Source organism: Chroicocephalus ridibundus, chromosome 3, assembly GCF_963924245.1.
Source record: "Chroicocephalus ridibundus chromosome 3, bChrRid1.1, whole genome shotgun sequence".
Classification (NCBI taxonomy): domain Eukaryota; kingdom Metazoa; phylum Chordata; class Aves; order Charadriiformes; family Laridae; genus Chroicocephalus; species Chroicocephalus ridibundus.
This window is the reverse complement of record NC_086286.1, coordinates 49,804,732-49,876,820: the sequence shown is the minus strand read 5'-3', so window position 1 is coordinate 49,876,820 and position 72,089 is coordinate 49,804,732.

Sequence of the window (72,089 nt, the reverse complement as noted above, 5' to 3'; positions counted from 1 at the left end):
AATGAGGGAAACATGATGCTCAGCTTTCCAGGAGCCACCATGTAGCACTAAGTAAAGGGGAGCCTGTACTGGGGACCCTCACAGGTTCCAGAAAATGATGTTACTTCACATGAACACAGCTCTGGACTCCTCCATAGTATCAATTACTTTTGTGGCACTTTAATTTTGAAGGCAGGAGAAGGTGTGCCCCGGCTGCCTGTCTGCTCCCTGCTGGTAACGAGTGCTCCAGCACAACTTCTCCAGAGATGTGGATGATGGAGCAAAGCAGATGCAGTAAAGGAGTGTGAGCTGAAGTGCTTTGCTGAGGTCGGCTCCAAACCTCGTGACCCTTGGCTTCCTATCACCACTACCATGCATACAATGAAACAGTGCAAAATTCAGCACCTGGTCTCCTTCCCTCTGCTCTGACAGCAGTGACCTCTTGACACAGCACCTCTGTTCAGAACCTGCACATGTTTTGTCGTATTTTTCCAGAAAAGAAAGTATACAGTAGTTGTCACTTCCCTGTGTCAGAAAAAGCAACATCACTAGCCACTACTAGTCTGAAATTTTGAGGTGGTCTTTGTGCCACTAAAAAAAATGGATGCAGTGATAAGCAGAAGACACTACAGAAAAAATGCATGTGGCTTGCAACTCTCCTTCAGAGATGCACGGTACTGATACCCAAATATTACAGAGTTCTCAGAAAGGGAAGGTTGTATATATCAAATCAAATGCACAGCAACAAATGGGTACACGAGGAAAGACCAAATGGCAACCCCGGTGCAGATCTGTAGCTCAGCATTTGTGGCCAGCCTTTGGATAACCTCTGCACACAAGGTTTCATGGCACCTTTCCTTCTGTGTACATGGGAGCCAAGTGTGTTAAAAGAGCAGAAATCAAATGTAATGGAGACCACTGGGCCCTTAAGTGGACATATAGTATCCATCAGAACATTGCTACTTAATATTTAAAATTATTTACATGGTAATAGCAGAATTTATGAGTGATACATTCAGCTGTCAGTGTGTGTAAACCTGTATTGATTAAAATAATATCTAAGCTTCAATATGGAGGTGCAGCCTTACCCCTGGGGATTAATAACCATTTGAGAGGAGTTGATGGCTCAAGGTGCAGCCAAGGACCATTAACCTCACTTTGTCATTAATCCCCAGAAAATGTCCTGTACCGAGGTCATTATTGCTGCTATAAACTCTAAATGAAAAATAACAGAGGTGTATGGATTTTTTTGTTATAGCTGATGCAGACTCGATCGGTGTGTACAAAGCATGACCCAAGCATTACGAGCCTGTCCTGCACAGCAGCCTCCCAGGCTTGCTTGGACTATTTCTCAACATTGCACTTTGCCTTTAATTAACTGCACGCTTCAGCCTCGTTTCTCTATTTGTGTCACACTCAAGCGAAAGGAGCATTCGTTAGTAGCAGCTAACGACTAAAAAAAAATTCCTTACAATATTGGAGGTGAGAACTATTTTCAGAACTCTTTTGAAAGAAAAATCTGTTGAAAATTCTATAGTTTATTTCTTTTCAGATGTCCGTGTCTCAATTTAGATGCTCTACTGTTTGCTTAGCATCACAGAGAGGTGCATATTTTTCTAGCAGGAAGGATAGGGTAGTCACAGCCTGCTGGCAAAATATACACCTCTTTAACAGGGAAGGCTAAATTTACAGAATAACGGATGTTTTTTTACAAGGCAGGATATAAGCAAACAAACAGAAAAATGGTTCAAAACCAACTACAAATATTAAAGAGGATGTAACAGATTCCACAGCAGTTTTAGCAGATTATCCCAAGAGAAAAGATGAAGCTTATACGTATAGCCGTGTGCATGTCTGTGTTAGTGTGTGCATTTAATGTGGAAGACGTTCAATGTACATATAAATTAATATGCTATGGAGGTGTCCCTAGTTACTGCACAGCTGAAGCTTCATTCAGATTTTAGACAAATCAGCATTTAAATCTCCTTGCTAGGGACGCAGACAAATACTGAGTGGCATCAAAATTTACCCTTTATTTCTGCTCTAAATTTGGTTTTCTTCAAGCTTTTACATGATTTAGGTGTAAGCCTATAATTTAGTGTGGAATGTCAAAGGTTTTTAACTCTTTTTTTAAGGATCAGGGTGAGACTCTAGTGTTTATATTTAATACTTCATGTTTAGTTTACCGTAAGAGAGGAACTGAATCCTCTACTTTGGATCGTATGCACACACTACTAGGATGCCCCACGATGTTTGCAGAGGGAGAGAGGCAGGTATTTATCACACGTCTGTCTGTCTGTCCTGCTTGCCCAGCTGTTTATACTTGCATTACTGTAGCAGCTGGAAACACTGCTGCTTGCCAGAGTTGAGAGCTTGACTTCCCCGGGTGCTTCACTGCTTAGGAAAATTATTATCAACAGTCCTTGTCAAATTAGAAGGGAACACCAAGGGAGAAAAGAAAGCTACTATTCAAGGGGCTGTTCTGGGATGCTATTCATTCCTTCAATGGTGAGCTATGGAATATACTTTAAAAATGTCAATAACCGCAGATCTGGGGGGATCCCCAACATGTTGCAGGATTACAATTAGAACTGCAAAGAAAAGAAAAGACACGAGAGGAGTGGGCTGGCTCCATCAACTGAATGTCACTAAGGCCAAAGCCAAGAGCTGCCCTGAGGGGGAAGGGGAGTCACGATGCGCCCAGACAGCTGGGGGCAGCCGGCAGCCCACAAGCCAAGTGTGAGTCGAGAGGAGGGTGGTACCACAAGAAAGATGGGTCTCACTCCGCAGGGCATCATGTATATGACACAGTGTATGATCTGTCACCTACCACCTGGCAGAGTGAAGGTCACAACAGGAGGAACAACACTTTGCAGAAGGTGGAGACAAAGTGGAGGGAATGCAGAGCAACAGCGAGGTAGGAAGGTAAAAGGTTTAGCAAATGCAACCTACTGAATATCAAAAGAATTGAGTCTGTTTTGTCCAAATCACAGCCTTCTGATATGCAGAAGGTTGTTTACAGCAGACAGTGATCTGTTGTTCTCCCACTCCAGTGAGGTAGGACAAGAAGAAGCTGGATCAATTTGCAACTTAGACTCAGATTTCATATTTAGGGAAACTTTTGAATGATAAGTGTATTCCAGGCTACTTGGGTTTTTAATCTCCTGCATTGGCATTTTTTTCAAATAGAGATCACCACATGCCAAGAGCAACTCTCCTTTGGACCGTAGCAAGAGCACGAACGTGGACTCCACAACTTCCCAGGGTCCTTACAGTCCTGCTCCCCACAGTTCCCTGACTTCATGAGAGCAAACCCAAAACCTCCTTTTCAAGAGTGACAGAGGCAGGCTGGTGGCTGTGTCAGTGCAAGCCAGCTGGACATAAGCTATAAACAAAGGTAAGACTGAGAATCAGCTACTACCGCGTGCTGTCAAAAAATGCTGTAAGATTTAAGAGATTAATTCAGAAAGGAAAAATACTGTCCTTCCATCTAAGCTTTTCCCTCCCAGCTTGACTTCAGCCTGTAGGCCTACATGAAATACTGTAGGTTAAGTGGTTTCAAACCCATCCCTTGTCAGCAGTAAAGGCCATGATACAAATCAGTCACATTCATGCAGCTTCTCTCCGCTGACATCGCCAGTTAAGAAAACATCATCTGGTTCACAGCTCATGGTCTGAAGCAGTGAGAGAGGAACTGTTTCTTGAAGATAAGTTTCAGCACTAATGTTATTCAACAACTTTATAATTTCCAAAACCATTTGGTCCATGGTCCATGTTTGTAGACCTACACGTTTTCTCTTGGAAGTTTTTATTCTGTGTCACTTTCCTATTGCCTTAAATATTGTGTTTCAGATGGTAGCTGAATTGCAGATTGGCTGATGATCATGTAGTTTAAACTTACACAATTAGTATTGCAGTGAATAAAAAAGTAATTCATCTACAATAGTTGCCAGTAGTATTTACACAAGTGTCACTTTCATGGAATTTGACGAATTGTCTCTTATTGTCCTTGGGCAGAACAGCCCTCAATCCAACCCTGCTCTTTCAGTACGAATTCAAATGTTTAGATCCCTTTGAATAGTGGCACTATAATAAAGGTTTGCAGCCCACCCACAATATGCATGTGGTCCAGTTATCGTGTGTCTGCTTCAGTTTCAGTATATCATATTCAAGGGTCTGGACCGACATACCTTGGTGTCTGCCAGCAAATTACCCCCTTCTAGTTAAATACTACAAGACAGTTTGCCATCTCAGAGGGCATCTCTCTAAGTAGGTTTTAGATGAGGACTCTCTTTAGAAAAAAATAAAAATTTGACCTTCCAAAAGCAAAGCAAGGTGCCGGGTTCAAGAATGTACTCAATAAACTTAGTTCTGCTCTAGTATGTAGGTAGGCAATTAATTTAACTTGTATCTTAAGTGTATGTCAGGGGAATAACTAATCCACCATTTTTGATGGCCCTGTCCCAGGATTAGAATTCAGTTACTTTCCCTGCAACTAAGATCTTGTGACCTTACAAAATCCTACACTCTGCCTCAACTGTGTGCAGTTGTTACTCTTATTTTTATTATTATTAACATATATTACCTTGGGAAATAAAGTACTGAGATGAGGCACCTGTTACCCAACATATGCCAGGTACAGAAATCGAACCACAAACATCAGGACAGGTTTGGATGGTCTCTGTGGTGTCGGAGGAAGAGAAAGTGGACGATCCTGTCACCATCACTGTTACCTGACCTCAGATCTTCTCCTGTGCGATAGGAAACAGGGTACCCAGAGCCTGCACTTTTTACTGATGATGTTTAGGCAGAACTGGGGTGAAAAGCAGAGCTATTTATGTGATGAAAATATTCCAGGAGCCACATAGAGACCCTCTCTGCTCTGCCTGCTGTCCTACAGCTGAAACTGCGACAGTTCAGAGAGGCAAAATAATGTGCCTTAGTCACCCTGCTAGCCCTGGGGCCAGGTGAGGACAGTGTTAGGAGATCCCATCCCATTTACTTAAAGCTTCTGCCACCACTTTTGCCATGCTGCAGCTGGGAGCAACCACACGAGCCCGATGAAGAACACCGATGCTCCTGGTCTGCAGACTCTCGTGGCGCGTTTGCTGTGCCGAGCCGCAGAGCTGCTGGGGACAGGCAGCCTCAGACCCCCACCCCGGGCTGCGGGGCCCGTCAGAGACGCAGGGGAGACAGCACGAGCATCCCCTCTGACTTCTGGGATGCAGTCTGGGCTGCATGAAATGGAAAAATAAAAATAAAAATCTGTCCGGAGCCACTGGTTGAAGGTAGTCCCCGAGCAGGGTTCCGCAGCTCTGGTCCTGGGAAAGCACTGGCATTGAACTCTCCCAAATGACTGCCTCACTTCAATTCAAATACCAGGTTTTCATTCAGCAAAGTTCTCATACAGTTGGACCTTGATTTATTTGGTTGGGTTATTTGCCTGAAAGGAATAATCTCGCATCTTCTAACAGTTGTGATTTCTCTGCTTCATTGATTAAAACACCTCTTTTCCGCTATTTTCTCTCCAGTCACACACCCCACCCCCACTAATTAAATAGCTCCAACCCTCACAGCCATAAGACTTCAATGGCTCAATAACATCCTGAGTCAATGTGTTGCAAAGCTGCTTTTTAATTCATTCTTCATGCAAATGATATACAATTAGACCTGGTTAATCTGCATTCCTTCTGCAAACGCCATTGTTAATAGGATTTAAAAAAAAAAAACCTTCAGCTTAACAAATCAATGGCACATACAGGCTATCAGATCGGTTACTCCTTAAACCTTTTGGACGGCCAGACATATGGGGGAAGCAAGCGGTGATTATAACAAGGCCTTTCGAGAGTACTTTGTGGTGCTTGGGATGTTTGACTTCAGAAGGTTTCCCCACCGCTCATCTCCTCAGGTCACGAAAGGGGAGGGGGGGATCCCAGAGGAGAGGGTTAGACCTTTAGGACATTCGTTAGGGACTGCCAAAGGCTGGTAGTTCCCCAAGGCTTTCTTTCTAAATTGAGCTGAATTTTTCAACAAAGGCCCAGTCCTTAGGACAGGTTTTTACCTGTTAACAAAGAGCATTGATAGAAGAGAGGGTAAAAAACCACATTCCCTGCTCAGGCATGCCAGGCTAGCATGGAGTTCTGCTGCTTTGTGTCTTGCTAGGGAATTTCTGGATCTGCTGACAGACATTTACAAGTTTCACTTCCAGCTCAGGTGCCCCGATAAGCCTCTCAAAGGGAAAATGTCTTTCTTCTGGCCCTTGATTCAAGGTGAGATGCAGATGTCTGGGATCTACAGGCACAGGCTCTGCCTTCCCTGGGACGTCGGGGAGGACTGCATGGCCTTTTCTTGTCAGTTGGGTGCGTGGGGAACATCTATAGGTGTTACCTGTGAGGACAGATGCCCTCAGCAGTCTCACAGCCCCTTGGTAGCCTTCAAAGTGGCAGGGCTGCACAAGGACTGCCAAGATAGGAAGGGTTCCAAGGCAGGAATAAGTTCACTGTCACATAAATGTTATTGCCTTTCTCTTTAGCATTGAAGTGCTTATTGTTTATGCAATGTAGCACACCGATAAAGCTGAGGAATTAAAATTCTCCATCCACAAGGCATGAGCGAAGCAAGGTACTCAGACCTTCTCCATGGTGAATGTCTCCTTTCATTCAGCTTTGGCCCTCCAGTCAATAAGGGCACCAACTGTGATGAGGGCCCCAGTCCATCTGGAACTATTCATTTGGGTCACCAGATGATATGGACTTTCAATCCCTGCCAAACTTGCCCTGATTTGCACAAGGGACCAGATGCAAAAAGGCTCTGTATCCCAGGACAAATCCCCTCTTGTCACAACCATCCCAGATACACTCACAGGCATCTCACACTGGGATATTGCAATTTTCTGCAGCCAGAAAATATTATCTTTCATTATGCATATACTTTCCAGTACAAACACGACAACTACTGATGTGCCTTGACAGCTCTTCTCTCTTTCCTTCTCCCCTGATGCGACGCTGAGCAATGAGAAGCAGGCTCTTGGGGAGAAGTTTGCATGAAAAGTGATAACATGAAAATATGTCAGCATTCATGAAAAGCATTCAGGCAGTGTCAGTCAACAGAACTGCCTCCAGGCTTAAAAAAAGAACGCAGCACTTCTCAGACCTCACCGCGTCTCAGTCGCACAGGGAAGCTACGGCCTCGCAGGACCTGGCTGGTTTTCTCTTTCCAGCCAGGAGGTATTCAGAGGAGCAGGACTGACAGGGCATTTCTGGTGCCATTATTCATTAATTGGATGGAGAAACGCTTGGCATACTTTTTAAGTTTTCCACCAGCCTTTGGAGCAGAGGAGAGACTTGTCCCACTGGCACCACCCCTCACCGCTGCCAGCGGTGGTCCTGCATGTCTTCTGCCAAGGCAGGACAGTCTCCTCCTGCACGGAGGCAGTGCCGTCCCACCCCAGCAGGGCTGTCCCCTCACACCTACCCTCACCCAGAGCTGATAGTCTTAGTCCTGCCAGCCTGGAAAATGTACAGACTAAATGGACAAGACAAAAGGACAGGGAGAAGACATAGTGGTGGGTTTTGTAGGAGCTCCAATGAGAAAACAATAGTAACTCTCCATCCTCCAGCCTTGGTATCATCATGTTACCACACCACAGTATTTCTTGACAGATTTCAGGGCTTCCTCGCTCCTCCCCACTATGCCTTCTTTTCACTATCCATATTTATTTGCGAGAAATGCATGGTGGTTTCGTAGGTGTTTTACATCTCCATGGCACGGCTAAACTGTCCTGGCAAGACTGCTGTTTTAAAGTTAGCTGCGGTGGATCTGCAATGCCCTCAGGCACAGCATCTGGCATTACAACATCCACTAGTGCAACTCACCCGGGGCTTCTGCCATTGTGTTAGAAAGAAGAAATCATAGCGAAATCATGACTAGCAAAATCTGTGAACCCAACAGTGTCCTTTTCATATGCAGTCCTGCACCCCACTTTGGAGCCAGAAGTGTGCTAATGACAATTGTACTCAAGCAGATAGTTATAATAATTAGTCCTCCCCAGATCACAAAGGCCCTGCTCTAATTACAAACGCTAAGTGCAAACCCCAAGCAATTCTACTAAAACCAATTGAATAACCCTGATTTTCCCTGGTGAAAATGGCTGTAAGATTGGCCCCAGAGTCCTTTTTGCTCTCCTCATTTCATCCACAAGGCAGATCCTCCAGAAGTTCAAACCTCATAACAAAGTAGTACCGTCTGAAATTAAAAGAAGTTAAACTGAACAGCACTAATGCAGAGGTCAGAGAGCGGAGTCTGTGCAGCGCACAGGTACCCAGGTTATATAGGGACTTATATTCCCTTGGTGCGCTCGGAGATAGCCCAGGATTTTTGAAGCTGGCACCTCTCTCTCTCACACTGCTTCAGGGCAGGAGGAGCTCTGCTTGCTTTACCAGAAACTATTTCTGCAGGGATGCCCTTTTTGTTCTGTGTTTGTACAGCAGCAAGCGACAGGGGCCTCAGCTCACCACACCACACCACCGCAGTCAGTGAGAAGTGTGATTTAGCTGGCTACTGAAACACCTCTATCTTCTCCAGGTGGGAAGAAAGGAAAACCCCTCCAAAGATCTCTCTACCTGTCACCGGCTTTGTTACAGGCTCTTCTACCTAGTACCTACCTACTTTTACCATTTGAGTCTACTATTAAATCTATGCACTTTCATCCGTGATTGTTATAGATGATGAGTAATCTACTGCTTCTCTCTCCGGATGGATAATCATAGAATCATAGAGCAGTTTGGGTGAGAAGACACCTTTAAAGGTCATCCAGTCCAACCCGCCCTGCAATGAGCAGGGACATCTTCAACTACATCGGGTTGCTCAGAGCCCCATCCAATCTGACCTTGAATGTTTCCAGGGATGGGGCACCTACCACCTCTCTGGGCAACCTGTGCCAGTGTTTCACCACCCTCATTGTAAAAAATGTCTTCCTTAGATCTAGTCTAACTCTACCCTGTTTTAGTTTAAAACCATTACCCCTTGTCTTATTGCTGAGAGAGCTCTCGATCACACTGTCTATGTCACTGATGAAGATATTGAACAGCACTGGTCCCAGTACAGACCCTTGAGGGGCACCACTTGTCACCCATTTCCATCTGGACATTGAGCCGTTGACCACTACCCTCTGGATGTGACCATCCAACCAATTCCTCATCCACTGAGTAGTTCACCCATCAAAACCTAATGCCAGATAAGCATTTCAGTTAGGATCATTGAAATGAGTCACATCGCCAAAGCAGAAGCACTGAGTTTAATAGTAAAATAAGTGTAAAATAAGCAAGGTGGTGCAATGTTGATCAAAAGCTAAATCTTCGAGACTCATTTGAAATAAGGGGCTTCTATTTCATAAGTTTTCATAATTTTTCTTCTAGTTTTGCCTATTTATATAATTCAATAATATAAAATATCAATAATATCAACATAAATATATAGAGGCCCTTTTCCTGCTTTGCAGCTCACAGCACTCATCTTCCCTGGCTTGTGCCATTTTTATTTCTTCTTGTTTCTCCTTGCGATCACATCACTTCCAAACATCTCCATCTCCTTGTAGTTAAGGCAACTACTCGTGTAAACAACAGCTCTAAGCGTGGGTGTTGCATTGAGAGTCAGACAATATATTCAGGCAATTCTAGCCAATTCTATCCACATTTTCAGTGGGAACAGTCCTCATTATTGTCATTCTATTAGATATCTGACTAAACACTGAAAAAACTTCAGATAAAAACCTACCTTGGAAACATTCTGCTTTTAATTTCTGGTTCTAGCTAGGATTCTTAAGAACAGGGAAAAAATTAAAGAGAACAAATCATTCTTTTGAAAACAATGCAACAAAATGTTCAACACCTTGGAAAGGCTGGCATTTGTTTTATCTGCCCCAGGTCACTTACAAATCTTCTTGCATTTCTTTCTGAGGCCAGGCTGCCTGCTGTGGTGAAGGTGACATCTACGCCATCACAGGGTGATTCGATGATCCACTGTGGTACCCGTGATCCTGTTGCAGGCTCTGGGCACTCTCTTTGGTTCTGGGCTCTGCTCTTCATTCAGCCATGACATGCAGCCCTATATGGGACATGTCAGCAAAACTTACTGACCTCCATGGGCTTCTTTTATTCCAGGGGAAAAAAAGCACAGGGTCCGGACAAAATTGTGACAAAACAGATCACAAGCTAAAGGATGGGAGGCTTAGAAATAGATCATTAGTGGAAACCAATCTTGGAGCCAGAAGTGACCTGAAATCGCTCTTGCATGGGAATGTCTCCCTCAGCCCATCTCCTGCAATGTGTCCTCCATGCATGTCATCAGCTCTGTCACTTTCCTGCAGGGAATTACTAATGGGTTGGGATCTCTTCTTCGCCCCCCTCTGCCCTTTAAAGCCGGTCACGGCCATCCTCATAAATCTGCCAGGATGCTGACAGCCAGACTGCAGCTCACAGGGGCTCAGGGGACTTTGAGTGATATTCCTTCTGTTTCAGCTCTTTCTAAGACAGCCATTGATTTAAGAGGATGAGTTTCCTCTTACATGTTAGAATAAAAATTAAAAAAAGAAAAAGCAACACAGGGTGAGGGGAGAAGGAATAGGAAAGATAGCGGCACCATGATCTCCTGTGCCGAAGCAACTGCAAGTGCAGGATGTGTCCCTGGAGAAACAGGCTTTCCAGGCAGTGAAAGGAGTAAACAAAAAGCAGCAAAAAATGGACCAGGGAACTCCACTATTTGCCTGTGGATTTGATAGAGTGCCACACGTGCTTTATCACTACCCAATGTCTTGTTAGTGAAGAGTCATTTATTTATTTTAGAACATGTTGATAATGAATGCTCCTGGCAGATAACATAGTCTCAAACCAAAACAAGGCTTTCTGTTAACTCTAATCCCCTTGGTTTTATTTCAGCAAAGACTATCTGTAGTATTCTTTTACCTTCTTTACCGGTGAGCTGCTGCCAACTGTAATCACTCTGGCTCACACCAGACATTATTTCTATTATCTGGATGATTCTAAACGACCCTGTCTTCAGCATTGAAAGGCAGCTTGATGTTATCTAAGGGACCAAGCAAAGCCTACACACATAAAGGCAGGCTGTGCAAAAGCCCTGTGTGCCACTAAGGGCTCATCACATGAAAGCAGCTTGGAAATGAGTATATAGATCTCTGGTTCTGATGCGTATAGGAGATCGTTGCTGCGTCACTTATGGTAAATGCTGTGATGGATGAATCTCCAAAGGGTGGCTGGTTACTTGTGGGCAAATTCTCACATGCTGGCCCCTATCCAAGTATCTCCTGAGGGTGCAGAACTGGAATGAAAACCTTGCAGAAAATCACGCTTTAGAGTACGCGGGTGCTTTAGAGATTGTCCACACTTTAACGACAGGAGTTGCGGTAAGAAGGCAAGTTGAAAGCGATCATTTTTAGGCATAAAACCAGTCAGTAGTATTGAAAATTTATGGGAAGATTCATATGCTTGAAATGTTAATATCTTTTAGAAATGCTTGAATAGACAAAAGGATATAGGAAAAGAAGCATCCTGTATTCGACAAAATGTCATTCTCCACACCAATGAGCCAATGATCTTAAATTATAAGAGAGAAAGCACAAAGGGAGCTATTTGGTGACTCTGGCAGATCATCAGTTTGGACAGGGGACAGGAAAATCAACTTTGCAAGTACCTATCTGTAATGCATCAACATATGGGACCATCTGAATGTAACAGATTCAGAACAGCAAAGTTCTCAGGACAGCGGTTCTAACCCAGTCTTTGCATTTTTAACAGACAATTTTCTAACTCAGAACATTTAACATCCGGAAATACTCTTCTGGAGCTCCTCTTGACAGAGAGAGGAAAACTGGGAATGGAAGAGATTGTTTAGATACAAGCAACAGTGATTTAGTTACCCTTTTTTTTATGCAAACAACATGAAGTCCAAAACAACAATATAGATACTTGATACTTTAAAGGGAACATTTCTCAACATTGACAATGGTTATGAGACCAGCTGGCTTGGAGAAAGAATTGAAACAGAAAATTGTTAAAAATAAGCAGAAACTGCTTGAGGATATTGGCTCCAGAAGCTGCAGTCAAGAGAGAAGGCTCTGCTGCTTAAAAAACCCCAGTGTTTTACAAGGGAAGTGAGGGCAGATACAGATATAGATAGATGTGTATGTAAACTAGCTACATACAAATTAAAGGTGAGAAATGGCAGAAAATTATTAAGGAAGCAAACTAAGTGTATCAGAGTTGAGGGTATTGGGAAGAAACAAAGACATTTAAAGCTCATATTTAAAAGATGGTACCCTCAGTCCAGAAAAAAAATAACTCCATAAAAGACTTGAATAGTGAGATCCGTAACCAACTGAATGTCTGTTCCCATTGCAGGACTGGGGAAAGAACAGCAAAGGGGACTCTTAGAAGGGTGAAGGTGTTATATATTGGGCACTGTGTCAACTTCTGATGTCCTCATTTCAGAGAGACAGATAAACTGAAGTGGCTTCACAGAAACTGTGAGTAGTTAGGAATTTGGGAAACATGTTTTAATGTGGAGGACTAAGGAGTTATTTAACTATTTAAAATATTCATTTTACCAGAAGGGAGGTGACAATTGATATAAGTGTTCTAGCAGCAGTTACAGGTATTTGCAATAGGAAAAGCCAGAGTGATAATAATGAGCTCTTACACCCAATCTTGGATTCAACGGCTTCAGTATGAACCTGTGCAACTGCAAACAGTGCTGACTGAGGTGGAGTTTCTGCATCGGATGGTTTTTAATCAAACCTGGACACTTTTTCCAAGGCCTGAGAGAGAGATCACCACTGTGGGCAAGGCACCGGCCTGCAGGTCAGAAGATACAGTTGAACTTTACACATGGGAATGAATCACAAACACCGTTGGTGCCTCACTACTTCATGTTTAACGTGATAGTGTGAGCATTGACTGTTTTTCCAACTGGACTGCAAGGTCTTTTAGGCAGGTCCCACCTCTGACTACGTGCAGATCATACTTCAGTGAGGTCCTGGGCTTGACTGAGCTCTCTCAAGGCTATTGTAATCCAAGTAGAAGCAACACACTGATGAGTCCTTCCATTCATTGACTCAGTCACACCACAGAAGGGGTGGGAAAACCCGCTCCTGCAGTTCCAGCAGTCATTGCCCAGGCTTGGAAGTGCGACTTCTGAGGAAGCCAGCTTTCTGCAAATGTCTTGCACAGCACAAAAGCAGACAGGTGACAATTCCCATTGCCTCAAGACTTTGCTGGGCCTTTCAGAAGGTCCCATGCTAAGTGACAGTGAGTGCAAACTCCCTTTTCCCCGTGGTTATATACACACATATGCACATGCTGAACACTTCCACCAATTTCTGATGAACCTGGATTTTTCTAGAGATGGAAATGTGGGCAAAATCCATCATGTTTTTCAGCGTGTTGCCTGCTCCATAATGATTTTACTAAACTTAGACCACAGTAGCACAGGCTGCCCTTTATAGCAGGGGGCTGTTGGTCTGGGGATGGCTGCCGAGGCCAGACAGCCCCGTGGTTAAAGTTCAGCACAAGCACAGCATAGAAAGGACGGGGCTGAGGGCAGGCCAGCTGCAACACAATCCCAAGCACAAGCTGTTTATTAGGGTGAGCGTAAAGCACTCCAGAAGGGCAAGACTCAGTGTTCTTCCTTTTGATCCTATTATCATATGACAACATGATTAAAGACAGGGTAAAGGCAAGGCCCTCATGGAAGAAGCACAGGGGTGTCAAACCACTAATGGAAACTGTCACAGAGGAGACGGAAAGTTTAAAGAAAACATGCCCCTCTCTCCCCCGGGGCAGGGAGTGAGGGGGATCCCAGTGCCAGCGGAGGCTGCACACAAAGGCAGAGCAATAAAAACAAGAACATGGGACAGAACTCAGAAAAGTAAATGTGGTGTCAGCTCCTCCTTTGTCATCTCTGTGTCCTGGGAAACCAGATGACAGCAAAGATTGGCTGCATGGCCCTTCTGGACACATCCCTTGCACACGGGCCCAATTTCCCTGGGTCCTGAACTCATTTTAGTTTTCTTTTTAAGCCCTCAAGCCCATGCCTCAACCCGAGCTCCTCTGCTTCCCTGCACAGAGGAATTGCCATGCACAGGCAGTGCCTGATTCAAGTAGGACACTGGGCACCAGAGTCCAGTCCCTGGACAGTACAGAGGTTAATCCAGGACCCTGAGAAGAGCATTTCTCCCTGCGCTGACTGGTTTGGAGCCACTTCTCAGGTAGCAGTTGATACACACTGATACAGGGCTCCAAGTAGCTCTCACCGGGTGGCATGGGGCTGCACTGACAGGACAGCGCAGGATGTGGGGTGGCAAGCTGCAAACCCTGTGTCGTTACAAAGTGAGCTGGCACTGGGCACTGGAGACCAGGACAGGGAAGCCCTAAATCCTCCCTCCATCCCCACATCAGTCCTGTGATGGGGGCACCCATCTCCCACACTCCCTCTCCCCTCTTCATGCCTATGCACACCCACGATTGCTATCTGGCAGTGCCTCATCCCCTCCAGCGGTGGGCACAGGGGTGTGCAACACAAGATTTCATCCAAAGACAGGTGTGTTGAGCATGGGGAGCTGGTCCCAGGCCCTTGCTTTGCATGGCGAAGTTGCAGGTCATTGCTCAGCACACATGGGCTGCCAGCTCTGCGGCAGGATGGCGGGGAGATACTTGGCAGGTCAGTGCCGAGATAAGGCCCTTAAAATCCCAAGATCAGCGAGCTTAGAGTATTAGGAAAAGCATTAGAAGGGAAATGGTACCATTAAAATGTGTAAATTAATTACTTAATAAGGGAGAGTGCCCGCCCTTCTCTCTTTCTGTGTAACTTCTCTATACGGCCTCTCCCTTTTATCTCCTATTTCTTCTGCTTCCTTTCCTTTCGTTCCCCAGCATCTCATTTTCCTCCCTTTCCTTTTGTGTTTAAATCCCTTCCTTCTCTCTCTCCACACTCTTTCCCCTTTCTGTCCCACCCAAGGTTGGATCCTACCTCCAGTTCCAGTTTAAAACACGAGATAGATTTTGTAACTCTCTGATATTGCTATAATTGCTACCCCTGAGGCCGCAATAACTTGAATAAGTTATTTTTCCTGGCTATGGCTTCAGACAACTGAAGTACAGAGAGTCACTGGGGGTTGCAGGGAAAGGACCACCGCAGTATAGGAGAATTTCAGCCGTGTTTCCGCTTCTCTCTGCCTAAAACCACAAGAAAGCCAGATCTCTGTATCAGGGCTACCAGGACTATGTCCAAGAGTTCAACTCCCAAGTTGCCTCTCTGGACCCAATGAGTTGAACAAATCCAAGTTCGGGAGGATTTTGGCACTGACAGCGTCTTCCTCTCAGAAGCTGGATGGCACCTCTGTGACAAATACAGAACCACTGTAAAGTCTTTCTGTGAATGAAACAACTAATCAGCAGTGAAGCTTGTTATAATAACCTTGAGCTACCAGTGGTAGCATCAGCAGCAATGTGGAAAAAAAAACAGTGGAAAGCTGTCAAAAATTAGACGCTTCTAACACAAGATATTAAATCAATATTTATTTTAACAAGTTTAATAGGATTCTCCCCCATTAGCTCCCAAGAGCTCTGTATCAGCTAAGCCTTCTGGAGATGCCTAGAACATCTGGATACTCATTTCCCATTTATTTCCCACTGGAGCCTTAAAAACTCAATTTTGTGGTATGAAATACAGGCTATTTTGTTGAAATGCCAGGGCAAAGTTTTCTCACTCCAGTATTCAGGGAACATTTACTTCAGTTTTTCTTCTGCTGTCTGTTGGACTTTTCAAAAGGTGGGCGGTCGTTGATGCTAGCAGTGTCTCAGATACGTGGAAAACATTTGCCACAAAAGCAAACACTGCTGGGATACAGAATGGCTCTGGAGACACAAACATTGGCAGACCTGTTATTTCAGGGTGAAATAACTTGGCAGTGAAGTACTCAATGAACCAGGAGCATCATTCGGGATACATGCATTGACCACTCCTTCACCATGGGGACCAAGAGGGGCTCTCCCCCCTGCCTGAGCCTGAGCGGAGGTGGGTGCAGCATCACAACTCTTATGGTTCCTAAGGTGGCTTTTTCAGAGGAACAAGAGGACTTCAGTGTCCAGGGAGGAAGGAAGGAAGGAAGGAAGGAAGGAAGGAAGGAAGGAAGGAAGGAAGGAAGGAAGGAAGGAAGGAAGGAAGGAAGGAAGGAAGGAAGGAAGGAAGGGAGGGAGGAAGGGAGGGAGGGAGGGAGGGAGGAAGGGAGGAAGGGAAGAAGGGAGGGAGGAAGGAAGGAAGGAAGGAAGGAAGGAAGGAAGGAAGGAAGGAAGGAAGGAAGGAAGGAAGGAAGGAAGGAAGGAAGGAAGGAAGGAAGGAAGGAAGGAAGGAAGGAAGGAAGGAAGGAAGGAAGGAAGGAAGGAAGGAAGGAAGGAAGGAGAGATATGGGGGAAAGAAGAAGGGAAGGAGGGAGGGAGGGATAGAGAGATATGGGGGGAAGGATGGATGAGGGACCACTGTTCCTGCAATAACCTGTATTTCAATTATGCTTTCATTTCCCTGCATTCCCCTGTTAGAAATGTGGCTTCCAACTTTTTATCTCTTTGGCTGGAAAACCTGCTGCAGCTACAGAAAATGTACTCTGCACCCAATCTCCTTTAATTTTCACAATCTTGCAGGTGTGCAGCGCCGGTGACCCTTACTGAAGGTCTAGTTCAGACTTACTTTTGATGCCATTGAAGGAAGAACAGGCTCTCTATACAGAAAATACCTTTCCAACCATCTTTGCAATAAAGCTGTCAGAGCTGACTGTCAGATTCATACAAGGGTTGCTTGAATCCATTTGCCAAATAGATATAAATAGTCTTAAGAAAACATATTTCATTTTGAAAAGACTTCATAATGAAAGAACTATCGTGCTGGGAAAACAGGTATTTCAGGAAAACCTGGTCCAAAAGTCACACGCTGCCTCCACAGACATAGTCAACAACTTGTCTCAGATGAACATCCTGTTTGCAGTAAAGCACTTGAAAATGTACATATATAATTTTTTGGTATTGTTTCCTTCGACAAGGTGCTGCAAACAGGAGATTTTAGTTTCTAACATGCACACACCGCGTAGCTCTGGCTGAGAATTTGGCATCATGGCAAAGCATAACAAGCGTTACTGCCTCCCTAATACCTTTTGGGGGTGGTATTTTTATGATTTCCTAAGCTCTTCTTCAGTGGTTGCTTGGCGCCCGGGGCACCTCTAATGTGGTATAACACAACCACTGGTAACTAGTGAAAGCCTCCATTGAAAGCGTGACACTTTGGGTCGCTCCGGCATGTTCCTTGGTAATATGGGGAAGGCTGCGGCTGACTTGATGACAAAACGGCGGGAGCAGCAGCTGATTGCATAAAGCCCGGGGAGCAAATTCGGCTTTGCTTGGCAATCTGCTTGCAGCTCCTCAGGCGCACAGCTCCGTGCGCTCCGAGTGAGGAATCAGTGCGGGGGCATTAGGATAACCCTTCACACGCCACTTGCAGGATTAGAGGAGAGACGTGATGACAGCTAGAGCTGGGATGGATATTTTTAGCAAGCCATACAGTCAACACGTTTTACTTCTATTCCTACTCACAAATCGTTCATGAGTATTCTTTGGCTTTTATGATTGTGTCTGTTACCAAAGTCATTCAGTCACCGCTCCAAGCACATTCTGGTCAATACGTGACTGGAAACTATAGTCTGAGCATGTACAAACTGTTTGTTTGCTGCAGCTGCTAGGGATGTTGGTTACCACAGCCACACTGTATTGTTCCCAGACTAGATGATTTTAGCAACTGTCTGAGGGTGGCACATGGGTCAAAGATAGGAGGGTAAGAACAAGCAGTGAGGCTAAGAGGAATTAGCCAAGCAGACCCTGACAAATTAAGCAATTGTCTTAGAGCCTGATTTGAAATTAATCTTCTGTCCTCACATTCGCACTGGGAGTTATAGAATCATAGAATCATAGAATCTTCATGGTTGGAAAGGACCTTTGAGATCATCGAGTCCAACCACACACACACAAAAAAACCCCTACAATCTCTGCCACTAGAGCATGCCCTGAAGTGCCACATCTAGACGTTTCTTAAACACCTCTAGGGATGGTGACTCAGCCACCTCCCTGGGCAGGCTGTTCCAGTGCCTGACCACTCTCTCAGTAAAGTAATTCTTCCTAATATCTAACCTAAACCTCCCCTGCCGCAACTTCAGACCATTTCCTCTGGTCCTGTCATTATTCACTTGGGAGAAGAGGCCAACACCCACCTCTCTACAACCTCCTTTCAGGTAGTTGTAGAGGGCAATGAGGTCTCCCCTCAGCCTCCTCTTCTCCAAGCTAAACATGCCCAGCTCCCTCAGCCTCTCCTCATATGACTTTGTCTCCAGACCCCACACCAGCCTGGTAGCTCTCCTCTGGACACGCTCCAGCACTTCAATGTCCCTCTTGTACAGAGGGGCCCAGAACTGAACACAGCACTCGAGGTGAGGCCTCACCAGTGCCGAGTACAGAGGCACGATCACTTCCCTGCTCCTGTTGGCCATGCCATTCCTGATACAAGCCAGGATGCTGTTGGCCTTCTTGGCCACCTGGGCACACTGCTGGCTCATGCTAAGCTGGCCGTCCACCAGCACCCCCAGGTCCTTTTCTGCCGGGCAGCTTTCAAGCCACTCTTCCCCAAGCCTGTAGCGTTGCTTGGGGTTGTTGTGACCCCAAGCTTGACTGGGCTTCGTGTGCTTTTGCAGTCCCAACTACAGAATGTTCCTCCTCATCTTGCGGATCCCCACCAACAGCCTCCGTATGTCCTCACCAAGCGATCTTCATTGCAGCTTGGCAAGGCAGCACCAGGAGACAAACTGGCTCCTCTCCTCTCTAAGGGCGGGTAAAGAGCCCAAGCCCGATCTCAGCAAACATCAGTCCACCCTCTGCTTTGAACCACTGCTGCCCTGAACCACTGCTCCTCGTGCCTACAGTTAGAAAGCTTTTCCTAACCTACATCTCTCTTAATGCACAATAAATCAATGCCTCTCCTCTATTAACCTTGCATATCTAAGGGCTGCTATCATGATCTCCCTTCAGGCTTGTTTTTTCCAAACTAATTCCAATTCCTTCAACCTGTCCTCACAGATTGTATTTGCCTACCCTCTTACCAGTCCTGCTGCTTTCCTAGGGACTTCGTCCAGTTTGGATATGTATTTTTTCAAAGCACAGTTTCATCCCCTTTCTCATTTTCTTCTTCAAAATCCAGTCCCCTCCTCTCGTGACACAGATCACAACAGCCAAAGCACAAGGGGCTAATGGAAAGAGAGGAGAGGCTACAGTAAATCTGCCCTGAATGCACTGTTATGTATAAAATTGTGTTTATTGTTTGTATTTTGTTTTCCAGGATTTGCTATGCCCCTAAACAACTGCTCAGCTATTCCTATGCATGATAAATGAATTCTTAGATGTACAACACTGAAAGTCAAATAGCAGAACCTACACCCCTAAAGTCTAGTTTTCAAAAGGGCACTTTTTTTTTTAATAAGTATGCTTGCATTTTTGCACCTCTGTTTATTGTGAACAACTGGCAATTGAATGCATAGATCTAATGTATAAATAACTTTAGTCAAAAACCCCAATTCCCTTATGCTGGGTTTGCCCCCTGGAAAAAAAAAAAAACTCAATAAAAAAATCTTCAAATATAAATTATTGCAAAATTCTACCTATGAAAAAAGCAGAAACTGGCTCTTGCTCATTCATTTTGTTTTCATTCTTCCCTCTGCCCTCCTCTTGAACTTTACATGGCTTTTTTTTCCTCTCCACTTTTGTCTGTGATGGGAAATTTCTAATCCAACATACTGGATTCGTCCCTATTTGAAAATGAAAAGGAAACACATTTGCACTGAGATACACTGAGGGACATTTGTTAAAGCCAAGGCAGAGTAGCAAAGTTCATCTCCCAGCAGCAAGACTTGTGTCGAGAGGTAACTGCATTTGTGCCTTTTCTCCCAACGGCTCATTACGGCTGAGCAGGTCAGACCTGCCAAACATCGCCACATTCGCCCGGGGTAGGAAAAAAAAAAAGAAGAAAGAAAAAACACCCTGTACTCGGATGCGAAGGCTGTGCATCCCTTGTGCTTTGTCTGGGGCAACCCTTTCACAGAAGCACAGACATTGTGAAATGGGGTCAGGAAGGTAGCAAGCCAGCTGCCTGACACCCTTTCGACTGCCTCCCGTGACCGAGGAAATAGCAGTGACTTCAAGAACCTTGCAAATACAAGTTGAGAGCCTCTCCAGGGAAAATCCCCAGCACAAGCCTGATTCTGGTCTTGGCTTGGGTTGGGATTTGGGGTGTTTGTATCAATGTCACCTTGCAGCTTTGGTGGGCCTCCTACTGATTTCATGGCAGGATGGAGGAGAGCAAACACAATCCCTCTCCCCTTTTTCAGAGCCAGCAAGCTCGACCCTCAGCTGATATTCATCAGCACAAGCACCACTGATCTGGTGGCACGGCACAGTGCATCGCATCACCTCCCCCTGGCTGGCCAGCTGGGCCAAACCTTGCCTGGAGCCCACCAGCTTTCAGCCCGGCGTAACTCCACCAAAGTTGGGGGGAGCTTTATTCCAGTCTAACAAAGAACAGACACAGGCTTGGCAGGCCTTAATGAGCTGATGCTGATCATGTAACTGTCTTATTGAATTTGCATTTCATTAGGAGACTTCATTTGAACCACAGCTGCGAATATTTGAGGGCCTGATTGCGTCTATGGATACTAATTTGTTCAAAGAAGACAAGGAGGATACTAAGCTGCAACCCTGACCCTTTTCGCATCGATCAGACAAGATAGACCCTCCTTAAAACTAGTGTCAGAGCTGTACCGACAGCGTGTTCAGGTCGTTATAGCCCAGTCAGTATTGAGCTATTCCAAATGCCTCTTCCTGAACCTTATTCCTCCAGGGTACACGGCAGGGAAGATGGACTGCAGCACCTTACTTGAGCCTTGGCCCGATGAAATTTCTTCTTCACCTATTGTCGCTTAGTGAAAATGATGAAACCCACAGGATGGAAATCATCAGAGGAAAACATCCCACCTCCAGAAGGGAATGCCATCATTCAAATACTGGCTTCTTAGTCGAGGCTTCATGATTATCCCTGTAGCCATGTAAATCAGATTATCATACCATAATGTTCTGTAGGAATCCCACATCTTTTGATGATGGGAAGAATGCAGCCAGCAGAAATTAAACAGTTAAAAGCCAAGACTTGTGATAAGCAGATGGCAATTATTGCCGCTTACTGGTAAAACCTGTTTGTATTAAAAATATCTCAATGTTTCCATTGGAACATACCAATTAAGAGATTAAACTGTATTTCATTCACATGTGAGTGCAGGCTCACACACACCTGGCACTCCCATCTCCAAATTCCACCTAGAGGCTGGCTGAAAATACACCCGCTGGTCATCTGCTGCTTCTCTTCCATTTATTGGGTGGGAATTCATTAGGTTTGGTTTTGGGTTGTTTCATGAGCTGTCAGGAATAAGGAATTTTCACCTTATTATCAGAAGAAACAGGAAGCTGTTGGCAAGTACAGCTATTTTGCAGAGAATTATCTAACTGGGGAGTGGACCTTTAGTGATGAAGCTACTTGAAGCCCAGCCACGCCTGTAAGGTGGATGGTACATTGCCAAGATTTTATTCTCAAGCTAGCCTAAGCAAGGTGATTTCACTGGGAATTGCCCTAACTAAACATGCTAATAGGATGGAAAATGTTAGCCCCTTTCCCTTCTTAGCCAACCGTTTCCCCTCCACTGAGGGGAGCAACTATTGGCACTTAAGGGTTTCCTGCGTGTAACTGGTCAGCCTTTTGCAGCAGTCCCAGGAGCCTTTTTCTATTAAGAGGGAAGCCAAACTTCCTTCACGGATGCTGCCTTACTCCAAGCGTCGCCTCTGTCACTCAGAGGCTGTAAGTGGATCTGGACAACTCCCCGGAGGACTCCAATGTTTATAAACTAATAAAGGATCTGATGTTGCCAGTCTGAAAGCCAGATGCAGCTGCTGCTGAAAAAGAAGGCTTTTCCATCCCTTCTCACTTTTCATGCCTTGACATCCGGAAGGGTTTGGAGAAGGACCTGGCCCACCCTCCTTACACCACCGTTTGGGACAGTTTCATATGAAGGCGTAAGGACATGTCCACATAAATCACAAACTGTAATTATAAGCAGGCCTTATAAGAAGAAATGTTCATGACTTTTGTTGTCATCAGACACAGGGTAATTACCCAGGTGAGTGCTACTGCCTGGAGAAGGAAAAGCATTGGCTTCAACCCGCTCAGCTGACCAAGTGTTGTTGCTCTAAATATATCTGAACGTCCTCAGTCTGAAAGCTTTTGTGCAATGCTTTTTCCTAGGATATTTCCAGTCATCTCTGGTACCGCAGAAATCAGTGGCGATACAAGGACAGCTTTTGATTTAGCTTTTCAGTGCTCCCATCTCTGCTTCCCTTGCTGAAATCAGAAAGTGCAGAGCCCCATTTAAACAAGCAAACAAACAAAAAAAAATAAACAGTTCCAGCACTCCTAAAAAGTTCAGTTCAAGCCTGATCAGGGACTTGGCAGGAGTTTGGGAATAGCTTTTGCTTTGTTTGAACCAGCCCCGAAATCCATCACACAGAAAAACTCATCCTCTAATGAGTTACTTATGAGCGTGTCTTTCTGGTGCCTGCACATGCTCCGAGACGGGAGGACAGAGAAGGGGGGGAAGAGGTGTCTCGGCGTGTTTCCCACCCACCCTGCTGCCGCTCGTGGGGGGTTTCTCCTCTCCCAGTTCGCTGTTGGTAGGAAGGGGCCGGGAGTCAGCCAGGCGACCCTGGCAGAGCTGCCCTGCCACTCCCGGGGACAACTGGGCCTCCACGGAGGCGACGCCAGTGCCGTTCTCCGCTGGGATCTGCAGGGGAGGCTAAAGCAGCGCGACTGGCCGCAGAGGTGCACTGGCCTAGAAAGTTCCCAGATCCCCCACCGCAGCCCCGCCAGACAAATAAATAAATAAACCATGGGGCACACCCGCCCAACCCCTGCCCCTTCTTCCCCCATGTCACCCCCAGGCTCGGGCCTGCTGCCACCGGAGGCTTCCAGAGCCGGGGGGCTGAGCAGACGTTCCCCTCCCTGCCCCTGCCACCTCTGCCATCCCCGCTGCGAGTCAGCTTTGCACCTCTGTTTGTCATTGCCGGCCATGCCAATCGCCCTGCCGAGGCACTGCGTTCATCCTTGGGGGAGAGGGAGGTTGGAGCCCACAGGGCATTTTGGTAGGGTTTTTGGAGGAGCAGAGGCGCTGCCTCAGCTTCCAGAGAAGAGGAGAGGCGGGAGGGCCAGGCCTGCGGACGCCATCGCCCCACACAGCGCCCGGCTGGCCCCGCACAGCCGTTCTCTGCCATTGCTCCCCATGAAACCCCCCTGGGCTCCCCCACAGCTTCCCTGGGGCCCCTCAGACCAGATAGTCCCCAAGGGTATTTTTAACAAACACACACACACCCCCGCCATGTTGACAGTCACAGGTTCGTCTCCACACAAACACATTTTTCTTCAGCTTGGCCGGAGAGTTTTGTCGGGTCTTTCTGTTTTTACTTTCCTCCCCTCCTGCCCCTTCGGAGGCAATAAGGTGCACAAACAAGCTGCCCGTAGGTAGCCAAGAGCAGAATGGGAGCAGCCTTTAAATAATAAAAAAAAAGAAGGGAAAAAAAAAACCCCACAACCCACCACCCCGTGCTACCGGGGGCCCTGTTGGTTAAAGGCTAGAGCGCAGTCACTCTGAAGTGAGGGTTTAATGAAGTAGCCTGTGAGAGAATGGAGGGGATGGTCCCCGCTGCACAGATGGCTCTTTGTCACCGCTGACACCTGCCATCTGCTTGTTTGTCTAAACGATGTCGGAGGGGCATCGCGAGCCTCCAATCTGCTGCGCCGCCTCCACCGGCGCGGGGTGACCCCCTGACCCGCCGTGTCAGACGGGTCCGGAGAGTTTGTTCTTTCCGCTCAGTGGGCCCGTCCCTGGCCGCCCTGCCGGCCCCTTCCCCGCCGGCAGCCCCACAGCTGCCCCCGGCCGCGCGCCGCCGCGCGCCCCCGGCCCCTAAATCTCCTCTTCTTCATGCATATGAAAGGAGGGGGATGAAGCGGGGGGAGACGGGGATGGGGAGATTAACCTCCACCGGCATGAAAGGGGTACAAAAGTTTACACCGCCAGGCAGCCATTTAGACCTTTCGGGGATGCTATTCGCACTCCTGGGTTTTTTACTATCATCTTCCCGGCGATGCTCGGACTCTTTCTGAGGTAATTAAGAGGCCAAATTACCCCTGATGTAACATCACTGATATCAGGAGAGGCAATTAAGATATTTAAAGAATACCATGTCTTTCTTTTTCTCTGCCATGAAGGCAGGCTGTTGCCTTATCATCAGCTGTAACATTTAGAGGTCTCCAAAGACCTCTGTTTTAAAGGCAAGAGAAAGACATACGATCCACTTTCCTGACACAGGTCACCAGCAGACTTTTGAGATCATGGCCTGAAAAAGGACATATTAATGCAAATACATTTAGGTGGCTTTCTTTTTTTCAAAATATCACTGTAGAAAAAGAGTATCTTCTTAATATGTTAAAAGGGGCTTCTGAGTGTGTGAAAAGGTACTGACAGCTGCGAACAGGATCATAGCTTCCAGAGAAACAGGTTGGAGCAATAAGTGTGTCCCAAGAATCTATCATTTAATTTTAAAAAGTTCATTAAAGTCTAAAACTGCCTAAAAAGTCTCTGCTGGTTAAGAACCCACTCCCTTTTTTTTTGCACCCTAATCCCACAGAAATACTATATTTTTGATATGGCCTCAGACACTCACCTCAAACTATTTGGGGCAAGTGCCTAAAGGGGACCTCTTTCCTCACAGGACCAACGAGCCCATGTCTAGGACGCCTCAGAAGAGACCGAAGCTTGCTGTTCATAGCACCACATAAATTGCACTTGATGTTATCAGCGATGTCAGTGCACACGGAAGGTGTATAATGGATATTAATTATGACTGTTATCACTTATGACTTGTGTAGTGCAGCCAGGTATGCCTGAATACTTGCAAACACAGCAGCTTTTACACGTGGCAACTCATGAAATGGAAAATGGTCACTCTGCACAGCTCTAATGAGGGCAAGGGTGATTTAAGCTAGCAGAAAGAATCATAATTACTGTAGGTTCAAAGTGATCTTGAAGGAAAGGAAGTTAAAATGGGGTTGGGATTGATCTACTTTCATGCTTTACTCGGCCCATTGTTTTTAATGCCTCACTCTGAACTATAAACAAATGGCTTCACCTGATTTGCACAGTTTTCTGCAGATAATTCCTGGATTTGTTCTGGGCAATGGTGGAAAGTGTGCATGCTGCAAAAATAAATGGCAGGGGAAGGTGAAAGAACAACCCCCCCGCTCTCTGTAGTCTGTCCAAAAAAAAGTCCAAATTAAATCTTGGATTCAAAGGCATCTCAGAGCAGATGAGAGGAAAGGGCTCTTTCCTGCAAAGGACCGTGTGCTTCCAAGGAAACTGGTGCCAATGCCCAGCCCCAGCAGGGCAGATTGGATGCTGCAGCCCTTCCCTCCCGGGGCAGCCCTGGCTGTGATCCCCTCTCCTGGCTCCACAGGCAGAGGGGACCACCAGCCTTCTTGCTGCCTCAGCCCTCTGCCAGCAAGGCTGCCGTGGCTTCCAGCGCACATGGGCTCTTCTCCACCACAGCCCTATGTCCATCGGCACTTGGGCTGAGCCCAGGCACAGCAGGGGTAAAGCAAAGGCAAAACCCAGGGACTCTTGCGGAGACACAGAAAGACCTTTAGGCTGTGTTGTCAGCCTGGGGAGCCTCTTCTTCTCCCTCTCCTTTGTGACAGTCCAATTTCTGAGCCCCCACCACAGGGCCACCACTGCTGTTGATGGAGAGGGAGTAGACCTGCCCCAGGGACCATGAGTGCCAGGAGACACAGCTCATCAGGCCAGAGGGACCCACCTCCCACACACCCACCCACCCACCCAGGAGACAATTCACTGCCTCAGACCCCTCTTTTTTCAATAACGTCAGATGATAATTCAGGATGATAATAGGGGAAAAACAAAGGGAGATTTAAAAAAAAAAAAGTCACTAAAAACACCCGTAGTCTTTTCCAAAATCCAACAGAAAGATAAAGGATAAAATTCTAGCTTTGCTGATTTCTGTGTACTTTGTTTTTAAATTCAACATGGAAAGGATTTTACCCCTCCTGCGTCATCATAAAAGGGATTTATTTTTTTTTACCTGGGATGCTTTTAGTTAATTGGTGCATGTAAAAATGCCTCATTGTGGAATCTATTCCTGACCCAGGTCTTCACTGTGAGATCCGCCCAGCTGCCTCATGATGGATACTTTTCTTCCTGCAAGCGTCCTGCAAACTCCCTGACCCTCAGCCAACACCATGGTCAGTAGCAGAGCCAACACATCATGTTCATCTTGGCAAAGTGAGCCAGACTGCATTAAAACGAGGGTCACTGGAAAACAAAAAGAACCAACAAAAGTCCCTTCCTTCCTTTATTTTTGTCTGAAAGCTTAAATTTGCATGTTTTGATGCTTCCTGCCAGACTGCCAACTCCAGAAAGCACCTAGATGTCCCCACAACAGGGTGGTGAGGTGCTTCAGGCACATCTACTTCAGAGGCTACAGTGATAATAAGCTCTCTGGTACCCAACAACTTCAGCATGACACTACTTTGATGAGGCGAATTGTAACCAACTACCCTTAATTCCTCCCTAGCAGAAGCTAAGTTTCTCATTGTCTGGTGGTTTTCTTCAGATTTTTTGATCTAAAAAGTGACTTTTCAGAGAGGAACCCTAACTTGCCCCTGTGGCAACCTAGTATGTTTTCCTCATTTAAAGGTGGAAAGGCAGAGAGTATGCAAAGACTGACATCCTTATTTGGACCGAGAAGACTTCTCCTACGAGACCTGTCCAATCCCCTTTTAGAAACCAGCTGATGTCAATAAAAAGTGACTATTTTATTTTGCCACATCAATTTTAGGTCAAAGGCATACCAGTGTCCAGCATATGACCCTTAATGACACATGAAGGGATGAAAGTTGTATCGTAGCACCATATCCAGAGGCTCTACCTCAACCCAAGTACCCCATTCTTGATATACGCATGGGTCCGCGCCATGACAGGGCAGTGGCAGATGATGGCAGTCCTTGGTAGTGGTTGTGGTCAGCGATGAAACTCAAGCTGTGGAGCCACAGGAGGATAGCAGACCTGTTCTGCTATCCCAAGTTCTCCCACAATGCCTGGCTGAGCTAAGCTGGTGCCTGTGTGCCAGCACTGGCTGGGAGGGAAGAAAATTGGGTCCAAGCTCTAGCTCTAGGATGCTGATGCTGAGCCCACACACTCTAAAATCTGGAGGTAGCTGCCCCCAAAATCACAAGTTTGATTATTTCTGTCATATATTTTTTACAAATAAATACGACTTCTGAAAATCTTTTTATTCGCCTCCTTGACTGAGACTGGCAGAGCTGGATGTGGAGTTGTATGCGCAAACTTTCTTTTTTCGAGACTGGAGTTGGGATTTTCACTGTACCCTTTCCCTTTGGAGCTGGGCCTTTCAATATCAATCCCAAATATCATCTCCTGACCATGGTCAGCTCAGTCAGTCCTGCGAGCAAGCTCGTCAGCTCTCTACATGAAAATAATGGCCAGATTCTCAGAAGCCCGTGTTCTCTCAAGATCACCGTGGGTGGACAGGTATTGTGGTGCTTGATCACTCTGTGTTTCAGTAGGACCAGGAGACTGTCCTGCACACATTTTAAAATCAATGCAAATGCCTAATCATTTAAGTAAGCTTGCGCCCTGGTGTAGACATCACCTCAATGTCTAGCCCTGCAAGGAGCTGCACTACCGTACCCTGACTGACTCTGGCGAGACAGAGGGCTCCCCTCTGGCAAATTGCTTCATGTGATGGAGGCCAAAGTTTTCATGTCTTTTCTGAAGGCAGCTATGGCAAACAGTCAATTCAGCTAAACAGTCTCGGCCACAGTACATCTGTGCTTAGTTTTGGCTTAGCAGAGCAGAATAACACATGTACTTCTCCTCTCTCTGTCCCACTCCTAACCTAAGATGGTGAGAAAAATAGCTGAATTACAGAAGTACCTTCTGAACAGAAGTATCCTGTGACAGTGCAAAATCTGCACAACTGGGAATTCCAGCCAAAATGAACTCACAGACCCACATGATATCCTCGTGAGCTGACTTTGTGGGGAGTTTTTTGGCTTAGTTCTTGTTGCTGTTGTTTTGTTGGCTCCTCAGATCAATACCCTTTACTGATCTCACTTCAGACATTTTTAGAATTAAAAAGGGAGAAGAAACAAGAGCTGCTAACAGAAGTGGGGAGATTTCCTCCAGGTCAGTGCCAGATCAATAATTGCAGTTCCCTCCTCTGGCCCTTCCTCTCCCACTGCTGGAAGAGGCACCAGCACCCAGTGAAATGGCAGTGCCACACACCCAGTGTCACTGCCACTGCTGCTGACAGCAGCAACGGGGACACTTCTTCAAGTGCCTCAATGCCTCTGGAGCTGGGATCGTGTTTTCCAATGGGATTTAAGGGTCAGCAGCACGGCTTTTTGAAGGCACATAGAGCTTGCCCCAGGGTGTGCCAAAATGATCAAAAACTGCATGCCTGTTGTTAGCTTGGGCTTAAACCAGGTTAGCCAGCCCAGATGTCTAAGGCAGGCTCTGTAGCTCCTTAACACAGTCGCACCAGCTTGATGAGGGTTGTTTCACACCCTGACAACTGCGGCCACGGGCACCGGCCCACAAAATGCCACAGAGATGTGCCCAGCAGACTCTGTACATCACTGCAAGGTGGAGACTCTTGGGGCACGGCTGCTCTGTGCAAAGCAGGGCAGCATGGCAATACTCAAGGAGCACAGGAGAGACACCACGACAGGGTGCTGTACCCCAGCTACTCAGCCTTGTCACGCAGGTCCCAGCACCTGTGGAGCCACCCCCGATGTCTGCAACACTGCAAAGCCCTGACCAAGGCGCCAAAGTCTCTCAGAGTTTGCAAACTGCACACAACATCTATCAACACTTCAGTTACCTCCTTTGAGGTCAGTTACACCAAATTTGCCATCCCTTAGTTCTCACTCTACAGACCAAGGTAAAGAGACATTGCTTAGTTTGCACTGTGTCCTTCAGAGTTAATTTAAATAATTAATGCATACCTCTATCACTTCCTCGGTGTTACATGAGCTTCTATTAATAACATTTAGCTTCCTAGCAAGAAAAAACATTTTCATTTCAGCAAGCTTCTAATTTTTGACAGAAGCTTGTCTTTCATCATCCTATTTCAGTCTTGCCTTCCAACTACTATTTTCCAGTTTTATTTTTGTTTTAAAGAGTTTTTTCCCCTTCATTGATATTGATCACTTGTCTTTGTCTCTTCAGGCAGTTTTTTAAAATTAGATATTTCTGACACTGAAATAGTGTCAATCCCAAGGTTGAAAAGAGTCCATAAAAAAATTTCAGCAGAAAATTTAATTTTATCACCCAGAGGAAAGAAGGCACCTTCCAAGTTGTAAAGGCTCAGACAATTCTAAATACCATTTGCTAGACAAGCAGTGGCTGAGAAATGATCATATTTGACCCAGAATTTACATCAGCACCCTGGATTTGGGAGGAGAGTTTGTTTCGGTTCCCTACTCTGACACAGACCTTCAGTATGATTGTGGGTAGGGTCCTTTAGAGCATTTAAGGCATTTGGCTTTGCAAATCAAATCCAAACAGTATTGTGTATCCAGAGCAAATTTCCAATCGTCTAGCAATACAGGCAATCTCTTTGAAACGAAAGGGGTAATTAGCTCAAGCAAATTGCAAGTTGCAAGGACACAGAGCAGTGCTTGGGGACCTGAGCCAGGTGCTGCGATGAGCCGCACACATCCCTCAGCGTGGTGGGAGAGAGCTGGGCTGCCTTCGACCCAGAGCCACGTAACGCCATGGACCAGCACCAAAGTACCCGGGAGCCACCGCTCCTTGACTGTTAACCTGCTCAGGCTCCTGCGCATCTGCAAATTCATGTCCCAGCAAATGTTAGCCAATAATCAAGGTTTAGTATTGATTTGTTAATCTGACAGGGTGGAGCCGGCTGGATTTTCTTTTTCCTGGCTTTAGTCATTTGGTTTTTAAATAGTTGTTACTGTCATACTTCTGTTTCTCAGTTAATCTTAGAGCCAACGACATAATTGCACTGAATTATTAATATTTCAAACATATTTGTGTGGTTTTCAGAGAGCTCAATGACAGGATAAATTGCAGGCTGTATTGTTCTAACTTTCTTAAAATACCTCTTCGTAGTTTTGAAAAAAAAAAAAAGCTATTTTAAGAAACTCATTGCTGGACTGTGCTCGTATCACTGAAAGTCAGTGCTTCTTCCCAATTTCCCAACGCAAAATGAGAGCAGAGCACGTATGAAACCCATGGCCATGCACTGCTCCTCACCACAAGGTGCAGGCAAAGCGCCTGGGACACTGGGCACCCAGCAGCACTCGGATGGCTCCCTGTGGCCCCTGGGCACACGGCGGAGTGAGCCAGCCCCGGAGAGGGGACACGCAGGTAATGTGCTTACTGCCTGTCCCAGCCAGGCTTTCCCTCTTCAGTGGCGCTTGAGGCTCGGTCTGCAACTGCAGGTTGTCCCCTTCCTGAAGCAGGGACAGCAGACACACCCCCGGCTCATGCCCACCTTGAGGGGTTCCGGGTGACCCCAGTGCCCACGCTGTAGCCCTGGGACACTCCTCACCTTGCTGCGCCCTGCGAGCAGCCCGGCCATCACCCGGCTCCCGCGCAAGGTCGGCTTCCCTCTCCCGGGCCACTAATTGCTTGGATGAGCGTCATGAGGCCAGGCGCACACATGTGTCCCATAACCTAAACCATCTGCGAGCGTTTTAATTAACCGATCCCCAGCTCCTCTGTGCTGCCATTGAAAAGATCCCGCCCCGGCCCCAGCCGAGCCTCCCCCGTGCAGCCCCGCAGCTCCCCTCCCCACCCAGGAATTCGCAACCACAACTGTACAGCCTGGGCCCCCCGGCTCTCCGCGGCCGTGCGGGAGCAGCCCTCGGCAGTCAGCGAGGAGCAGATGAAAAGGGGTCCCTCCATATGTGTTTGCCAACACGGACCTACAGGGTAGGCTCCACGCACAATAGATAACAGGAGGCTCCTTTTCGCAGCCACTCGGCTGCGGGGTCTTCCACGTCACACCGTACGTGCTGGCATCAGACACCCCTCTGCCACCCGTCATTACACAGCTTATATCAGAAATGGCTGGAGAAAAACACGTCCTTCTGTGAAGCCACATGGATGTACATCAAAAGGGGATTCAGCCTACTGCTGCTGAGCCACAAATTGCTGGAAAAATACAGCCGTGTCAGGCCCCATGTTCTCATTAGTCTCTGGGATGTGACTTCACTCTCCGGATGGTTTTATATTGCAATGAAGTGAAGTTTTCAGTACAAGCACTCAAATTCAATGGAGTTGCTCAGGAGGCTGGAGGGAAATCCAAAGTCCCCAAGGTCTAATCAAGATCAGGCTCTAGATGAAGGGATATGGGCACTGTAAATGCAAAAAGGCTCACAAGCAATATTTTCACCAAAACAGGAAATTTGCACTGGTGTGCTAGTTTTGCAGCTGGTATAAATGAGCACAGTTCATTTGCAAAAAGTTTGGTGTTGCCTGTCCAGAGGCAGGACACCCTCACTGGAGGGTTTGTTCCTCTGGAAGCCACTTCCCTTGGAAGTCTAGACCTGCAGGATGTTTTGTGAAATCTCTTGACCATGGGGTTCCCCTTGTTATGTTTAGAGATAAGTTTTTTAAGGTGTCCACCTTACAGCAACAGCCTGAGCTATTACTGATAAAACTACATTTAATGTGGTCTTTGATGCTGAGCCCTCCCCACAAAGAAGTGAGAAAATTAAAAATCTGAAGAGTCATTGGATACAGCACAAACTCCATCCTCTTAGATTCATGGTTTTGGTGTATCTTAGCAGTGTAAGTGTCCAGTCTCGCAGGTCTCTTCAGTGCGGAAACACCCTGACTAACATATGAGTTTCCCAAGCTCAAAATGTATAGGATGAAGTTCAAGCCTGAATAAATCAGCTTTTGGACTGGATCCTATTTTCTTTTGCAAGTGGATTTGCTTAACCTCACAGACCATAATACACTGATATTGAATGTAACACCTTGTAATATGCTGAGACGTTTCAGAAGCAGATCTTTAAATTGTAACCAGTCTCTAGTCCAGATGTGCAGCTCCAAGTTGCAAGTTGCATTTGTTGTAGTTTTCTAACCATGGAGATCCTTCATATAACACCAGTTTTATAGCTGTGGAGATCACTACAGAGTCTCATTCCTGCCCCTAACCCCGGTGAGGAATGTTTATCCCTTAATTTGTGTCCCGTAGAACATAAATAATGCTCCAACATACAGTTTCTATGGACTGATTCATCTGCCCACCATTGGGAAATGGAAGCCTGGATGAAGAATAGTACTAAGCTCCCTGACCTTGGTATTTTTAAATTTAGCAGACGTGGTAGTGCATCTCTTGGTGCTCCCTGGAGGCCCTACTTTGCCAAGGTACCCCCAGAAAGCAAAACCTCACAAGTTCACTCACATGGGGGATACTCATGGCACAGATTTTTGCAAACTAGCTGTTAATCATATGAAATCCATGCCAACAGCAGCACTGTGCTTTCTCCAGTGGTCTGGGGGCAATTATTGGCATCTTTTGTATTGCACCTTTCACTGGTAGCTCTCAAAATGGTTTCATATAGGAGATCAGCGGTGCCACCATTTTATAGGCAGATAAACTGCACAGAGCAGTGAGAACAGCCTTGCTCAGGATGGAATATTGACAGAGCTGTTTACCGGAGTCCCAGCCTAGGGCTTGAAAAAAATTGGCTTAGATCTACTTGTTCACAAGCCTGGTTTTCCTGCATGTTTCATATGATGGAAATATCACAGTCTCTCACTGGCACCAGGGACCACTGATACACAGAAAACAAGAGAGAAATTTGTGAATAAATGAAGCCGAGACATCAGTCCAGCCCTCCAACTACCAGCCTGCAGTATCCATAAGGCTGTGATGCATCAAGGCTTCAGATACTCAACAGGTACCAAACATGGGTCTGTGCTATGAAGTTCAGCCTAACTCCTGTGCCACCTCAGCTCACCCTGCCTGCAGTGAAGCAGGACCAGACCCTAAGGGTCAGATCCCCTCCCCTACCCCATTACCATCTGAAGTCATCCCACAGACCATAAGCAAGAGCAGCAGTTGGGCCAAGCAAGTGCTCCTGCTGTGTTCAACCTACAGGAGAAGCAAAATCCCAGTACCATTCACTTGTGCACTGAAAACCTCTCATGACTTTGGAAATACCTACATTTTCCACTGCAGTGAGAGCAACAGCTCACCTCTGTGCAACTGTGGACAATTGTCGCCACCAAACAACAGACTTGGACCCTGAAAGGAAGCTCAGACTGCTGAGGGCAGGCTGGGAAGGGCAGTTCATCTCTCAGTGTACTCAACCCCCTCTGAGTCATTCAACAGCCCGTCTTGCAGTTCAGTTGGTCCTTTGAATACAAAGGCCTCTCACAGGGGATGTCTGCCCATCTAACACCAAAATCAGTGACAGCAGCACACTGGTCTCACTCTGGATAAGGTATAAACATTACCCTCAAGGAGCCAAGTCCTTAGGTTCCTGTCTGATAAACACAGGATACATTTTTAAGATCAACATTCCCAGTCACGCTGCAGCTAAGAGCTGTGTGCATCGCATTTCTCTCCAGTGAGATTTCAAGAGTGACAGAAGCTTTGAGTGAAGCTGGAGGGCTTTAGAAAACAAACTTATTTTTGTGCTGCCACCTTCTTCGCTTTGGCTGTCTGGGCTGCGGACGCAGAAACTGTGCTGGGCTGTGCTGTCAAAAATGCTTCTGATTCATAACCTCTGCCAAAAGCGTGAGTAGAGCAGCATCACAAATTGCATAGTCCGCTGGCCGCTGGGGAGGGTTCATTGGCCTGCTAATCTGAACTGGCTGATCCTAAACTTCCACTTCCCATTGCATTCAAATGCACTGCTGAGTTATTTGATCCAACATAGACTCAGGGATGTTTTTCTTGTCTTATAGTTTTGTACTGACTGAGCTAACCCACAAGATAATTATTAAGGCAAAGAGCTTAGCAGGATTCTAACAAGGATTAAACATTTATATGATTCATTAAAACATCCCCAGTGCCACTAGCTGGGATAAAAATGTATAAGGATTGTGTCATAATTATAACACCAGGCTGCAGCCCAGAAATCTCTGTGAAAGGAATCCCTGAAAAATGCTGCTTGAGGATGTCAGAGCTGCACCCACTGAAGAGCGTGTTTCATTGCAAACCAAGCCTGAAATCCCGTTGACTGGCACATCCTTGAAGTCAGGCCCATACAGAAGCAGCTGGCTCTTGGAACAAGATTAGGAACAGCCAAATAGCTCACTGCAATATAAGCACAGCTCCAATCAAGTTATGGGACTAGCCTGCCACAGCTCAAAAGTCAGTGCTTTAAGGGAGAAACTTTGTTGTTGCTGTTGTTGCTCCGTACTGAATTGACCAAAACTGAAGAGCAAGAAGAGGAATACAGGGCAGAGAAGACTCAAGAAAAGAAAAAAAAAGGAGACATAGGCATTGTGACCTTTTTACTCAGTGAGGTTTGAGTAGTCAATCAAATGTGGGTAACATCAGTGTCTGAAAGACTCCACATCCACACGTTTTTCCTGCTAGGAGAGTGCATGCACTGCCAGGCTGTAGCAGGTCCAAGGGGAAAGGTGTTCTCAGCCCCCAGCTGACTCTGCTTTCTTGCTCTGAATACCTGTTCAAGACTGGGATGTAAATATTCATCACTGGGTACATGTCATCACTTCTGAGCTGGAAGTCTTTCTTCTTTGTCCCATTGCTGGGGAGCATTTGGATGTGCTGTGCAGAGTAGGACTGCTCTATGTGGGAAAGTCACCTCCAGCTATTCTCTATCAGATGGGGCATCCTTGTTGCAAAGAGCACATGTGGGAAGACAAACAGAAAGTCCAATTACTTGCCCTGCCCTACTCTTTGGTGTCACCACTGTGATACTGAGAAATCTCCATAAACATCTCAGCTTGTAGGAGCATGCCTGCTGTTACATCCCCTGCTGAGTAATTGTGTATTTACTCCCACAGCCACACAAATCCTGCTGCTGAGGAAGAGTGGCTGGTATGTGGTCCCATCTCTTCCCAGTTTGTGAGGTACATCATACTCATGAGGAGACCCAGGAGGAGTGACCTGTGCTGGGGCTACAGTCCATCAGGTGCCAAGATGGACTGGGGAAAATATGTGGGTGTAATGTTTCACATCCTAACCTTGTGAGGCACAAATAGGATTGGTTGGACCCTGAAGACCATCCTTTTGCTCAGGACATGTCATTGTATACCACCATCAGTAATTTTGCACAGAGAAAGATGGCACCCACAAAATGTGAAACTGAGCGCTTAGTAGGAAAGAGCATTAAGTCAGACGGGCAGGACAATGCTATTTTGGGGCGGGGGGGGGGAAGGCAAGGAAACGATGACACTTCTCAGAATGGCAAAAGGATGTAGACTGATACTGCTGCTGTTTTGGTGTATTATGGTTGCAATTGTCACACGGCAGAGGACACCAGCATTGGCCAGAAGGCCTATACATTTGTTTTAGTTTGTTTTTCCAAGGAGGTGGTATGTGCAGTATCACTCTATGTGTGATAACTGTGTATCTGCACTCAGCTGTCCTTCTCCCTCACCAGTAACTTTTGAACCTGTTGACCAATTTCAAAAAAATTTGACAGACCATAAGAGGTCTCCAGGGTATTAAATTCCAACACATTTTATGAAAATTGGCAGCTGGTTAGAGGAGAAAGACCCAATTAGTGCCCCCATGGAGGTGAAGGCTGCAACATGAACATGACCCTTATTAGGCAGTGGTGGTCCTCCTGGGAAAGAGATGTTATGAATGTCCACAGAGGTAAAAACAGATCAGCACTTACATCTTATTAGACACCAGAGAATCCAATGCAAGTCTTTGCTAATGCCCTGGGAAACCATCAGCTTCGTTAGCTCTGCTGCTCACAGAATGACACGTCCGTGACCTCCAGCCAGGGCATTTGCAGCCCTCCTTACACACAGGCAGAGGTAGAACTGAGGAGGAGGGAGGAATCAGTAGGGCGCTAGGCTAGGGGAAGGGGAAAAGCCTTCCTCTAACAGCTGCTGAATGCCTTTCCTGACTCCCTCCTCCCAATCTTTCCCTGACCCCTCTCAGCCCTCCTCCTCCTCCAGCTGTGGAAGCATCCCATGGCTCCTCCCAGCCCTTTCATTTCCCCATCTCTTTGCTTTTCCCAAATCAAGGCTCCAAAGCATCCCCAAATAGCCAAAAATCATCACTGTTGTATCCTAGCTCTCCTCCCTCTCACCTCCTTGGGAATACCCTTTGCTCTAGTCACAAACTAAATGCATAGTTTTCAGTTTGCTCTCATTTTGAAGCATCAGAATTCAGTTTTGCCTGTACTGCTGAGAAACCTTGAGCCAGCTCTAGACTCATGACTCAATGGAATAGGCAAGGACATTACATTTATGAATTGAGCTCGTCCTCAGGGATAAATTCATCCTTCTTATAACATCACTGGAGTCACAATAGAGAAAACGTAGCCCTAATTAATCCAGCCTTCTTGCGTTACAAGAGATAACATGGGCTAGGGAAAACTATCTGGCTCTGATAGCCAGGAGGTTCATGGTCTTACGTCACTTTGCCACTGTCTTGATCACTGCTGTTGAGCGCATCCTTTAGGTGCTGTGTTCCCATTATAAATGCAAACTATAGGATTTATGCTTCAGGGTCCAGAATCTCAGCTTAGCTGAGCAAGCATAGGCAGACTAAACTTTTGCAAATAAAGCTATATGCATCCACACCGGCTCCACTAGTTTGCTGCTGTGGAGTGCAAAGAACTTACGTTGAAAGACACTGAGTGAACTGCAGGCTCACAGTAACACAGATGTCCTCCAAAGCTCTCCTTGGCTGTCCTTCAGCTCCTCTCCCTTGTCCTCCCTCGGGAAAACAGCTTCCTTGTTATAAATCATGCAGAGCTCCAGCCCTTCCCTCCACGCTCCTGTTCCAGCTTTCCCCCTCCCTTCCCATTCCTCAAACAACAACAAAAAAAATGTTATCGGAAACATTAAAAACCATTTAAAATAATAATTTACCTTTTTAAATGAGAGGAATATAATTGAGTTCTATGAGGGCAGCAAGGACAAGGCAAGGTAAGAGAGGAGCCCCACAGGAAATCATTTGGACTCTCCCTCTCCTGATCTCTGCATAAATATTTAGCCGAGTGGCATTTGCGATGGATATTTATCTTGTAGAAGAGTTCTGATAGCAGGTCGGACAGATGGATACGTAATTGATCACAGATATTTTTACGTCTACTTAATTAAGTGAGCATCTAGTTAATTAAACGGTGAAATATTTGAAAACTCTGCAAATTATGCAATGAAGTCACATCTTGCTAACAAAGCAATTCTGACATGCCACCGGTGAGCGCTCTGTTCAGAAACCTTTGGGGATTTTGCATACTGATGTGCAGATTACCCAGCAGCACCCAGCGGCTCATTATAGTTATCATGAGATGAAACTGCAGGGATTTCAAAGAGCCTTTCTCTGTGGGTCCCAGCGAGCTCTGGGACACAGTTGCAGTAGTGATGCTCCTGGAGTGAACAGAGGGACTTGTGTAATTCAACTGAGAATGCTCCAAGAAAATGCTGCTGTCACTGCACAACTCTCATGTACCCGCCAGCTGTCTCCATTTGGAAAAGAAAGTCTTCATTTTTTAAAAGCAAAATATTTACAATTTTTCCAATCTGTCCCTCCAGAATTCTCCCTCCTTGCATATGGACTTTCATGGAGCTACAACACAGAGACCTGATGATCTCTCCAACTGTCTCTATCACTAGCTGTCAAATGTTGGCATCCACAACTGTGCATGCTTCTAGGCATAGACTGACACCAGCACTTCAGTTGATTGACTTTAAAGTCAAACACACATGGTTCCATACTAAGAATTTGGTGGAGGTCCATGTCTGATACAAATAAGCATCCTGGAAAGGTGCAGATGTCTCCACAGAACTAACCTGGAAATACCACAAGGGCAGGCTCCCCATCCCTTCTGCAGTTCATGAAGGCCAGTGTGCTTGCTCAGGCTATTAAAAGGCAAAGAGTCTGAGTCTTATCTCAAATCGATTTTTCACTAGTATGATCACAATTATTTCATTAGGGTTGTTCTTGAGTAATGACACAAGGGCATGCCAAGGAGGAGTAGATTAGACTCATTCAGTTTCCTCTTGGCAAAAAACAGGAACAAAGAAAACCAACTACTCACACCCATGTTTTCAGAGCTTTAAAAACTTCTTTGTGACATTCAGTTCTGTAAGTAAGCAAAGATTTGGGAACAAGCCTTTTTTCTTCTAATTCGCCTTCTCACTCCCATCCCTTAGTTTTCTGGCAATTACCTCACATTTTCTGTCAATCCCTCATCATATCTCTATCCTGCCGTACCAGTTTGCTCCTGTTTTGGCCCTGGGCTGTTTGACTTATGCCATGCCCCAGAGAGATTGTCCTGGTTTAGTCATCATTTCTACAGGTACCAAGCTTTGGCATCCATTCAGGAGGCAGAAATGTTGCCATATGGATTGGCTGGCCAGTCACAGGCCAAAAATACCATCTTGCTGTTACTGAGGAGCTCTAAGGGACAAATGTCCAAACATATTCAGGCTCCAAGGATAGATCACATGGAAGATATTGGTACCTAAGACAAGCCTCAGGCAGACTTAACATGCTGACCTCCAAAGCTAGACTTCACAACCATCCTCTTAATCTGACACCCAGTTCTCAAGGGACTCCCTTGTTTGACATGACATTTCCTTGTGCACAGTCCTCACAGCACAGTTTTCTGTTCACGCACAACAAAGCCACCCTTTCTGAATGGTCTCTGGGCTTTTTTCTGTCCAAGCCCAGCTGGGAGACAGATTGCAGGTAGACCACCGCCAACTTGCTTGGGAATCTCAGCTAGGGCAGGGGGTAAATGACTCTCAGGACAAGTAGTTTTCTCAAATAGCATTAAATTCATCCCAAAACATTGATCCCAAGTAGGTCATGGCTACATTCGCTCAGAAACTCATGCCGACACGTTCCCTCAATTAAATAAAAATCCACTGACTTCCACCAGATCATACTGGTGACTTTGAACCCCTCAATGTTCACAAATGCATTGAATCTAGTTCTTTCACCTAAATAAGAGACATAATTACCTGGCTGCGGTATGAAAAGCAGCTGTGTGGGGCTGAAGTATTCTTTGCATTTTATAAGATGGTGAGCCCTGTTTAGCTCTCCCATAGAACAGGCATAAGCAGACACCCTCAAGAAAGGGTCTTTTCCTATCCGCACTCTGAGTCGATCACAGGTGGTACGTCTCAGATAAGAAGTCACTTATGCCAAGCTGACATGCCCTTGTCTTTCAGCAGAGCTTATTAGCAACCCTCTCATGCGCACAGGGCAAACTTGAATCTTTCTGGTCTTTTCAGGTCTAAAGACCTGAATATATGAATAGGATGGAGGACGTACACTAACCTTTATCCTTTTGTTGGACAATTCATAATGAATAAAAAGCAGAAACAAGGATTGGTTGCTAAAACATTTTGCAAGCACGGAAAATAAGCAAGCCTACTTTTCTCTGGATATTTCCAATTAAAAATTTGATCTTTCTCATCTGCAGTGAGGGTGGCATTTAATCTCAAATTGGACTTGTACATTCTGGCATTTGCTCTACAATACTGGGGAAGATGAAGGGCAGAGAGAAGGGAGCCTGTTGATGTTGAATGATCACATATTAACAACATGGCATTGTTATGCTTGGGGAGGGGCAGAATTACGGATCCACCACTGGCGCTTCTAGGCCTGGGCTGCTTTCTGGCCTCCCAAAAGCTGCCAGCAGTGTGGTGGAGCAGTGCCCGCTGTCATTTGACTGTGCCAAAGGTCTTCACAAATGGCTACTGGTTCAGCAGCGTCTCCTTAGATGACCACAAACACGTCCCTGCTCCTCGAAGATGCAACAAAAACACAGACTGGCAGGGACCTATGAGACACAAGTGGACTGAAGTGGGACAAGTGGCGGATCCCCTTTTGCTCTGACACCCTCTCATTCACTTTCTACCTCAGGGCTGACTGAGGGAAACCTCTTCATGACAGTTGCAGAACCAGGAGAGCTGCAGAACCAGGGGACCCGAGTATTTGTACCTCAGTATGCATCTCTATTATAACATGACAAAAATGATGAGTACTTCCAGCAGCCTGCAGTGTGACCCAGCTGCACATTCTCCCCAGCCAAGCACCGCTGCTGAAGTGCCCCACTGTGCAGCTTAGGAAAGCCACGTCTGCTGGCTTCTGCAGCATCCATGGGCAGGAAAGTTTCCAGTTAAGATTTCCTCCAGGATTTCATGCTATGCTGGTCCCATGGATTCTGTACTAGCTTTCCTCACCTACAAAAATGTGTGGCAAGATGTGGCTGTATTCAAGATATGGCTCTAACCAGTTTCCAGCCCGGTGAGGAGCCTGTCCAGCTCACACAGCTCAGAGCAACCGCAGGCGGCAGCTTCATCCCAAGCTTGGGCTAAGGCAGAAACCTCATTGGAAAGAAAAAGTAGTTAAAAGTGACCCATAATGTTCGTCCTTGCAGCATGTTCCACTCTCTGGTGCCATGCTGAGTGAGGAATAGAATTTATTCCTGTACTATTACAAAACCCAGAAAATAATTAATAATAGATTTTCTCTTACATGTGTGTTAAAAGAATGTGATGAGTATAGGAGGGGGGGGGAAACAGACCTGAGCCCTGAGATTACCTTCACTTCTATTTTTTAATGTCAAACCAGAAAGCTTTTAGCTTGAACCTGGCTGAGGGCTAAAAAGCTAGCACTCATCTGGGGTAACTTCCCACCACGCCACGGAGTCAAGCAACCTATTATGTTTGACACCAGCTGAAAGTCTGCCTCATTGCAGGAGAGCTCCAGGTTTCTCCTCAGAGAGAAAACACAGAGGCAAGTATCATTAGATACTGCACACCCCATTTGCTAAATAAAACAACACAAAATTGCCAGGAAAACGCTGGCAAAACTGTCATGGTGAAGAGCATAACCTACATGGATGTGGGATTCTGTATGTAATACTGTGACTTAGAGGTGGGGAAAGCAATTAAGTGGGATATTTTTTCCTTCCCTGCCTCCCTTATCCATCTATTAATCTGCCGTTAGTGGGAAGAAGAGCTCCAGGTGTCCATCAAAGGGGAAGAACAGAGCTGCTGTATATAACACAAAGCTTCATGCCAAGTGCAGTACAGCTTCATGAATCTGAAATTAATTATTTATTTTCTTTTATTTTAGCATTCTGCTGAGATGTCTCTCTCCTTTCACTCTTTGCTTCTTTTGAGACAACAAAATGATTCACCACTGCAACACTGTCAGCTGTAATAGCATTGCAGTAACAGTTAAAAAAATAAGTTGCAGTAACAGTGCATAGGAGCTTTAATCCATTAATGAGAGGGACATTGGGCTGAGAGGATATAAAAGGTGTCCTTTACATCATCACAAGACAATATTTCTTGATTTAAATCCCCCTACCCCCACTACATTTCTCGCTTTATTACCTCTCAAGGAAAACCAAACAACTATACACAAATACCTAACCATAATTTTCAAGCTAAATGATTAAATTAGTTCTTACCGTCTCCTTTATAAGAAAACTAAGTTCATTTTTTTTGACAAAGTTTCTCCAAAGCTGTTAGTCTTTGACTGTAACTTGTGGCATAGCACATGATATTCTCTGAGATAACAGGCTGCAGCAGCAGTGGGAATGAATCAAAATGTATTACTTTCATAGCCATGTATATAACCACCTATAGGTCACGGAATTCTGCATACATGCACGTGCTGAATGATGTGTATATACAGTAGCCTAGGATAGGAATTAACAACCTCTCAGAGAACAGCAAGTGATTTCTATGTATCTCTATGATCTTCAGAAAGGAAGCCCTGGGCGGAGATTTAATCACATGTCATTGTCTGTTATGCATTCATAAAAAGATGAACAATTATGGCAATTGAAGGAAACCTATCATCAACTGAGAGGAAAAGACTATTTTTCTGAAGCATACAAATTCAGTCTTTTATCACAAAATGACTACTTAAGACTTAAAACTCTAATCATTACCATTTGCTTCCTAAAATATCCATCTCCCTTTATCCGTGCTTTGAACTGAAAACACAAAGCTCTTGAAATGTTTCTGGTCTATGAAGGGGTGAGCGTATTTTTTGCCTTGTGTCCCAATTCTGCAGCCAGGTAGGGGGGGGACAGCATTTCTTCTCTCTTAATGCTGAGCAAGTCGCCCTGGGCACAGCCCAACCCCGCGGCAGCTGGGCCGTTCCTGGCTGGCATCCTGGCGCAGGGGCATCGGTGGGGTACCCCCGCGCCCCTTCCTGCGGGGCCATGCAAACAAGCCCCCACCACACCCTGTCGTCAGGAAGGTGGTGCTCGTGGCGGACGGTTTTGAAGGTTTAATATAGCTTCTGCGACACCTTTCAGAAGAGGAAAGGGGTGCCCAGCTTGCCACAGCTGAAAAAACAAAGAAAGGAGGGAGAAAAAAATCAGCCATTTCCTCCGAGTTCCTCGTTTTCACTGCACTTGCCAGCCGCAACCAAAGGGTGCCCCATTGGAGGGCGGGAGGGAAGGAGTAGTTTAGCTCCCCCCTGCTGGGACTCAGTTCACTAGGGCAATTCAGGGCTCTGGGTTCCCCCCCGTTTCTAGAGTCCTTGCTCATGAAAACTGCTTTGGTAGGAGATACCTAAGCTCAGCCAGGCACACAGGTGGCTTCAGAAAGGAACTGGCAGCTGGCAGCCCTGCCTCTAAGCTCTGCAGTCTGTTTTTTCCCAAATTCCCCTGTCTCTTCTTCCCTCTTCTCCACAGCCCAGAGTCAGGGACATCTGCACACCCCACAGGAGTAGGTGGGTCCCTGTGAGACAGAGGGGTGCAGCACCGCTCCAGAGGCTGCGTGGGTGCGGGTGTGAGTGCGGGCAGCCCTGTGTGGGGCTGCGGGGGTGACAGTGCCTTGCTTCTGATCCCTCTCCTAAGGCACAGAGGGGAGCAGCATCAGTACACATCTAGGCTGCTTCCAGCAGTGAAGAATGGCCAATACCTGTTTCACTGGGGAATCTGCGACCCACGGATGCCTCTTCTGTGCCTGGACAAATCTTGAGCAGCAGGTTAAATCGGTTTGCTGATCAGCTACACCCTGCTGACGAGCAGAGCTGACACCACAGAGAGGGGCTTGGGGCTGAGCGCTCGCTGTGTCTGATGAAACCCTCGAGAAGCTCTCAGCTACAGTGGCAATGGGGAGCGACAGCAAACTCTGTTTGTGCAAGAGCACAAGAGCGTTAATGTGCAAGAGCAACACCCGCTTCCTCTGCGGGCTTCAAACAAAAAAGGGTCCTCGATTACTGGCTAGTTTTTGTGCAGAAAAGCATAGAGATCGTTGCACCGGGAAGCCAAGCTCCACCAGACAGAACTAAAGCTTAAGCACCTCTGTTACTAAGCTAAGGACCCCCTTGATCCATGCACACCAGGCACCTGGGACCCTCCCCAGGAGCATGGTAAACTTTGGCATTCCAGAAACAGTGATGTCAAAGTGAGGTCTGTCTTCTTGCCCATCTGAAGCTCAGCTTTGTTTCGCAGAGAGGTTACCATTCCCCCTCTGCTCTGGCCAGGGCCAGGCAAGCCCGGCTGAGCCTCCCCAGCTGAACTTCTGGTTCAGCGTTTCCCCCAGGAGCTTGTGCTGTGAGTAAGGTTGGAAGGGTGGGCTCGGGAGGATATGGGTGGGACGGCATGGCAGCAAGGAAGCCCTTGTTCACAGCTCATTCGGGGAGGAAACGGGCACTGGTCCCAAGGAAATTGTTTTGTGTTCCTGAGCTGTTGGGGGGGCGGCGGTACTGGCCGGCCCTTTCCCGCTGCTGCAGCAGTGCACCGACACAGCCACAGCCACGTGGGTCCCGCACTCTCATGCCTGGATGCTCACGCTGCGGTGGGCAACGTCCCCCCGGAACCTGGGGACAAGCAGCCCCCTCGGATTCCGCGGTGGCGGAGTTTCAGCACAAGGGATAATCAAAGCAGTGTCCCGGCCAGACCTTCTCCTCTCCAAGCGTCTCCCAGTGGCACTGCTGCACACACCGACGCCGGGAGGAAAAAGGGGGACCTACCCAGAGGGAAGCCAGCTCTACCCTTTGTACAAACCACTCCTCTGCCCCGGTCTGATGCACTGGCTCCCATCCCTTCTTCCCCTGCCACCCTGTCCTTGCCCCTGCACCGAGGTGGTTTGGCCACATGCCTGGTACTGACACAGACACGTCACTGCCGCCCCATGCAAGCCTGAAGGCGCAGCCACCTCTCAGAGTTTCTCCTGGAAATAAGCTGGGGCATTTATTGTCACTTGCGGCCTGGACCGGGCTGCGGAGGAGCCCCGTGACTCACTCTGGGGGGTTAAACGTAACCTGGAAGCCCACGGCGTGGAGCAGGGAACAGGGCGGGAGCTCTCAAGGAAATATTTTGCTGAAAACAAAACTTTCAAAGCCTTTCAACAGCAGAGCACTGAAAATAGACTTCAGACTCCAAGGGAGGGGGAATGGGAAAAGGTTAGGAGCCGGGGAGAGAGGGAGAGAGGGAGAGATCAAACGATCGACGACAACCCTGGGGAAAAAGGGGGCGCAGAGGTTGCCAAAGATTTTTTAAGTCCGTTTCCTGCAGGAGCTGGAAACGAGAAGGGCAAGTTTATTGCAGTTTGGCCTGAGCGGAGAGCTCTGCAAGAGGCTCTTCAGGCTCGCTCCAAACACAGCCATTCATTACCCGCTGCTGCATCCTTCAAAACAGGAAGCGTTGCCAGAGCATTAATTTATCTCTTAATCGCCGTCCTTTTGTTGCCGTGAAAAATGTTTAGTCATAGATTTAATTCCCCTCACTCCACCCCCCTACATCCCGACCACCTCTGATCACAAACACCACGAAGAGACAGGGCTTGACAGTTTTTCTGATGTTTTTACTATAATTTAACTTTCAGGAGATCAGCTAGCTTGCTCGCAGCTTCTATTAAAGAGCCCTGCACAGCTACAAGAGAGCTGCCCCTGGCTTAAAGTGGGAGTGTAATTCTTTGGGATTTCGCCTTGTCATTATTCTTTCTTGCTCTTGTTATTGTCTTCAGTCCATCCTCCCCAGCCCCAATTTACTTTAAACAGATGTCTTATTTGTTCATAGCATGCTGAGGATTTGCCCTGGCAGAGAGATCTTTTTTTGTATTTTGTTTTGCCTTTTTTTTCCTTAAATGTGTTTTACATTTTGAGAAGAGCCCATGAAACAATAGCAGATGTGTTGTAGCTACAATTAATTGGATAATTAACTTAATTCATGTATTGCATTTTAGGTTTGTGTTTCTTACGCAAGGGAGTGTGTGTGCGAGAAGCTGGGGTGGGCATGAGTGGAGGGGAGGAAGAGAAACGCTTGTTGGGGAGGTACGTCAGGGGATCCCAGCCATGGGTCCCCCAGCCCAGGTGTGTGACAGAGGGGACAAGGGGGCAAGGGGAAGGGGCTGCGTGTTTCAGTGAAGGCCGGGTGATTAGAGGTGCAGCCAGCGGTGAACACAGCAGTCTGGGATGTAACGTCCTCCTGGGGGTCTGTCCCATCAGGCATGCTCACGGGGGGCTGCGGCATGTATGGGCAGGGTCCAGGGGGTTTGGATCCCCTAGGATGGGCTAAACCTGCCCTCCTCCTCTTGGAGGTCATCAGGGGGATGCATGGATGACCAGTCCCTACCTCTGGGGCTGTCGGGACGTACCAGGGATGGACCCGCTCCCCGCATGGCCCCAGGACAGCTCAGCACCGGGCCACCCCATGTTCAGAGCTTCCGTCCCAAACCCACCTGAGCCACATCCAGGACAGGCAGGACCCTTCTGCCTCCATGTGCCCCACCAGGGACCCCCATATCTCCTTGGCTGTGCACCAGCCGGTGCCCGCCTCGTGGCCAACAGCCTCAAGACCTCGGTGACCTCTCTGCTGTGCGCTGTCTGCAGAGCCTGGGACGCCCGCGCTGCCACCCAGGCAGGCCAGCCATCCTTGGACGCGATTATTGTTCCTTGGTATGGAGCCCCGCCAGGCGACACAGCTCCGGCTGGGCTGCACGCCCGCCCAGTGGGAGGGTCAGGATCTGGCCCTGAGTGTTAACAGCCCTCCATGTCTCCCACTTAAAGTTTTTTCAGTCCTCCCGTGGCTATTTCATGTTGGTCCTGGCTGCTGTCGCTCTTCCTGTGCAAATGCTCCCAGTGTCTTCAGAGGCAGCTCTGTCTACAAGCCACCAGGGTATGTCCTGCACCTCCAAAAACACCCACTGCACCTTAGCCTGCAACCACCCTCTGGAGGACACGAGGCATTTCACAAACACAAAGCTCTCAAGACAGGTACAATGCACAAGGCCCCAGAATTCAAAGAGCAGAAAAACTACTCAGAGCAGACTTTCTGAAACCGCCCCAGCCTGCTGAGCTGAAAGAACCTCAGGAATCATTTTCTGCCATCAGTTTGGTGATTTTTCAGCACTTGGCTTTTGCGTGGGGCTCAGCAGCAGAGGCTTCGAAGTGGGGTCAGAGCAACATTATTTCTGCCCTAGTTCTAGCTCTGAGTAGCTGAACGACATAAGCAAGATTGAGGCTGGCGACTCCGAGACAAATTTGGACTGGGTCCTGCAGCGAGTTCCAGGCAGCATCTACCCAGAGCTCCCCTGACTTCCCAAGGCCTCCCGCACTGTACTCAGAGCAAGACGAGGACTTCGGCTCTTTTTTACAAGTGCCTAAGTGAGACCTGAGGTTACTAAATACACTGCAAGCATTTTGAAGAAATAGGCAAGCAGAGCTGCCCTTAGTGAACTTCACAGCACTGATAGAAGCATCTGTCTTCTATGCACTATGGCGTATAGCTATCAGAAGAACAACAACTGAAAAACGCATTTTCATTATAAAAATAGATTTTTTTTTCTATAAAATTTGCAGTAGAAATGCATCCCAACAAGTCATTCACAAAAAACAAAACAAAACAAAACAAAACACAAAACCCCTCAGACTGCTCAGATGAGAACAAATGATACTGCTAATTGCAGTGTACAAATGCCAGATATTGGCATTTAACTCTAACTATGCTAAATGCAAATGTCAGCTGGAATGACATAGTCCGGCTTCATCACCCAAGGCAAGATTTCCAAGCCAGGCCTAGACCGATCCAAATTTCCTACATTTTTTCTTTTCTTCTCCTGTGGCAGCAGATGAGGGCAGAGAATGGAACTATTTAGCCTTCAAAAAGGCTGGGAATGGGAACCCACAGAGATCCTGGTTCATGCTTGACTAACAAATTACGGTAAAAACACAACATCACTAGTAGGGCTATTGGAGAGAAATATACTCAGAAGAGGTCCTTAGAAGAGGCTAAAAAGAAAATCCCATTTAAACTAAAAGGGAAAATGTTATTCAGTGCAACATTTTTCTGCTTATTTCCTCCTGTTTTTTCCTACTGTTTTCAGTTTCTTCTCTTGCTTTCTCTTAATTTGGGTGCTGCAAAGTTGCCAATTATTCTTTTCTTCTTTTTTTTTCCCCCCACAATGCCAATGCCAGCAATATTTGGAGCTTTTCTGGAATCCAGAGCACCTGGATCAGTGGGATTAAGGAATATTAGCTGAATTCAGGCAGGGAAGAAAGAGGCATTTAGCCTTTGTGGTGGAGAACAGAGCTCAAACTTCCCGTGTACCTCAGTGCAGTAGCTACACCAGCAAACCAAGCACAGCCTGTAAGGCTTGAGAACCAGAAGTGAGTAAGAGGAATCCCAATGCTTTAATGTTTTGTTATTGCACATTACGATTTTTAAGGCAGCTGCACCAGCCGGGATGGGAGGGAGGGAAGTTGAGCCACGATTTATGAATACTTAGGGCTCATATTACTGGCATCATTAATCACAACTGCTGATAAATTAATCCACCTTCTAGTTTGTGTGCAAGATGCTCAACTGAAAGTAGAGGAAGTACATTTTGGATACGGTGCTCTTGCAGCTCACCGCAAAGTGAAGGATGGGGAAGGACTCTTTATCAGGGAATGTAATGACAGGACAAGGGGTGACGGTTTCAAACTGAAGGAGGGTACATTTAGATTGGATATTAGGAAGAAATTCTTTACTGTGAGGGTGGTGAGGCAGTTGAACGGGTTTCCCAGGGAGGCTGCAGATGTCTCATCCCTGGAAATGTTCAAGGCCAGGCTGGATGGGGCTTTGAGCAGCCTGGTCTAGTGGGAGGTGTCCCTGCCCATGGCAGGGGGGTTGGAACTAGGTGATCTTTGAGGCCCTTTCCAACCCAAACCATTCTATGATTCTATGATTTTTGAACCTTAAGCTCTCTGGTAGTTTCTCCTGGCAAACGAACCGACACCAGCCAACAGTGAGGACAATCCAGAAAGCGACTGCTGTCCTAAAGCAGGCTCCCAGGACATGACACCAAGGAAAATGATGGAGCCAGCCACAGTTTAGTGCTATGGTGGCTAATCAAAACTCACCTCTGACCCGTGCTAAAATCTGCACTCCAAATAACCATGTTTGAACTTTTTCCAAACCAGTTTCCTCTAAATCTATGGAGGACATTCCTTAAATTTTAATGAAGGCCACAAGTCTCCATTTCTCAAGTACTCAGAGACAGAATGAAATGACCACATATGGGAAGGATAAAAAAAGCAGTTGCTTAGCTGCGGTGATTTTCTAATGATGAACACAGACAAAATGAGAATTTAGTTCATTTGCGGGGCCTTGATGATAGCTGTATACAAAGAACCATGAGACGGTTTTGAGAAAACAACTTTTCAAACCATACTTTATTCACAAAGTTAATTTTATATAATTTTAAAAGGTTTTAATGGCTCTTCCTGAGCTCTAGAAAATTGCATTTGTGGCATTTAAGTTGTCTAGATTAATAAACAGGAGGAAATAAAAAATTGCTGCAATATGTTGATGTCAAATAAAAGCAAACTTTCCAAGGCATCCTCACATGATTATATTTCTGTTAATTTTGTAGCATATGCCGAACACCTGAAAATGCGGTTTAAAAATTCCTTTGACCTAAAACATTGAAATAGGAATGGTCCTATTGCTTAAAGGTTTCAGCGGTTTCAAACCTTAACCCTATGGCTAATCCAGGAATGATTTTCACGCATCCTACAATTCAGAATGAAAAAGTTCTAAATGTGGAAAGAAGGACAGAAGCATCTGTGCTGACAGGTTGATTTGCAAAAAATAATGGTGGCTGTTTGAAAATGATCCGACTTTTTGATTGCTAGAAGCAGTCCCATTAGGAATGGATTAGCAGGCAGAGAGCAGATGAGGTGGTCAAAGGTGCATCGTAAATGCAATTTATTTTATCAATATTGCTTTCATGTATATAATGTGTAGGGTTTGTATACCTATGGGTTGTCTGGATACATGTGTGAGGTGTGGAGAAAGAAGTCCAGTTCTGCTTCAGTTTACTAAAATACAGCTATTAAAATTGCTACTTCTGTATAAATATAATTGAAAGCAGAAGTGGTATGCATCTATTTCAAAAAAATAAACTCCTTTGTGCAAATGCCATAACTTCTTTGGTATCATTTTGTATTTCAAAACAATAAGTTATAAATTATTTCAGGATAGCTAGACAGAGGGATAGATAGACATGTAGATAAATCGATCTACTGATCGAACGATCAAACTTGTTTTCTTTTTTATCCTTCAGGAAGTCAAACTGCGTTTTCTCAAATATTTTCCACTCACTGATGCCCTCCCTCTTGAGGACGTGTCAGTGAATTGAGTCTGGTATTTCCTCAATTAAGATATCTAAAGTGAAAGCAGAGACAACCCTGCTCCCACTCCCTAATTTTCCCTCTGCCAGCCCAACCTTTTCCCATACACCCCTCCCTGCCTACCATGGTGGCGCCAGAATTTACAGCGTGGTGAAGAGGAGATGAAGCTCCTTGCTGGTCAGCTATCCTACATTCAGGCGTGCAAACGATTAGTTGCCATTGCGTTCATGTGCTTCCTGAAGAGCGAAGAAACCCTGCCTTCTCGGGCATGTAAGGCTGCTCAGACTTTGTCGTATCCCCTCCTCTGGTGGTGATGCACTGAGAAAGTAACACAGCAGGACGTGGAGGCGAGTCACTTCCATGGGACTGGGATGGGATCGGATTCTCTCAGGGACCCCTCTCTAATGCAAAATCCTCATTTGTCATCATTGCCAGTTAAATATTCATTCCTGTTTTCCATCAGCAAAGGAGAGCAGCATGAGGTTTCCTTTGAGCTCTGGGACAAAACAGTCATGGAAATTGTCAATGCAGGACAAGAACAGTTTTAATAACAGGCCAGGTCTCAGTGATCTAAAATGCCAGTTTTCTCGCCCCCTCCTCCCTCTTCCCTTGCAAGCTCTCCCCTGTCCCATTTCATCAACCCCATGCAGCCCTGGGCTGTGCTGGCCTTGCCGGGCTCTGCAGGGACCGTTACCACGTGCCTGGAAACTCCTTCCCAGGTTCCCAGGACCTCAGTTGTTCTTTTAAAGGAGCTGCTTTTCATAAAAGCAAATAGCCATAATTTCTAATCCCTTGAGCTGCAAAGTTAAGGAGAGTTTAAAGTCTGCTGCTCCTACAGCATGGCTTGCAGTCCATTAGAGAAGAAGCGGGTCCCCAGCTGTCTGACCTTTCAGGAAATTGAAGCGTCTCTTCTGCCGACTCTCTCATTGTCCCCAGAGAGCCACTGATGAGATCTGGCCGTGAAACAATGGAGAAAAGCAGAGCTGTGATTTATTTTTATTTTCCAGGGAGAAAGGAGACAGGCAGCAGAGCTGGCACACCTTGGAGCTGCATGCCTGCCCACACTATACGTGCACTGACCAGGGTCCAGATCAATGTGGCAGATCAATCAACACCAGTTCAAGCTGGCCAAGGACTTGGCCCTCTCCATGGGGCTGTGATGGGAGGCTGTGACCAGAGAGGGACAGAGGACAAGAGGATAAATGTTGGGAATGAATCTTTGAGGGCTATGTACTTTACTCAGGCTGCAGAGGTTGACATTTGCAATCTGTGAGGTGCAGGTACATTAGTTGTCCAACCCACCCCAGCCCTTGAGCCATTTTAACATATTGTTGATTTCTGCTGCCTCTTCTGAGACTCTTCCCCCAAGATGGATACTTAATTTACACAGACTGTCTTGCTGACTAATATCCACCTGGCATAGCTGAGCTATTCCAGCCAGAGGTGAAGCTATTCCTGCCTGTCCTCCAGCTAAGCTCTGCCAGTGTTATGCCCTTCATTGCCATTCCCTCTACTGCTTTGCCCACGTGCCTGAACTGAAGATCAAACAGAAGAACAAGGAAGACTCTTGTCCCACATTTCTCCTTTGCTTGGATATGCGGGCTGAGCTGCAAATCTTGCCTTCAGAAACCCTTTCTGTTGATTTAAAAGGGCTGCTCCTGCCAGCGGATGTTTTATTTAGGAACAGTCTGGTACACGATAATTAATGTTAAGAGGCCGTGTTTCCCTGCTGAGCAGTAGCTTATGTCAGGAGCAGCTCCATTTCCTGCACTGGGAGGGCATGGGGATCAAGGCGCTGCCCTCCAGAAGTAGGCAGGGTCGGCTCCTGGCCTCCCAAACACCTCTGCCAGGCTGGCAAGGAATTTGTCATGGGACAGCCTAATTGGATTAAATAAACACTAGGATTAGGGCAAGAGAGGCACAGAAGAGGACCCCAGTCACTGAGGGACCCTAGTGGGTGCATTTATTAATCCGACATTGAAAAAACCTTTGACCTTTGAAGTTCCCAGCCTCAATAATGCCTACTCCACCAAGCACGATTACTTATTTTTTACTGTCTTACTTCCCCATGAACTTCTCTCTTTTTCCTTAGCTGACGCTGGCTTTGCCACAGGGTTCAGATTCCTGCATGGCTCCATTTCTCTGGCTTAGGGGATGGACATGGAATCAGCAGGCTGAGTTTTATCCCTGCTTCCCATCATGTTCCCCCTCAAGCCCATCTGAGGAACACAAATGTCCCTCTCAGGTCACATTTTGGCTATGTAAGACACAGAAATCTAACCTGAGCCCACCAGGTAGTCTCCTTACACAGCTTCTATAGAGACAACTCTTGCCCAAAAAAAGATTCACCCATCCAAAATCAGTACTTTCAATCATGTGCACACACCTATCCAGGAGTGCCCATTTCTGGACATGGACTAGTGGAGGGAATTTAAAGAATACACTTAAACATTAATTTCCCCTAGTTTATATCTCAGGGACACAACTCCACTCCAAAGGTCAAGCTTGCTGTGGTTTAGGTGTCTGTCATGCTCCTAGGCAAAGGTAACAGCCTCTTTTAACAGCAAAGGTAGCAGAAACCCAGGCGTGGAGATGGCGAGCTTTGGTGCTTGGTGGTAATATTTTGCGACACGGTTACCTTCGGCAGCATGAAACCCATCTGTCCTGGGGCACGTGGGAAGGCTAAGGGGAAGGTCTGGCTCACGGGGAGCAGGAAGGCTGGCACGAGTGTGCAGCACCACAGTGAGCCGCTGCCCTCCGCTCACACCCTCCAGTCTTCTGCACTGACACACCTGGGTGTGCGCACGGTTACTTCAATTCCCCGTCCAAGTATTTTTGGAAGAAGAAAGATAAACGTGTTCACAAAAGATCAGCCAGTCACTCTATACAGTTGTTTGGGTTTTTTTAATTTTGGGGTGCTGGAGGATCTTTAAACATCTGAAGTGCCATTTTTAGCGGAATCGGTACTAGACAAATTCAAGGTAGCAACTTCAGTGCAACCGGAGTCAAATCAATGTTACAAGATTCTGAAAAGCTCCAAACAATAAACACAGCATGAGAGGACAGTAACAGTTAGAGGAAAATATAGCCATTGCACCTGTATTATTCTGCTATATAAACATTTTACAGGGACTGGTACCAAGTATATTAAAAATGATGCCAGATTCCCAGGGCCCTTTGTCCTCCCAAAGCCTCCTCCCCCCGCGGCTGGCTCTTTTGGTGATGCTTTCAGCATGGCTCTTTCCAGACGCCACGAGGAACGATGGGCTAAAAACACCCCGAAACATCCACGCTCTGCCACACAGGGAGGGACAGGGAGCAGGCAGGGGAGGTCAATGGGGTTTCAGCTGTACCACGCGACCGAGAGCGCGACTCCTGCATCGCACCTGCCCAGAGGCATTGCCCCCTCCCAGCAGATTAGCCCAGACCCAGCGCTGGCGGTATTGAGATCTCTGTCTCTTTTTCTTTTAACTATAAAAGCATGTAGGAACCTACAGGGAGTCAGAAGTTCACAGACTGTCTGGTACTTGCTTGAATTGATGTGAACCTCTGCTGTGGAAATTTTGCTAGGACATGCTTTCTCATGAGCGCGCCACACTTTCAGTCTGGGTGAAAATACCACAAGAATAACCTTTCTCATGGTATTTCAGTATTTATTTTCTGGTTCCTGTCCAACCCTAAATCAGGAAGTGCAGAAGCGTGAGAAAATTTTATAAAAAGAAAAAAAAAAAAGTTTAATAATGGTTTTTAAGTCTCAGAAAAAGTTTCTGTTCTGCTCAAGCCTGAGGCAAAAGATTTGTTCTTGGTTTATTCCAACAGGTTCATCCATTCTTAGCTGCTTCTGCAAGAGCTGTCACATCGCTGTGAGGCCATCGGCAGAGAGGCCAGGGGAAGCCTTGAGCCTTGCTGTTGACTTCTGGTATGCTACTGATTCTTTAGCCAAGTCACTCAGTCATTTTGCATGTCCGTTCCCAGCCTCTCTATGAAGATAGCTAATATTTATCTTCCTTTGAGAAGTGCTTCAAGATTCTTGGGTGAAACCTCCTATGCAAGTGTAAAGTGTTTCTATAATTAATATCCCTTCTTTTTTACCCCGACAAGTGTAACTGAGCCTGTATGTACCCCTTTAAGTCTTTAAACAGTGGAATCCTTTCATAGTGACTTAGGATATGATGTAATGTCTATGCATTGTTAACAGAACCAAAGTGTAATAAACATTCATTTTAATGAACAAAGCAAAGAGATGTAACTCAGAAGACCCACGGGGAGATGCGTTGTATAGAGTTGCCATGTTTGCATACATGCTTTTCTGACTGCAGTCAGTTTTAACAAGGGTAAAATACTATTGACGTTAAATCACATGTGGGTTTTTGTTGTGTGCATGTTTTTTGGTTTTTTGTTTTGGTTTTTTTTTTTTTTTAAATGAGCCTCAGAATTGCAGGGGTGTTCCTCAAGACATAATGGCTACATCTGTACTAATAAGCTAAATGTATCCAGGACTGTGCAGTGGCCCCAAGGCCAACTGGCACAGAAAAGCCTACCTCCATCCTATTGAACTCTCCTCGTCTCCAGAACAGCAGGGCCACATCCAACCCACCTCCTGGGAACCGGCGCTGGCTTCAGCGCCGTGCCAGGAATTGTTTGGGAGAGCATTAGCTGGCACTGGGCTCGGCCATGCCAAGGACCGTTTGAACAATTCACAGCGGAGACATATGAGTGCCAGGGCCTGGCATCTTTCCCCGGCATTGCTTGATTTATTAATATCGAGTAGCCATGTGGCCTGCAGAGACTTTATTGCTGGTGACAGTACCAGGAAAGGAGAAAGTTGGGGTTACTTTTGCAAGGCTGGCAGATAGAAAAAAAACAGGCTGCTTGAGTTCTTTTCTTGTAAACTGCACATGCTTTATATGGAAATTATTAACAGAGAATCAAGGCGGGAGCCTGCAATGCTGCCTTGGCAAAGCTGCTTTTCAAAGTGCTGTAGTGTTTTGAAAAAGGCTTCATGCTTGAGCGTGCTCAGTCGTGAAGAATACCTGGTCAAAGTCGTTTCAGTTATTCGTATTTTACTAAAGGGATGTAACCAGGACAAAGTACTGTTCTTACAAGTCCACCCAGTCCCATACAGTCCCCGGAACCCCATGGCACCACATTTAAAATTTGCTGTGACTAAATAACTAGGACGTTTGATGCTACCACATGTGAACATTCTACAAATAAAATGTGTTGACTGAACTCCTGTGCTTCACTGTTGTCTGTTAAAAGCCTTATTCACAGTTAAAAAAAAGCCTGTTCACAGTTAAAAGCCTTATTAAATGGTGCTCTAGAAAGGTATGTTCTTCCTTTCATGTCTTCCTAGAAAAAGTTTGCAAGAAGTAGTACATGGAAAGCAGGGGGAGGTAATTGTGTTCTCATCTAATTACTAAGTAGATTTTTAAAAAAATTTCCTAGCATTAGAGAGAAATTAGCAGTACCACATCTGTACAGCAGAACTATCTGTCTTTGATGTATGAATTACATAGGTTACTCAGGTTAGGAAAGCTAAAGCCCAGATAGAATTAAATCTTGCCAGGGATGTCAAGGGCAACAAGAAAAGCTTCTACAGGTACATTAGTGATAAAAGGAAGACTAGGGAAATGTGGGCCCTCTCCAGAAGGAAATGGGAGACCTAGTTACCCAGGATATGGAGAAGGCTGAGGTACTCAATGACTTTTTTGCCTCAGTCTTCACCGGCAAGGGCTCTACCCACACTGCTCAAGTCGCAGAAGGCAAAGGCAGGGACTGCGAGAATGAAGAACTGCCCATTGTAGGAGAAGATCTCAGGTTTGAGACCAGCTGAGGAACCTAACGGTGCACAAATCTATGGGACCTGATGAGATGCATCCACGGGTCCTAAGGGAACTGGACAATGAAGTTGCTAAGCCACTATCCATCACATTTGAGAAGTCGTGGCAGTCTCGTGATGTTCTCGCTGACTGGAAAAGGGGAAACATAACCCTACCTCTAAAAAGGGAAAGACGGAAGACCTGGGGAACTACAGGCCAGTCAGTCTCACCTCTGCACCCAGCAAGATCATGGAGCAGATCCTCCTGGTAACTGTTCTAAGGCATATAGAAAATAAGGAGGTGGCTGTTAACACTAAGGGGAAATTGTGTCTGACAAATTTAGTGGCCTTCAACGACGAGGTTACAATGCTGGTAGATCAGGGAAGTGCAACTGACATCATCTGCCTGGACCTGTGCAAAGCATTTGACAGTGTCCTGCACTACATCCGTGCCTCTAAATTGGAGAGATATGGATGTCATGGATGGACCACTTGTTGGATAAGGAATGTCCCCACATTCAAAGAGTTGCAGTCAATGGCTCGATGTCCAAGTGGCAACCAGTGATGAGTGGCATTCCTCAGGGGCTGGTATTGGGACCAGCACTGTTTAGCATCTTTGTTGGAGACATGGACAGTGGAGTAGGATTGAGTGCACCTTCAGCAAGTTTGCCAACAACACCAAGTTGTGTCGTGCGATCAACACACTGGAGGGAAGGGATGCCACCCAGAGAGACCTGGACAGCCTTGAGAGGTGGGCCCATGCAAACCTCATGAAGTTCAACAAGGCCAAGTGCAAGGTCCTGCATGTGGGTCATGGCAATCCCAAGCACAAATACAGGCTGGGCAGAGAATGGATTGAGAGCAGCCCTGAGGAGAAGGACTGGGGGGTGTTGGCTGATGAGAAGCTCAACATGAGCCAGCAATGTGTGCTTGCAGCCCAGAAAGCCAACCGTATCCTGGGCTGCATCAAAAGAAGCATGGCCAACAGGTCGAGGGAGGTGATTCTACACCTCTACTCTGCTCTGGTGAGACCCCCCCCGGAGTACTGTGTCCAGCTCTGGGGCCCCCAACATAAGAAGGACACAGACCTGTTGGAGCGAGTCTAGAGGAGGGCCACGAAGATGATCCGAGGGCTGGAGCCCTTCTCCTGTGAAGACAGGCTGAGAGAGTTGGGATTGTTCAGCCTGGAGAAGAGAAGGCTCCAGGGAGACCTTATAGCAGCTTCCCAGCATCTAAAGGGGGACTAAAAGAAAGCTGGGGAGGGACTTTTTACAAAGGCATGCAGTGATAGGATGAGGGGAGATGGCTTCAAACTGGAAGAGGGCTGATTTAGATTAGATGTTAGGAAGAAATTTTTCACTATGAGGGTGGTGAGGCACTGGAACAAGTTGCCCAGAGAAGATGTCAATGCTCCACCCCTGAAGTGTTCAAGGCCAGGCTGGATGGGGCTTTAAGCAACCTGGTCTAGTGGGAGGTGTCCCTGACCATGGCAGGGGGCTTGGAACTAGATGATCTTTAAGGTCCCCTCCAACCCAAACCATTCTGAGTCTATGATACCTAGTGAGACAATTAGGTTAACAAATGCTGAAGAACAGTCCTTGATACCTTATAAACAGCTGAATATGAGAAATCTGCCATCCAACCCAATACTTCACATCATTAACATATAGGAATTTCAGCCTTTCTGGCTGGGAAATTAATGCTGAATCACTCAAAAGGGAAATTGCTTAACTTTCTCTTGTTGACACAGCAGTGGATTGACAGGCTAAGCAGGTTTCTGAACCCTTCTGCAAAAAAATTGCGTCAAGAAGTGATTGTCCAGGAACAGACAGCCATGACAGCAGCTTCATCTACTTATTTCAATGTATGACCCACATTGGAAGGCAGCATAGAGTCCAGGACCCCACCACAATAAGCACTTTTCTAATCTAGAACAGACGGTTGCCCTGAAGAGCTCCTGGTGGAGCAAGTTACTGGTGTGGGTTAAGGCGACCTGGTTTCTGCTCCTGCTATTGCTTATTAGTCTATTTCTCTTCCTCCTGACCTCTAGGCTCAGTTCAGCAAAGCAACACGTGCTTAACCTCTCTGGATTTCAACAACGTTTGAGGCACTAAACCAGTGCTGTAATGCTTTTCTGAGTAGGCATGTGCTGTTAGTCAAGCCAGAGGCTGTTCTGTACCTGCTTTTGGCCAGCAGGAGCTTCTTAGATGCTTGAACACATATCTAAGCTTGAGCATATAGCCCTTATTTGTAAGAAGAGCTAGGCTTCTAGAAACTGCAGACAGCACGCTCTTTTGCCATGTTTCCTTTCCCTCTGCTTTCACTCTTATGTCCTTCTGCTTTTCTTACTGCAGCCAGCTCTGGAAGTGGAAGAGCCCAAGGACCACAAGACCAGCAGGTCTTGCTTGACCTCAGTCCAGCCGGCATGGGGAGCAATTCAGCCCCACAGCCAGCCTGGTCCCATTCAGGAGGTCCTGGCAGTACCGAAAAGCATCTGGGCTGCACTTGACTTTGTTTCTGAATGCCACCCTGAAAACCAGTTTACCTGAGCTTGGATATCATGGCATTTGCAGCATCTTTTTCCTTCTTCTCCTTCACCCAGGGCAGGCTGCAGGGCAAGCTGATGTCAGTATGATGTCAGCAGGACACGGAAGAGTATTCCTGTGACTAAGAGCTGACCAGGACAGGCTCCTCTACCTAGGCCAGGAGCAAAGATGATCCTAGCAAAGACTTGCTGGATTGCCATAGACTGTGCACAGCCAGCCAGTGAGCTCTGCCAAATATTGTGTTAATTCTTGGTGACGGCTACTGCTCTACAAGGAAACAAAAGACTGTTCATATGGAGCAGACACTCAGCCTCCTTGCAGCACTTTTTGTGGTGTTAAGGTTTAAATGTGTTTTGTCCCAGCACCTTAGCAAGGCTTTGTGGTGCAATAGGAAGCTTAGAAGCCATAGGAATGCGTAAGGCCAGTCCTTGATTCATCCTGTAGCCTAAAAATACAGACTGATTCCTGCAGCAGTTATTTTAGTACCAGAAAGCAAACTGCTTCCTTGAGATGAAAAGGCTCAAATACCGGTACCCTCCTCATAAACAGGATCTTGATATATATGGAGAAGAGTCAGACAATTTAGGCTGCATGAGGCTCACACAAATGCAGACACAAACATACACAAACATGCCAGCAAGGCAGGATAAGCAGTACAGCTCTTCACAGAAATTCCTGCCTGTCATTCTTTTTGAGGTAAAATAAGTAATAATAATAATTAATTAAAAAAAAAAAGTTAAAAAAAGAAAACTGTGAGGTTCTCCCTCATGTTTCTGCTAGGCTTTTCCTGCACTTGAGAGCTACCAGTCTAAACATGCTCTCCCAGCCTTCCTACACCTGAAGGAATATGAGTTCATAAAAAGACTGCCAAGATCGTGTCGCACCTTAATACAGCACCCAGTGTTTTCCTTGCTCCTTACCCTGGAGGTTGGTCCCAGCTTATATAATAAGAGAAGGGGAAAAAACCAAAACCCTAGAGAGGTGTGTGATTCACAACACACACCGCGTATTTTCTGTTAGACTGGAGAAGTTCTGGTTGTGTGTGTTTGAATTGCAGAGTGTTTAGGCTTTGCGGCCAAGCTTGTCGGCAGAACTTCTGCAAGGAGGGACACATCTTTGGGGAGTTCTGAAGTCCGATTAGGAACAAGCCTTTGCCATTGCCCTTGCTGCTGCCTTGAATCAATCAGTGCTACACTCTCTTTCTTAAATGCGGTAGTGTCCAGAGATATTTGGGAGTAATCCATGCCAGGAAATTTACATCTCCCTAGTAAACAAATAGCCAGATTCCAAAAGGACTTTTCTGAAGGAAACATCTCTCAAAGGTTTGACTCCCTACTTATTTCCACCACTGGGATTTTAAGGGCAGGTTTTCTGTACAGGGAAGAGCCACGCGCATCTCAAACTTGGCGAATCACCATTCAAGAGATGGTTTCAAGGGTCCAGTTACCATTTTGAGGTCTTGAGGGTAGTGAAAGTTTCCGGATGAAGTCCCTTCTCAACACTTTCAATACCTTTTTGCTTGTGCTTCACTGAAAATGAAGTGCAAATGAATAAGCAAACTTGGGGCTGTTGAACCTGAAGCAGTTTTTATGGAGAAGTAAGAGGAGCAGGTAAGGTGAACATCCAGCCTATGTTATGGGAAGAACAGGGGGATGACCTTTACTGTAACACCACTGGAGTTGCTGGAGGTGCTCTAGGGAGGAACTGAAACTGAACTCTCTATCAGCAAGGGATGCTATTTCAGGTGGGAATAGCTTAGCTACCACTTTGGTGCTGGGCAGGACAACACTCTTCATTAAGCCCAAACTAGTCCTTGCACCACTGGAGCACAGGACAACCAGTACAATTTGGACAAGCACACATGACTCAGGGACTTTCACACCCCTTTGTCTCCACTGTTGGGTCAGAAATCTCCCAGGCCAATTTTCGCATGTTTGCTCAGCTATATTAGCCTTTCCTTCCGAGAAACACAATCATGAGAGCAACAAAAATTACCCTCTTTCACGCCTCAGAAAGGGTTCAATACAAGTTTGTTTTGCTTTCAGGTTAGGGTTGGGCAGATGCACGGGTGTTGTTTCTGATTTTATCAGAGCTGTTTTATTCCTGCTTCACTTTCGTGTGCCTGTTGTCTTTGGGAGAGCATTCCTTGCAATAATAAGGTGGCATCTCCCCAGACTGCCTCCAAGCTACTGCTGACATTCATGCTGCAACCCATCCTCCGTCAGAGCGTGAGCAATCAATTACAGATAGTCAACAGCTCCTTAGAGCAGTTTTTCCAAGAGCGAGTGAAAAATAAGGAACACTACTAATTATGTCAGGCTACCACAGGCTTCTTAGGAGAAAGAAAGCAGGCGAACAGTGCAGCACCTCAGCTGATAACTTCTCCCACACAGGCTCACACAGCAGCCGGCAGCCACTTTCCACGTGCTCCTGCAGCTTGGGCATGGCTCCGGTTAGGGGGCAGGAGTGCGAGGCAGACTGTCTTGGCTGGTTTAAAGAATGGGTGGCAAAAAAGTAGCTTTTCCAGTTAAATCCTTCACTGACATTAGGATCAGGCACAAATACCCCCGTGCTGACATCCCACCAAAAGCAGCAGCGGCTTCTCACTACTCTCCTGCCTCCCACCCCACACGCCTCTGGCAACGAGACCAGTGTCCCTCTTCCTAAGATTGAAGGGGGGGAGGAGGAGGCCAGCCAGCCCAGTCAGCAGTACCAGGGCAGTGAGCATGCCCACATATGAGCACATCATTCAGGGTACGCAGGCAGCAGGGACTGAGTTCTGTTGGTACAGGCCCCCTCCTCTTTGGCTCTTCTCAGCTTGTGGGTACTTCTCCTTTGCAACCTGCAGAGTGCTGGTCCCGTGTATTTTCCAGCACACTCATGCAGCATTTTCTGTGCCTGCTGCTTTGCAGAACGCTTTGAACAGGCTCAATAAAAACACATTTATGCCGATGCTGGCTTCTTTTGTCAGTGCAGAAAACAGTCCGGCTCCATCTCACAGACCTCCTGCTGCTCTGCGTGTGTTACAGCCAGTTCAAGTGCCTTTGCTGTGCCTTGCCAGCAAGCACGCTCTGCCGCTGCCCTCGCGCTCTCTCGCTTTCCTTACCAACGCCTCCCCCCCATCTTAGGAAATAATTAGCAAAGAAGAAATAATAAAGCAATATAGAGTGCACTTCTGAGGCTTCCGACAGCTGTTGGCAGCCGCACTCACGTACTCCCAGTGCTGCTCGGCTTCCCTAGAGAGCCACAAAAGCCTTCCCTTTTTGGGTCCCCCGCTGCCTCCGCACACCTGGGCTGAGGTCAGATGAAGAGGAAGGCACCTGGGCAACACCAGCCTCTTGCAACACCTGGAAATGGCAGGAGTGGGGAACACACATTTCCCTCGGGGCAGAAGCAAGCCTTTGCGGTGTGGCAGTGTCCCACTGCATAATGCCCTGCCACAGTGAATAGGGAGGCTGTAAGTATAGGCTATAAACAGGTCCTGTAAAGCACTATGAAAGCAGCCTCCGTCTGCGGTATTGCTTGCCTCAGCCAAAAGTGTCACAAATTACTAGAGCAACGGCAGAAAAAGATATCAGCTTAGTAAGCGCTTGTGAGTGAATTTGCAACTCGAGGGATAACAAAGTGACAGGTCTGCAGGCTGCAGAGCTCCCTGGCACCAGGACAGGCACCAGGAGGACATCTCTCCACTTTCCACTTCTCAGGAGAGATGGCCAAAGAGGAAGACCCCGCTCCTTTGCCATCTCCCCTCGGGCCTCAGCTGCTCTACTGAGAGCCACTACAAAGTTGTCAGTAAATAGTAACGACAGTGATGAAATTTCCTTCCAATAGTGTCAAGTACTCCACCGCAAAAGTACAGCCAGAGACCAAAGCGACACTTTATTCTTGCACAAGGCCAGACATAAACAAGCACTCTTAATGGGGCTGGGGAAAGGGCTTTGCAGTCCATTAGCTACCTGCTGAGCATGAAAGTCTTTGGCTGCATGGATATACTTATAGGGCATGTTTCTTGTGTGCTTCCTCTGAATAATGAGAACAGAAATATGGACCATGGTAAAACCCACGAGAGACGCCTGTAGCTGCAGTCCTACAAGCACAGGATTTTTGGTTACGGGCAGCTTAGAATTAGCCTCTCTACGGCAATAGCTATTTGGTAGCATTTTATCTCATCATCTGGTCCCACCTATGGAATTCTGCACCAGGGAGATCAGGATTCTCTGACATCCTGGGAATCTCTGTGCCAGCTCTGCACAGTTTGGAGCATTCGTTCTACCTTGCCATACACATAACATGGCATATGTTCACCAGTTTCTTACTGATGTCATATGATTGCAATATCCTTATCCGATTAGCAAGCTCAGGCGTGCTTGGCTCACATTGTATCTCAATTAATTTTACCCGCACACATTGATGTACTAAGTCCTGAAACAATGCCTACATAACTCCCCAGGGCATTGTTTTGATTCCATCCTGGAACAAGGTCACTCTCCTCTTGACTGATGGTTTTTCATTCTTTATCTTTTCCTAACAGTTGTTTCTTCAACATGCTTTTTACTGGCAATAAACAGAATAACATTTGCAAACAGTTTGAAAATTGAAAATTTAATGTGTACTGCTAGCTGTTTTTCAGAAGCTTAAAGTACATATTTCATTTTTTTTACTGCTTGTTGTAGCAAATAGACAAATATGGATTTAATGTCTAAAGTCTACCTCTGATGACTAGACCACCCTGCAAAACAGAGATGGACAGCTAGCAAGCACTCAATCTCCAAAAAGAAGTCTGATTCCATTTGCAGAATGCCAGACTTACTGACCTGAAGTTTTCTGACTGCTGCCAGAGCCCAGGCTGCATCTCTCCCAAAGCACCTATTCTGCACCATTACTCTACCCTGCATGCCTCTACAGCCAGATGTCCGCACCAGGTACTGGCAGGTACCTCTCACTGACAACAACTGGGAGAACTTCTCGAGGAAGACTTGCTTTCACCGTTGCCTAACCTACTAGCCCATACGTCCCATCTGGATGGGAGGACAGCAGATCCTTTCCGTGATGTTTTTTCACTCCCTGCCTCATCAGCCCTGCTGGAAAAAAGCTCAGAGCTTCACCAGGAGCCTGGCGTGCCACCTCACCCATCCCGCCCGCTGCTTACCACTCCACCCAGCCCGCTCCACTGATATTGCATTCTCCAGTGAATATTACAAGGCACTTGTCTGGAGACAGTGATTCTCCAGCCACTTACATCTTCTGAGGATTTTCTACGCATCCAGGGGACTGGAGAGGGAGCCCCACACGCTGGGTGGATGGTGGGGGATTGCGGGCGGCCGATGAGTGGTTCAGCTCCAGACTTTCTTTCCAACAAGTGACCTGCAAGTGAAATGTGGGAAAAGTAGTATCCAGATCATCATCTGGTATAAATCAACAAAGCCCCACTAAAGACATTAAAGCTCTACTGGTTTACACCATCTGGGAATTTGGCCGCAGGGGAGGACTTCTTAATGTTGAGTTTTTAGCCTTTATCACAGATATACATGGGAGGAAAGCTAGTGCCCTATCTGCTCTCAGCGAGCATTACCAACCCCTACAGAGATCAATAGGAGCTCCCTGCTCACATCAAGAGCAGAATGATGCCCTAAAATTAGCATGTGTTTGAATCAGTGCATCGTATCTTGTTTGCAGATTAGTAGCACTGAGTAGATATTGAGGGCATAGGAAAGCTAGCCAGTTAAAACAAAGTAAGAATTGACCTAAATTTCTGCTAAGCTGAAACGGATCTTTTTGGATGGGAGAGAGAAGAAAACATGTCCAAAAATACTCGTGTTTTGGTTCATTTGATCATTTCATGTCTTCTCATGCACCTTCTGGCTCCAGCAGACAAGAAATAGTAAAATTTCACAGACTTCATACTTGGGCTGAACTGGGAGGTTCTGGGCTCCTGCCCTCGGAACAGGTGGCTTCTCTTCTAATTTATAGACCCAACAGACACTGACAAATAGGCTTTGGGTGGTTTAGCTAAATCCTCCAAAGCTGTGCCCTCCAACTAGCTATAAGCTTGGGCAACTCCTTGGTTTGCCCAGAGAGTCCCAAGAAGACAAGTCATATTTGCTGTGCAGCATTTCACATATTCCTGCACACTGTCTCATATTGGTATTCTAAATAGCAAAATTGAAAGAAATCTGGAGTGAAATGAAAGGAAACATGTTTACTCTTTATATTTATGATAGCAATAAATTCCCTTAAGGCACTGCCTTTTTCGTTTAATGCAGGGAGTACCAAATGTGGGCTGGGTAATGGATATTTTATGAACGCAGCCTTGCCTTGAGCAACTGATTGCTTAATTATTAGGTAAAAGACTGAAGCATGCAAAAATAAGAAAGTAAAAAAAAAAAATAATGACCATAAACAGGCTATGATTATATATCAATTTCAGCCAGCTAGTGGCTAAATTATAATTATAATAGTTTATGTCTTCAAAACACAGCCTCTTCCTCTAAGAACACTTTTGTAATATTTTACAAGTTTTGTAGCTTACTGAAGAAAAAAAAAGTCCCACTCTGCTTTGTAGTTTATCTTTCTCTAAACCAGCTGAAATATTTTTTGTTGTTGTTGTATATTTCTGTTTCTGTGGATAATATTTTTCTTGCTGGAAGAAGGTAGAGGGTGTATGCAGAGAACTGTTTCCTCTAGGTCCTAGTGCACTTCCTCTGTCTGCCTCTAAGCCAGGAGGAGGGGAAAAAAAAAAACGCAAGCTGCTATTTCACAATGCAAAAGTGTAAGCACTCTTGTTTTCTTTCTGCTAATTTTTCACCTAGTTGTGCCTTTTTCTTGTTCATTATAGGGATATATCTTTTTTTTTTTTTTTTTTTTTTTTTTTAATCCAGCATAGTCCATGGGTGAGTGATTAAAGATCCAGTGAAAACAACTAATGAGATGGACTGGTTACTGATGTGCAGTGTTTCTGCTACTGTATGTGTCCACTGATTCCACTGTTCTGAATAATACACATATTCATCATGCAACTGCTTCAAGGGACAATGTTCTCATCCAGGTCCTTGGTGCATTCTAAGTAGCTGGGGCTTCCCCTGAGATCTGGGACTAAAGGAGTAAACTTATCGTTGGTGTAAATTGTACTGAAACCACTGAGACCTGGGATGAATCTGACCCAGGGAGAGAGACTCTCAAGAGCTTCATTTAATCTCTGCCGCAGCATGGTTTTCCCCAGGAATCTCCATAGCCATCCATCTCTCTAACACACATAATAAATAATTTACTTGCAGATATAAGGGAGCACTTTGCTTCAATCTGCTAATGATCTTAGCACTGAAAGGGGCTCTACCGTGCTTAAACCCTCTTTACATTGCCTGAGAGACTCAAAAGTGCCATTATTGTAAAATGAGACGACAAGAAATAGAGGAGACCATACAGTGAGGCATTTTGAATTATGGAAAAAATACTTATGTCTTTCACCTCTTTATGGCACGTTTGTGGTGTCTTTTGTACTTAAGAGTAGTTGTCAGCATTTCCACTGCAATTTTCAGGTGGATCTTCAGCTACTTAAATACCCAAATAAGATTCATCTCAAGTCACCTTGGCTGTCCAGTCAAAAGAGACCAACACTTCTGGGGGGGTCTCTCTCTTTCTGTATTACAGATGGAGCCTACATGACTGGCATAGAGGTTTTGACAGCTAAAGCCAAGCGAGATGAATACCATTCCTAAATATCTGTCTGAACTCAGTCCCTTCTCATCAAGCCTGGTGTCCCCCTGCCATTTGCCTTGCCTACTCCCTTAAGCCACAGTGAAGGGACAATGGTAGGACCCTGGTGTTTGGCTTCAGCCACCTGCCAGTGCTTCCCTGCTAACACCAGGCCTGGAAACAGGATACAATTGCAAATAAAAACCATCGTACATATGTATCACAGCACTGAAAGCATTTAAAAAAAGAACTGAAAAGAAATTCCAAGTCAAGATAGGCTTCAGCTCCAGAGGCCAGCTTCTGGTCTGGCTTACATCCTGGCCTGAGCCCTGCTAAGTATGGCAAGTACAGCAGAGATCCTCCGAATTATTGCCTTTGCAGCAGACGAATGTGCTTGCTGCAATCCTTTCCTCACTTGCACAGTGTCTGTCCTCTGTCTGACCAACCCTCATGTTATGTATATTTGAGGACTCTCCTCTCTAGCTCAAAATTACCTGCATGCTGGCTCTCCCTACCAAATGCTGTTCCAGTCTAGAAGCTTCCAATATAAAGAAGTCTTTCATGATAGCTTTAATATCTCTGGTTAATTTCCTCCTTGATCTGCCCTCTTTTATTGCCTTAAGTAATTCATTTCCATCCCTGGCACTGCACCTTTTAAGAATTGATTTAAAATTAATACATGAATAAAACAGTATAAATAATGTATGGTTGCTGTATTTAATATTAATAGCCCTTAAATGAGGAAAAATTGCATACCTACAGATGATTTGCAAAAGGACTGTGGGGCCATACAATTAAATTGCAAGGAGAGATACTGAGGTTGCCCAATGCTTCCCATCATAAGAGATTTTTTATTGCAGTTGCCTATGGATTTGTCAGACTTCCCTCCTGCAGAGATTCTTTTGAGAATAGACTTTTGCCTCAGAGTGAATTGTTCACTGCTATGCACATTGTGAAAAACATCTCCCAAATAGCTCAGATGTTTTTTGTGAATAAAACAAGGGGGGAAAGTGTGTTGTTTGCTGACGTAAGACAAGCTGAGTGAGCAGAGCTAGTAGCTCTGTGCTATGCACAAGAACCGGGCAGAGATGTCAGCAGTCTGTCTTGTGATGTCCCTATGAAAATTCCCCTCCTTTTCCAGATTTGGCCACGTGAACAAGTGTTTGAACCTACTGAACACAGACTTGCTGGAGCACCTCAGTGTGCGTTTCCTTGAGGAGGACAGGCAGCAGCCTGGTGCTAAGGAGCCTGTCTGGATTTCTGTGAATCACGGCAAGCCCGATCTCCTACAGCAGTGGCACCCCCCAAAACCTGTGCTCAATGGGGAAGAGGATTAGATCAAGGAGAACCGGGATGATGGATGAGGACACAGGGTGGTGGATGTGGACAGGAGCCAAGGTGGAAAATAAAACCACAGGCTGGAAGGGCAAGGAGCAGGAAGATAGACTAGGAATTAGAGCAGAGTTCCAGTGTGGTAAGGAGACCAGGATCTAGTAAAACTGGGAACTAAGGAGCATGAGATGGAGAAGAAAACACTGGGATGGGCAGTGCCATTCGCAGAGATGCTGAATTTCCTACCTGTGGGCAACAAAATGTGCCTTCACCCTCCTGCCAGTAGCTGTGCCCCATAGCTAGTGCATGCTATAGTGCACCCAGAGCTCCTGCAGAACTGTGACCTTCCCCATTGCCCTGCCAGGAGCCCAAGCAAGCAGAGACCTGGAGGTGAGGTTTTGTCTCGGCTTTCAAACATACCTCTTTTATATGTGTTTTTAATCCGGAAGAGAAAGCATAGGAAGGCCCTGTCATTCAGGAAACAGCTCCCATCTAAAAAAGCTGCCCATCCTCCACCAAGATCACACACTACTTGACTTGCTCTCTATGTGGCTCTGCCATCATACAGGTCAGATGAGCGGGGCTGGCTGGCCTGGACTATGGGGGGAAAAGGCTGAGACCAAGGAGACCAGTATACACAGGATGTGCTTTGTTTCCAGCAAGCAAGGAGTTAATGCTGGTCCGAGCCCTCACACAGGTGTAATGAGTCAGGACCGGGACTGATGGCTGTCAAGGAGGGAATACAGGAAACTTTCACTCTTTAGGAAGGAAGACTGCCGGGAGAAAGGATTGTTTAACACCCTATGAGCACAGGGCTCGTGTGTCCATCAGCCCAGGGATTTCACCTCGCTTTCTAATGCGTCAGTGAAATGCTCCTTTTGTTTTGCATTTATCTAGTGTGCTTTGCACTGCTGCAGGCACAGCCCTGCAGAGGACACCTCACTGCCCTGAAAGCTTTTATCCTTACCTGCTTGTTCAGTTGTCATCTCACCGTGACCTCACGGCCACCTTGTCAGGTTCAGTGGGGAGAGAAGGTACTTTGTGATGTTTTCACACCAGGGAGGTCCTGGTCAAGCTTCAGCAGCAATGGCTGGGCTGCCAGAAGCAAAAAGGTTGCTGAAAAGAGACTTTGTGTGTCTCTAGTGATGGTTTTGTAAATCCGTTTTTAACCTTTCTTAGTCTTTCTGGTTGTGTGTGGCTGTGGAAGGAAGGAGCAAGCATGGTAGAGCCCAGCAGCAACTCATCCATGGGTGATTAGTCCTCCTGCACTTTGCCTCGTCTGGAACCCTTCCCTGCTCTGGTCCCAGTTGTTTCCGTATTCTCCATAAGATGAAGGGGTGCTTATTTATTCCTTGGTTCACCTTCTCAAAAGTAGGCAATGAGGATTTCCAACTATTCCTAGTGATGTCAGTAAATTCCCAGACTCACTGGATGTGTTTTGCATACTGTTCACTCATGATAGCGACCTGGCTTTAGAGAAGAACAACTTCTGCCATTGAACGGTGATACTTCATCAAGACATTGTTTAACTACATGGCTGACCCCTGCCACAACTCAACTCCAGCATATTCAGCTCAAGAGGCAGGACTCAGTACCTCCAGATGAAGGACAGATGGGACGCTCCAGCACCATGAGATAAATGGCCAGAGACAATAAATTTATTTTAAAATAACACGTAGGATTAGTGGTAGTGTCGGACTCTACAAACAAGTTTAACTGTGTACTGCAGACTGATGGAGCAGTCATGGAAACATAGAAATTTTCACCAAAATCTCCCACAAGTCTAGCTTGGACCAAATGTTAGCCCAAAACCAGGTTTCCAAATCCTGAGGAAATGGTAACCAACTGCAGAAATGCCAGCACTTGTCACTAGAGGGGCTGTCGGGTTTGCAGGGGAAGGTGGGGGTAGGGAGGGAGAAATAGCCAGACTCTGCAACCCTATCTGGATTCACAGAGAGACGCTGAAGGAAGCTAGGCGGATGGGCAGCTATTTAAGGAATGGAGGAGCTAATGGCAACTGCTGCATCCGAAAAGCTGACTTACAGGCCAAGAGACAGTCTGACGGGCCACCAACACAGGGGATCCATTTTGAACCAAGATGAGGGGTGTGTAGCATAAGGCCATGTAGGGGGCCAGAAATATACCCAACGAGAGTAATCCTGCGCTAGCAGGAAAGAGGCCCCATCCATGTCCCAGTAGTGCTCTCCCTAAACCACCTTGTATTAAAAAATACACAAAGCCCTAGCTTGTTGGGATGTCTAACTTGAGTTGCTGCCTCATGATGGGGTCTAAATTTAAAGGGGCAACTTCTGTTTTTATTTACCCCAGGTCAGCCTGGTTAAAACATTGGTATTTTACCAGAGCAGCAGAAAGCAGAGATGGATCCAAAACCTCCAACACAGGTTCACTTTGCAAAGATCACATTCATCTCTGAACAGATGACACCTCCGCACCTTTTGGGATTTGCAGGCGGCTTCCCCCAGAGCCCAGCTGTGACAGGATGAAGAGTCTCATGGCTGCTGCGGGGTTTGGACTTGGACTGGCTCAAGAATTTAACGTGGTACTAACAGCTACAATATGAGGCTGGGGGAAGTCAAGCAGAATAACTGAGAGGGGATCAGTGATCAGCAGCAGGATGCAGAAAGCTGGAGCAAGACCATGTGTGACATGGACCAGAGAAATGTGAGCTCCTGGTGGGGTCCACATGGATCTGCAGGTGCCGTCACCAAGGCGGGGACGACTGGCAGCCAGACCAACATTCATCACAAAAAACCTTAATCATGAACACATTATTTGCTGATGAATGTGGCAAAGCCAGTTCAGGAGCAGGCCAAAAAAAGTCATGCATAAAACAGAGAAATGGACGATGAGATCTGCCTGGGCATTTTCCAGATTAACTCTTTCAATTTTTGAAGCTGGACTGACCAGGAAATTCCATCTTTTCCCACCAAAGGGGAGGAAAGATGCTGTCTGGAGAAGAAGGGAGGGAAGGAAGGAGGGAAGAGCAAGAGTCACACTCTGATCAGGACTCCCAAGGGAGATGGTGCAGCCTGGGGGGGCAAGGCTTGGCTTCACTGGAAGTTTAGAGAGCAGATAAATTTGGATTGCGCTGCTGCTCCATCCCTGTGCACCGAAAGAGCACATGAGCCATCAGTCCCTACTGCAAATTGAGCAGCCAGCAGCTTTGATTCCACAGCTCCCAAATTCCCTTTAAGTGTCCTTGAGTGCTGCTGACCGACGAAGCACACGGGTTTTGTTACCTCCATTCAGTGTAACAAGCTTGTTCTCCCTCCAGATTTCCTTTGTTTTTGTCTAAAGGGCTGGAATCAAAACAAATGGTTTCTGCAGCCTCAGGACAAGACATAGTCTATATTTAGACATGCCAGAAATTCTCAATATTAAACCCAAAGCACTGTTGTTTCTGTTTCTCAGCACTGCCAGCAAACCCAAGTAGCTGTTATTTGCTCCTGTCTATCCTTACTGCCCTAACTTGGGAAGCCCAGGTTAATACAGCAGTGATAAAAGGTAACAAAACAGTATGCTGAAGTTAGAAGTGAGCTTAAATCTACTGAATAAAAGATAAAAGACAAATCTACTGGATAAAATCATTTTGCTCTGAGCTAATTTAATGGGGCAGAACAAGGTGAGCTGAGAACACTCTTCTACAGCGTACAGAAGCTGTACCCAGAGCTCGAGCCAAACCCCTGCAAGGCAAGCTCCCCACCAGCCAGGTGGGGGACAGACTTTGCTGGAGCCGCCTGGTGGGGATGAAGCAATCACCCCCTGCATAACGGCAGTTCAAACTCGGCAAAGCTCTGCTACAATTTTTTTTCCTACCAGAGGAAAACATCCATCTGCACAGAGTGGCCGTCATCCCTTGTTCCGCAAGCGTGATTCCCCGGGGTGCGAAGGACTGAGCTGACCCACGGGTGCTGGGTGACTGGGGGCGACTGTGGGGCCGTGACTTGTCTCGTGTAGGTGGAGAACGGCGAGTTGTGCAGGCAGGCAGAGGGGCTGAGACCCTTTGCACACCCCTCCCATGGCACAGCCATCCCCGGGCAGACGTGGTTTCAGGGCCGAGGCCATATATGGAGTGGAGAGCAAATGTGGAGAGCATGACTGTTTAAATGCCTGAAGCCTGAATCGCTGCCACTCCAGCTGCTAGGCTTTCTTGGAAGTTATGTGCTGCACTTCCCAGGTGAGTGGCATGCCAACATCCAGGATGCTCTTGTCAGGGCCGAGAAACATAAGAGAAACAACTTGTAAGTTTCTGAGATGCTCAACCTTTGCTGCAGTTTGGCAACAAAAAATGTGTAGGGATTTCTCAGTACTTACTGCAAAGTAATGGACAAGGCACCTTGGGAGCAAGATGTATTGGGAACACCCTAACCTGTGAAGGAAAACGGGAGCATAGGAGCAAGGTTTTAACCAGGGAGGGGACATACTACAAGCCACAAAGATCATGATGATTTTCAGGGATGGGGTCTGTAGGTCCTCGGCTTCCTGACAGCCTCTGAAAGTCATGCTCCTAGTCCTCTTCCACTCCCCCAGTCTGTCTGACCTCACTTTCTCCCTGCCGCTGTGTCCTTGGTGCTGTCTAATGACCCCCCAACCTCCTAGAAACCT